The 72,089-nt window shown below is 42.0% G+C and overlaps 1 protein-coding gene across 1 annotated transcript; it reads left to right on the top strand.

The window, feature by feature from the left end:
• C13H10orf67 (chromosome 13 C10orf67 homolog) lies at positions 26,544-62,370 on the top strand. The gene is made up of 5 exons (XM_018056852.1): positions 26,544-26,710; positions 40,885-41,005; positions 44,173-44,316; positions 47,751-47,825; positions 62,353-62,370. The coding sequence occupies exons 1-5, from the start codon at positions 26,544-26,546 to the stop codon at positions 62,368-62,370; spliced, it is 525 nt and encodes a 174-aa protein (XP_017912341.1).

The raw sequence follows: 72,089 nt of genomic DNA, 5'->3' as shown, positions 1-72,089 counted from the left end.
CCTCACCTAGAGGCTATAGCTGGAGGAGAGTGGACTAAGGCTCCCCACGTGTAGGACCCCTCCTGCTGGGGTTTATGTGCAGGAGGTACTGCCTGTGGTCCTCAGAGCCACTTTCAAAGAAGCATCTTTCAAACAGCCAACAGTGCCTTTTAAAATGAATTCCAGGTACTTCCCTGGAGGTCCAGTGGTTAAGAGTCTGCCTTCTGATGCCAAGGATGCAGTTTCTAACCCTGGTTGGGGAACTAAGATCCCACATGCTGTGGGGCAACGTACCTACGTACCACAGGGAAGACCCAGCACAGTGGGAAAAAAACAAAAAAAACCCAAAAAAACAGTCTTTCAAACTTGCTTCTGTTCTAAAACATTAAATGTCATCCAGTACAGAAATCCCAGCAATAATTCTTATTTATTTATCTACATTGAAGTATAGTTGACTTAAAATATTGTATTACTTTCAGGTATTCAGCAAAGTGATTCAGTTATATACACAAATTTTTTTCAGATTCTTTCCATTACAGTTTATTATAAAGTGACGTTGCTCAGTCGTGTCTGACTCTTTGCAACCCCATGGACTGTAGCCCACCAGGCTCCTTCGTCCATGGGATTCTCCAGGCAAGAATACTGGAGTGGGTTGCCATTTACTTCTCCAGGGGATCTTCCTGACCCAGGGATCAAACCCAGGTCTCCCGCATTGCAGGCAGACGCTTTAACCTCTGAGGCACCAGGAAAGCCACAGTTTAAATTACTGAATATACCCATGTTTCCCTGTACTATACAGTAAATCCTTGTTTATCTACTTAAAATATAAAGTGCTATAGAGCACTGGTTTTAAAACATTCTCCTGAGGCCAGGAACCCATCTAAAAATGCTAGTCCTTTCTCTCTGATTTTACACATGAATGCCATCCATTTTCAGAGAACACCACTTTAAAATAAGTTCTGCTTTTAGTAAACTATTAGGTTACCGTTATACTGGGTAGTGGAATAGTAGTTACGCCTGTGTGTGTGCTAAGTCACTTCAGTCATGTGACCCTATGGACTGTAGCCTGCCAGGCTCCTCTGTCCATGGGAATAGTAATTATACTGGGTTGGAAACACTTAGGTGTGAATCTTCATTCTGACATTCACTAACCACATGAATTTGGGCCTCAGTCAGGTCATCTATAAATAGACTATGCTAATAAAATGTTCCTCACAAAGTTGATATGATTCAAAGCAGAGAATGTATAGAGAGGATGTAATAAACTATCCGGCATTCAGTAAACGATAGCTTGGCTAATATTACTAGCAAGAAAAAAAATCAACATATTGTTAGAGTTTCCCAAAGACAGACCTCAGTTTTCCATCAGGAACTTCTCCTGCTATAAAATGCATGGCGATGATGCAAAGACTCTCACTGCAAATTCATACTTGCAGATGACTGAAATTTTCACAATTTTCCAGGAGGTTACCTTGTTATCAGGTCATGGTCAACAGAGTTTTGAGTTCATTGTGACTTTTAATGTCAAGTCATCCTTCTTTTAAATATAAAACACTTTGGGTATATTTTCTTCAGAATGAGTGTGTTTGTTGTAGGTTGTTTGGTTAACTCTAGAGTAAGCAGTCACTCAGTCATGTCCAACTCTTTGCGACCCCATGGACTGTAGCCTATCAGGCTCCTCTGTCCATGGGATTTTCCAGGCAAGAGTGCTGGAGTGGATTGCCATTTCCTTCTCCAGAGGATCTTCCCGACCCAGGAATTGAACCTGGGTCTCCCGCGTTGCAGGCAGATGCTTTACCATCTGAGCCACCAGGGAAGCCTTAGAGTAAGCAGTAATGCGGGACTTCTCAGGTGGTGCTAGTGATAAAGAACCTGCATTAGCATTCAGGTTAGATGTAAGAGACACGGGATCGATCCCTGGGTCAGGAAGATCCCATGGAGGAGGGCATGGCAACCCACTCCAGTATTCGTGCCTGGAGAATCCCATGGACAGAGGAGCCTGGCAGGCTGCAGTCCATGAGGTCCCACAAAGTCAGAGAGGACACATACACAGCAATAATGTAAATTTGCATCAGCTATTCTGGACCTGTAATTTTGCAATAACTAGACTTTAAGACATGAACACATTGTGCCTCAAAAGAATTATCATTACACTTTTCTTCTAAGATGTTTCTGCAGTTTTGAATAACTTTTTCATGAAAAGTGATACTTAGGTGGGCTTTGAGGTCTTGTTCCACTAAAGTGAACTAGTTTTAAAATTATGACAGTATTTTAATTAAATTATTCAAGACTACCCCTTGAAAACTTGGTTGCTTTTTTGTGGAAAGATTGATCATTTTTGAAAACAATTAACAAATCTTAGAGCACGGAATGTAAGAACTGTGCAGTTATTGGCCTCTAAATTTGGTACTAATCATATCCTTGCAAATACTAGATTTAATTCTCAGCTTTGTCTCTAAAAGGAGACAGAAAAACTTGGAGAAAGTTTAAAGGAGAGTCATAAAAAATGATTAAAGGTTAGAGAAGCAAGACCCATAAGAAAAGGCTAACAAGATGTTGCTTATTCTGTCTGTAGCCACAAGTGTGAATCTAAACTTGAGAAAAATTTTCAGCTTAAGGATAGCTACTGTCTCTAAGCCACCGAGTAGAAAGAATTCAAGGTAAACATGAAATATCCTGACAATGGAGTACTTTACCCAAAAGGCCATAGAAAACCCATGTTCAAAGAATTATTATTACAAATATAGTAGATTTTCAACTGTCAGATAGAGTTTGACCTAATGATAAGAAATGTATAAAATGGCCTTTTGAAATTTCTTTTAGTTTCGGTATTGTAGGATTATTTCTATTTCTGTAAATGAATGTGCATGCATGTTCAGTCATGTCCGACTCTTTGTGACCCCATGAACTGTAGCCTGCCAGGTTCCTCTGTTCAACAGATTTTCCAGGCAAGAATACTGGAGTGGTTTGCCATTCCTTCTCCAGGGGATCTTCCTGACCCAGGGATTGACCCCATGGACTGTAGCCTGCCAGGCTCCTCTGTCCATGGAATTCTCCAGGCAAGAATACTGGAGCAGGTTGTCATTCATTTCTCCAGGGAACGTTTTCAACCCAGGGATTGGACCTAGGTCTCCTGCATTGCAGGCAGATTCTTTACTGTCTGAGCCACTAGGGAAGCCCCAAAGAAGGAAAAACGACTGCAACATAAAAAGTGAAGATTGGAGAAAAACAACTATTTGTTGGAACAGTGGAGACATTTTTTGGAACAACTGAGGAAATTCAAATAGAGACTGTATATTAAATGATGGTATGTAACTACTGTTAATTGTCATTAAAAAATTATTTTATTTTATTTTATTTGACCACACCACACATCATGCAGGAATCTCAGTTCCCTGACCAGGGATCAAACCTGTGCCCCATCTTTTGGAAACAGAGAGTCCTAACCACTGGGTCCAGGAAGTCCCGGATTTTTTAAAGTATGATCATTATACTGGGATTGGTTATAGAAAATATATCTTTATTCTTAAACAATTTTCCCTCTATCTCTCTTTCCTTCTACATGTGTGTATGTGTGTGTATATATATGAATAACAAAGAATTTAATCAAGTCAAAATACTTCAGATATATATTTGTATGAATATGTGCATAGATAGATAAATAAATGAGGCAAATGTGATAAAACATTGAAAAGTGATGAATAAAAAAATGTTTTAAGTAGAAAGTGATGAATTTAGGTAAAGAAGATACATGTTCATTGTACTATTCTTTCAACTTTTCTATAGCTTTCTTTTCAAAAAAAAAATGTGGGGAATGCATGGAATTGCTTCAAAACAGCGCAGTTAACAAACCCCAACATATAGTTAAGAATCTGTATAGTATTTGACGTAAAAAGAGAAGTGACCTTCTTTTTGTGTCATTATTTTCGTGCAGACTCTCTTATTCTCAATTTAATAATTGCCATTCAAGAAATATTTGTTTCCAGTACAAAAGTTTCCAAAGCTAAGATACTAAAAAGCAGAGACATTACTTTGCCAACAAAGGTCCATCTAGTCAAGGCTATGGTTTTTCCAGTAGTCATGTATGGATGTGAGAGTTGGACTATAAAGAAAGCTGAGCACTGAAGAATTGATGCTTTTGAACAGTGGTGTTGGAGAAGACACTTGAAAGTCCACTGGACTGCAAGGAGATCCAACCAGTCCATCCTAAAGGAGATCAGTCCTGGGTGTTCTGGAAGGACTGATGTTGAAACTGAAACTCCAATATTTTGGCCACCTGAAGAGCTGACTTGTTGGAAAAGACCCTGATGCTGCAAAAGATTGAAGGCAGGAGGAGAAGGGGATGACAGAGGATGAGATGGTTGGATGGCATCACTGACTCAATGGACGTGAGTTTGAGTAAACTCAAGGAGTTGGTGCTGGACAGCGAGGCCTGGCATGTTGCAGCCTGTGGGGTCACAGAGTCAGACTCAACTGAGCGACTGAACTGAACTGAAGAAATTAAGTGCTATAGAATTAAATACAAATACAAAAAGTACTGTCGTTTGGCAATATATATTTATATAAAGTCATTATGTGGGATGCCATAAATTTATACAGAGCTCTATGTCAATTATATCTCAATAAAACTGGGGGAAAATAAGTACCATAGAAATTAAAATATAGAGCCATTGTCACATAACTCACAATTCTTTTTATTCCTGAGTTTTCAGAAATCTCATCTGTGTTTCCCTATGTGATCATATCCAATAGTGAAAAGATGAATAAAGTTTTAGGGAGTAATTATAAAAATGCTTTGAGTTCCTGTTCTGTAAGATGTCAGACTATGGACCAAAGCCTATAATTTTTTAAATAACTTTAGTAGTGCATAAAATTTATTTAAGCAGATTATCCACAGAGTTGATTCCGTTAATCCAAACTGCCACAATTTTTATTTTTATGTTCTGATTTTGTGAAGTATAAATAACTGATGAAACTGTACCCAATTCAATGCACTTTGCCAACGTTAGCCTTTTTATTATCTTGGGCTATCACGGTTCTCCCTATGTGCACTTGTGCAGATCAGTTGTAACTTGCATATTTTACATCTGGATTAGGGAATTCTTCTGGATGCTACAGACTTGTCTTGCTTTGTTGCTCCAACTCTTTATTTCGAGTCTTGCAGAAAAAGGATTCAACTGGATCATGAAAGGCAACACCCAGTAAATGCTTCAGAAACACAGGTTGGACAGAGTGATCTTGTTTTCTGCTCAGCAGTTACCTGAATCACCAGGTGACTTGTTGGATCTTGAGAGCTTGCTTAAGTAGAACAGGCTTGAGACATGAATCAGAGCAACTGTTTGAAGTGTGCCTATTTCACATCAGATTCAATACATGGTCCGTGGATTTTGTTTCTTGTAGTATTCACATTACCAGATTTCTTCTGAAGCGTTTATAATTGATACACTATTCAAATTCTTTTGTGTTCGCCTATAAGGTATGAAACAATTTGGCAGAGTCAGAGGCTGTTAAAACATTTCAGGAACATGCAACCCATTCTTGCAATGAGATACACAATATTTTACAACGGCATGGGAGTATTTCTCTATGTTTTGTGGCAGGCAAGTTCAAAGTTCTATGATTAATCACCAAGGAGAAACCTAATAATTATAGTATGATGTACTTTCTTTCTTGGCGAAATCAAGATTTGTGCCATGGATACATCTGTAGCCAATTATTTGTTATGCAATATGGCATAGATCAGATTTCAGGGATAACAATAACAATTTTGCACAAGAAAAGGCCACTCCAGTACATAAGGTTTGGGAATTGAATGGAAACATTGCAGGGAACAGATTTATCAGTTGGGCACCATTTCCCTTCATGGGTCATTTTGACATTAGTGGATAAGAACAACTCAGGAAATCATTAAAGGAAAGAAAGAGAAAGGAAGAAAAGAATAACTCAGGAGTCACAGTCAACATATGTTCCCAAATGAAAAGTACCTCCCCTTGTTACATTTTATTCAATAGCAGCTTTATCAAAAGATCTTTCTCCAATATACACTATATATAGGAATGCCTAATTAAATGCTAACGGATTATTAATTGATTGGGATAAGAAGGTATGAGAAAGTAAAGGACAGTTAAATCCCAAATAAAGTGTGTTGTCTGAACAGCCAAGATAAAAATGGAGCAAGATACACTCAATCTGGAGCCTCTTGGAACAGCTTATGCTTCATTCTGAGTGTTTATGAGCAAGTAGAAATGGCTGTTGAATGCCTTTCCATTCTTCCCTTCACTTTTGTGCTTTGTTCTTTGTGGAAGTAATTGGCTACTGAATTTCTGAGGCTGCAGGAAACATACTGAAGTGACTGAACTTTTGATCCAAGTGCGCTCTCTTGGAAGGCCTCTGGAGGAAAGGTTTTATCTATCTGCTTAAAAATGGGTTGTTGTCTGTTTAATTGTATCTTCTGAAGTGTCTTTTGAAAACCTTTGGGCTGGAATTCTAAGAGAAGCCACTGCCGGTGGCTCAGGCCCCCTGGTCCTGTGGAGTTTTCCGAGGGTCACCCCTGAACCCTCTGCCTTGTTGTCTTGCTGTGTTAAAGGATGTGTTCTGAAAAAGATGTAAACGACCAAGGAGCTTCTTCCTCCTCTTCCGCCTTGTCTTCCATCTCCCATGTGACTTTCCAGAAGACCTTTTCCTGCGTCCCCAACAAGGCTCCTAGCAGTACTATAACTGGCCTGAGATAATCCACTAAAACCTCCAATCACTGGATGTGTTTTAATTTTTGTTATTTTTTTAATAATCCCTACCACTTGTACAGACATCATGGATTCACGAGACAACAGTTCATGCCTAAAAGTAATTCATCAACTTCTAGATTGCTATTAGAACAATGTATCTTCTTACATCTATATTATTTCATGGGTACATGGACAATAGCTTCTTAAAACAACTTCCTTTTGAAAACAATTTGATTGAATGGGAAGGAAATCCAAAAGAGAGGGGATGAATATATATGTATAGCTGATTCACTTTGCTGTACAGTAAAATCTAACACAACATTGTAAAGCAACTCTACTCCAATGAAAATTAAAACAATTAGCATTCCACTTTTTCAGTTATAAATCATATTGATTTAATATCGAGGTCAACCTCCAATTTTGTATGTTTCTGTAGAATATAGTTTTCATATCCATGATAATGTTTAATCCTTTCCCTAGGTTGTATCTGACAGCTCAAAAGTTGTCATTTTATGGACTCATACTGAATTACTTTTCTCTAATTGCATTACTTGTCATTTGCCCTTGATAAAGCTCCTGTGTCACTTTTCTGCCTACAAATGTGAACTTGAAATTTCCTCCCTTCCTTGATGTCTTAATTTCTCCTTAGTGAGTTTACTATAGCCACAAATCTCAGAAATCTTATTATACTGGCTCCTCCAAATTAATTAAAACACTATTATAATTTTTAGCTAGAGAATTGAAGCTGTAGATTATTTTCTATGACCTTTCTTTAAATGTTTTCCCCCAACAAGCTATTCTGTGAGGAATCCCACAACTTGAAGGCTTTAGAGCTGAAGGGATCTTTGTAAGTCTAATCAAAAGCTCCTTATCAGAAGCCCCTGGAATTCAAACAAAATAGAAATTACCTCTATCTTTCCCACTTTATCCACACTCATTTACCATCTCAAAGAACTATTTTAAATTACTAAGGCCTGATTTCTCCTTTATCTTTGCTTCAAGATGCCTAATACTTCTTTTTCTGGTTCAGAAATTGGAGTTATCTCTGAGGATGTGACTCTGTGTGTGTGTGTTTGAAAGATATAACAAGTTGGATAAGGTATTAGTATTTCTTTTTCTTTCTTTCTTTCTTTCTTTTTTTTTTGCAAATGGGATCTTGGTTCCCTGACCAGGGATTGAACCCGAGACCCATGCAGGAAAAGCTCAGAGTCTTAATCACTGTACCAACCAGGGAAGTTTCAGCATTGGTATTTCTTAAACAATTGGAAATTCATATTTTAAACTCACACACAGGACAGGAAAAACACACACACACACTAACAGGTCATGATCTCGCCACATAAGCCAGTTCCACACTAAAAGACCATGTGCACAAGTTCCTGTCCACATTTTTCTACTTCTGGGAAGACTGGGCTTAGTTCTCTTCCCTGGATCAGAGAAGAGCTGATAAAGCAAACTATAAGCACTTAGTGATTACCCTCCATGACTAGACACTGTACTAACTGTTAGAGATATTCAGAGGCCTTGAATTCAAGGAGGTTGTGATTTAGTAAAGGACACAGCAAGGAGACAATGATAATACATTAATATTATGATAATACATTATAATAGGATAAGAGCATATAAAGAGATCAAACCAGTCAATCCTAAAGGAAATCAACCCTGAATATTTGTTGGAAGGACTGATGCTGAAGCTGAAGCTCCAATACTTTGGCCATCTGATGCAAAGAGCTGACTTACTGAAAAAGACCCTATGGTGGGAAAGCTTGAGTGCAGGAGAAGGGGATGACAGAAGATGAGATGGTTGGATAGTATCACCAACTCAATGGACATGAGTTTGAGCAAACTCCTGGAGATAGTGAAGGATAGGGAAGCATGGTGTGCTGCAGTCCATGGGGTCGCAAAGAGTCAGATACGACTTAGCAACTAAACAACATCTTTTTTGGAAAAATGTCTATTCGAACCCTTTTTCCATTTTTAAATTGGGCTGTTGAGTTGTAAGAGTTCTTTATATATTCTGGATTCCAGACCTTGATCAGATATATGATTTGCAGACCTTCCACCCCATGTACTGTGGGTTATCTCTTTGTGCTCTTTTGAGAGGACTCTTGCGTGTGACCCTCTTTCCTCTCCATGTGCGTCTGTGCCTTTCTTTCTTCCAGCATTTTTTCCTGCCAGTTTTCTTGAGATATCATTGACATACAGCACTGTGTAAGTTTAAGGTGTCCCTCTGCTTGTTGACATAACTGACTGGTTGCAGCCAGCCTGCTAGAGGCCAGAAAATGAGCTGAGAAATCGCAGAGACATATAGTTGGAACTACTGGATTGAGCCAGTGCTTGGGGGGACCTTTTATCTTATGTCTCAGCACCCCAGTTCATGAGCCTGTACATTGATGTAGTGTTTAATTGGGATGTTCAGTTACCAGCTGAAAGTCTCCTAAACAATGTGTGTGCTCAATCTCTCAGTCATGTCCAGCTCTGTGGCCCCCATGAACTGTAGCCCACCAGGTTCCTCTGTCCATGGAATTTTCCAGACAAGATACTGGAGTGCATTGCCATTTCCTTCTCCAGGGCATCTTCCCAACCCAGGGATCAAACCCACATCTCTTGTGTCTTCTGCATTGGCAGGCAGATTCTTTGCCACTAGCGCCACCTGGGAAGCGCCCTCCTACACAGTACAGGTACCAAATCCAGCCTGAGAGAGGGGAAGTCTTAAATGTTACCTTCTTTGCCAATCAAACCATAGAGTTTAAGAAATAACCTTCAGGAAATTCTCTGGCAGTCCAGTGGTTAGGACTCTGCACAACACTGCCAAAAACAAATTCACACACAAAGACTCATTCATTAAAATTACTTAAATTTTTTGCTTAGAATAGCAGGAAAAGGATTCACATGGATTCCATACACTTTTCTTGAATCTATTATTGATTAATTTTAAAACGGAAGATTACATTCATGATGCTCCTCTCCCTCAGTTACTATGAAAGGTTCAGACTATAAAAGGAGGACTAATGCCAAGCTTTGCACATTAGTGCAAAGTACTCAAGTAACAAATGACACATGCTTCTTCATTACTGCTTGCTATATTATTACCTGGGGAGAAAGTCTGAATTAAGTCTGAACTATTGCCAAGTCAAGGGAGGATTCCCTCATTCAGCTCATTTCTCCTTGAATAATTCATTTGGCAAAGTCCTTTTTACTGCAACAAGCCTAGACCAGAGATTCTTATTGTGTCATAATGAATTTTAATTGTACCTCTCCTTATCTTGACGTCAACATTGTCTTATGACTATATTTTGATCACTATTCATAATTCTTCAGATTCCAAAGCTTGAAACAATTTGTAGTTTCGTTTTTTGTTTTCTTTGTCTTCTCAAACTACTTAGCTCAATAGATAAACTAATGAGACTAATGTGTCCAAAGTCATGGGCTTGGCTAGCGATGCCTTCTCTCTGGCCACAGAGTGTCCCTCTGACCACCCCCAACCTCACCCCATATTGTTATTTGTAATAAGAGAAATAAATGTTGGTCTTCACTTCATTTCTGGCATGGTTCTTTAAAACTCTTGGAACTTCCTGAAGGGTAAGAGTGATAAAGATGTCTTTTGTTATTTATAACAAGTCCCTTTACAACACACCAGAATTTATGTTAGTAAGTGACTTTGGGGTCCAATGGTAAAGACATTCATTTACTGCAGGGGGCATGGGTTCATTTTCTGGTCGGGGAACTAAGATTCCACATGGCAAAAAAAAAAAAAGAAAAAAGAAGTGACTTTTGGAAAGCCCTAAGGATGGGGGCTGGTTGCCAGTAGAGCCAATCAGGATTTAATCAAATTAGTAGATTAGAATTTTCAATCCAACCACCAACTTTGGAAGGGGAGAGGAGCTGGAGGTTAAATTAGTCACCAGTGGTCAGAGATTTAATTCATTATAGCTATGCAATGCGGAGAAGGCAATGGCACCCCACTCCAGTACTCTTGCCTGGAAAAGCCCATGGACAGGGGAGCCTGGTAGGCTGCAGTCCATAGGGTCGCGAACAGTCGGAGACGACTGAGCGACTGAGCGACTGAGCAACTTCACTTTTCACTTTCATGCATTGGAGAAGGAAATGGCAACCCACTCCAGTGTTCTTGTCCGGAGAATCCCAGGGACAGGGGAGCCTGATGGGCTGCCGTCCATGGGATCGCTAAGAGTCAGACACGACTGAGCGACTTCACTTTTCACTTTCATGCACTGAAGAAGGAAATGGCAACCCACTCCAGTGTTCTTGCCTGGAGAATCCCAGGGATGGGGGAGCCTGGTGGGCTGCCATCTATGGGGTCGCACAGAGTCAGACACGACTAAAGTGACTTAGCAGCAGCAGCAGCAGCTATGCAATGAAGCTCCAGGGTGCTTCCCTAATAGCTCAGATGTAAAGAATCTGCCTGAAATGCAGAAGACCCAGGTTCCATTCCTAGGTTGGGAAGATTCCCCTGGAGAAGGGAATAGCAACCCACTCCAGTATTCTTGCCTGGAGAATTCCATGGACAGAGGAACCTGGAGGGCTACAGTCCATAGGATCACAAGGAGTCGGACACCAGTAAGCAACTAACACTTTCACTTTCAATGAAGCTCCACACTGTTGTTCAGTTGTTCAGTGGTGTCCAACTCTTTGCAACTTCACGGACTGCAGCATGCATGCCAGGCTTCCCTATCCTTCACTATCTTTTGAGTTTGCTCAAACGCATGTCCATTGAGTCAGTGATACTATCCAACCATCTCATCCTCTGTCACCCCTTCTCCTCCTGCCCTCAATTTTTCCCACCATCAGGGTCTTTTTCAATAAGTTGGCTCTTTGCACCAGGTGGCCCAAGTATTGGAGCTTCAGCTTCAGCATCATTCATTTCAACAAATATTCAGGGTTGATTTCCTTTAGGATTGACTGGTTTGATCTCTTTATATGCTCTTATTCTATTATAATGTATTATCATAATATTAATGTATTATCATTGTCTCCTTGGTGTGTCCTTTACTAAATCACAACCTCCTTGAATTCAAGGGCCTCTGAATATCCCTAAGAGCTAGTACAGTGACTAGCCATGGAGGGTAATTTTGGAGCCCAAGAAAATAAAGTCTGTTACTGTTTTCATTGTTTTCACACCTATTTGCCATGAAGTGATGGGACCAGCTGCCATGATCTTAGTTTTTTGCACGTTGGGTTTTCACTCTCCTCTTTCACCTACATCAAGAAGCTCTTTATTTTCTCTTCTCTTTCTGCCATAAGAGTGGTGTCATCTGCATATCTGAGAGAACCTAATAAGACAGGTTTGGAGAGTTTTCCGGTTGGAGTACATGGAGGTACTGGGAGCTGGTTCAGGAGGTCATCTTTGCTCCTTTCCCCAGACCTTTGCCATAGCCTCTCTTCCATTTATAACAATTGAGTAAAGTACACTGTTTTCCTGAGCTCTGTGAGCCACGCTAGCATATGAACTGAACTGAGGAGGGGAGTGTGGGAATTTCTGACTTATAGCTGGTCACTTAGAAGCACAAGCGACAACCTGGACTTGCATTTGGCCTCTGAAGCGGGGAGGACAGGGACTGTCTTCTGTGACTGGGCCCTCAGCTTGTGGGATCTGGTGCTGTCTCCAGGTAAATAGTGTCAGAATGAACTTGTAGGTCTCAACAACACCCACCTGGTGTTGAAGAACGGCTTGATGAGCAGAAAACCCACACATGCGTATCAGAGTGAAGCAGTGTTGTAGTAGAATACTGAGAGCAGAGGAGACACACAGGCGCTTTTAAGGAGTTTTTCCTTTAGCCTCCTTAAGCCCCATCTCTAGACTCTGCCTTCCAAACAGGGGATGTGGATTTGATCCCTGGTGGGAGAACTAAGGTCCCACATGCCTTGAGGTGTGGCCAATTTTCTTTTAATGCACCTGTGTAGTCATCCAGCTGAAGTGCTGGGTTAGTTGAGGGGATAATATACAACTAACTGAATTCTTTGGTCCAAAGATTTGCCTTTCGTAAAAAGGGTGGCTAACCTTTAATTTCAGAGAAGGCAATGGCACCCCACTCCAGTACTCTTGCCTGAAAAATCCCACGGATGGAGAAGGCTGGTAGGCTGCAGTCCATGGGGTCGCTGAGGGTCGGACACGACTGAGCGACTTCACTTTGATTTTCACTTTCGTGCATTGGAGAAGGAAATGGCAACCCACTCGTGTTCTTGCCTGGAGAATCCCAGGGACAGGGGAGCCTGGTGGGCTTCCATCTAGGGGGTCGCACGAGTTGGACATGACTGAAGTGACTTAGCAGCAGAAACCTTTAATTTATTGAGGATGGTCATTAGCAGCTTTCTGAGGCTCAGTTTCTCCACTTATAAAAAGAGGATAATGATTAATATGAATAATTATGGAGACTATGCACCACCACATAATTGTAAGACGTGAAACTGTGTGCCCCATGAGTACAACCATTTAAGGATGCCTGCAGTTATAATAGCCCCAAAATGAAAGGGAAAACAAAAAAGGAAAAGCATTATTTTTTTACAGAGGTGGGATTATGAATGAGCTTAATCTTTCCTCTAAAATTTCTCTGAACATTGTTTTATAAACAAATGTTAATTTATGAATGAACAGATGTTCAAAACCCCTCTAGACTTCAGCACTCCAACTTTCCTTTTATGTCTAAATAAAATGGCTTAATTATATATCCCAATATTTTCCTATGATATTTTTAAACCCCCAGCTTAGATGAGGGGAGATTTCATTCTCCTGTCCATTTCCATTTGCCCCCCTGCCTGGAGCTGAAGCCCATCCTCAGCACAGCTCCCTGAGCAGAGACCAGCCTCTTTGTCAAGGCAGAATCACCATTAACTCAAGGCTGTTCATTCATTCTTATCTTGCTGACTCTTTGAAGAGACAGAGAGGATGACAGAATAGCACAGAACACAAAACAACTTGAAATTTGCATATTATATCCATTTTCAAAATTGTTCCTCCTCCATCTCTGACCAGATGAAATGACCCTATAAATATACTCTTGCCCCAGCTCTTCTTATCATATAAGGCAGTTTTAATTCTGTATTCATGTGTGTGGTTACTTGGATCACTCACTGTATTATACTGTACTTGTCTCTCCCACTGCATTATAAGCTCTATAAGGGAATGGTCTGTTTTTGGTTTGTTCATTATTGTATTATCAGCACCTAGCTTAGCACCTGACCTGTGGTAAACATCCCATACATATTTGCTGAGAAAATGAGTAGTGAGTGTTAAGTACATGAGATTTCATAGGCCCTCACTGTGCTCATGTGCTATGCCTGATCCAGACATTGTTCTCAGTTCCTTCAGTCAAACGTCTCATTTAATACTCATAAATGAGATAATATTTTTATTATTTTTGTTACATTAATGACAAAAAAAAAAGAAAAAACAACTGAGGCACAGAAAGGTTATGTGATTGCCCAAGGCTACACAGCTTCTAAGTGGAGGATACAGGATTCAAGCAATCTGTGTTGTGAGCCCAAGATCCTAAACTGTATGCAAGCTAAGCTATTTAAATAGATGAATAAGTGCATAAAGAGGCAGATTATTTGAATTATTTATCCTGTGGAAAATTATCCATCCATTTTTTTTTAGGCATTTGGAATGAGGTACAGATGAAACAATTTGCTTTTCTCGTATAGCTTATATTAGCGTGTGTGTGTGCACCTGAGTTGCTGGCATGTGAGATAAACAATCAACAAATGAAGATATACTATGTCAGCTGGTCAGAACATAAAGCAGGAGAGGAAAACAGAGAAAAAAAGCAAGTTTTTGCCAGTGTGGTCAGGCAAAGCTTTATTAGGAGAGCTATGTCTAATATCTGAGGATTTAAGTCAAAGAGAAGGTATAGAGATGACTGAGAAATAAATGGCTCCATTAAAAGGATCTGAGAAGATAAAATTCAAAGCAAACATTTATTAAAGCTTCTTAAAAGTCCAGGGCTGGAGAAAGCAGCAAAATAACCTGGGAGGTCATTTTACCCAGCATAGCTGTGGTTGTTCTAAATTCCAGGGTATTGGCAATAAGTTGGTCCAGAAGTACTCCTTCTCTGTCTTTGGCTGGTTGACTGGGGTGCCCTCTACTGCTTAGTCCCGCCAGGCTCCAGGTGGGAAGCAGTGCCAACCAAAGAACACAACATCACCAGTTAAACTCATCTCTGGGGAATTCCCTGTCGGTGTAGCGGTTAGGACTCTCAGCTTTCAGTGCACAAAGCATGGGTTCAGTCCCTGGTCAGGGAACTGAGATCCCCATACTATATAAATAGATAAATGCATGTCTGATTCATTAAATCAAAAAGCAGTGCTTAGTCACTTAGTTATGTCCAACTCTTTGCAAGCCCATGGGCAGTAGCCTGTTAGGCTCCTCTGTCCATGGGGATTCTCCAGGCAAAAATACTGGAGTGGGTTGCCATGTTCTCCTCCAGGGGATCTTCCCAACCCAGGGATCAAACCCAGGTCTCCCACATTGCAGGTGGATTCTTCACTGTCTGAGCCACCAGGGAAGCCTGAGAATATGAGAGTGGGTAGCCTATCGCTTCTCCAGGGGAACTTCCCAACTCAGGAATCAAACCAGGATCTCCTACAATGCAGGCGGATTCTCTACCAGCTGAGCTACCACGGAAGCCCAAAGTGAAGTCATTCAGTTGTGTCTGACTCTTTGCGACCCTATGGACTGTAGCCTACCAGGCTCCTCTGTCCATGGGATTTTCCAGGCACGAATACTGGAGTGGGGTGCCATTTCCTTCTCCGGGGGATCTTCCCTACCCAGGGACTGAACCCGGGTCTCCCACATTGTAGGCAGATGCTTTACTGTCTGAGCCACCAGGGAAGCCCAAACCACACGGAAATCTAATATAATCTATGCCTCTCCAGATCAGCCTATATGCTTGCTATCCTGTGACTTTGCATGGAAAATGTGCTTTTTAAAATATCTGGTGCGGCAACCCACTGAAGGATGCATGGATTTCCCTCAGATGTTTTGTTGATGCCCAGGTGGTAGGTTGAGCACTTGGACCACCTGACTCAATGCTATCTAAGAGGAAAGTCTTGGGAACATGATACCTAATCAGAACTTTTGTTACTAAATCTTTGTGAGAAAATGGATTGAGAGAGATCCACAGAACAAAGTGTTGGTGAAAACAATGAAATGTTTTGATTCCTAAAGCAAAGGAGTTCTCTTTTAAGACAAAAAAAAAAAAAAATCAGGTAGGTGTTGAGTGGCCTTAGTTTCTAAACAAGGATGAAATTCACCCGCTGGTGGTTTGGATGTTTTATTAATACTATAATCACTTTTTTTTTTTTTTTTACCTTTTATAATTCAGTAGCAGTCCACAAACCAGCAAAGCCACATACAGGAAGCTGGTTAACCTAGACACCTTGAGGTTTTGGAAAATAAAAGAGCTGAACATTTCCTTTGTGCCAAAGGAGAGGAAGTTAAGACTGACTAAGATGCTGTAATTTATTAAGAAGCCTATTTAGTTAGAAAGGTTTCCTGATTAAGGAGGTAAATTACTTGTTCAGTCTTTCCTCTATTGATCTGCCTAAAAGCCATTAAAATATAGATTATGTCTCAGAAAACTGGATTCAGAGATAAAAGTTCATTAAACCAACATTTCATTAGCAATGCAACAGAAAGGTCCCTAACAACCGTGTCTGAGAAGGTGTCATCACCTGTCCCCTGTCTTTGAGGTGATACTACTTACGACTCTTGGAATGCCTTTTTTGGGGAAAGGTGGGTAGTGAGGCTTGTAGGATCTTGCTAATAGTTCCCTGACCAGGGACTGAACACTGGCCCCCAGCAGTGAAAGCCTGGAATCCTAACCCTTAGGCCACCAGGGAATGCTCTATGAAAGCATTTTGAGCATCTTTTATGTACCACATGCAATGCCTGTTCCACTTATACAAAGATAAATACGGCCCTTTCCTGGAGATGATCATAATCTGTGAGATAGAGATAGATGTACAACAACTAGGAATAACAGAGACATCCTTGGTGGTCCAGTGGCTGAGACTCCATGCTCCCGATGCAAGGGGCCAAGGTTTGATCCTTGGTCAGGGAACTAGATCATAACTAAGAGTTTGTAGGCCACAAACTAAAGATCCTTCATGCCACAACAAAGATTGACGATCCTGTACATCACAACTGAGATCCAGTGCAGTCAAATAAATAAAGATTAAAAATAAAAGAACTTAAACAGAGTTCAGTCAGTTCAGTCGCTCAGTAGTGTCCAACTCTTTGTGATCCCATGGACTGCAGCATGCCAGGCCTCCCTGTCCATCACCAACTCCCAGAGTTTACTCAAACTCATGTCCATTGAGTTGGTGATGCCATCCAACCATCTCATCCTCTGTCGTCCCCTTCTCCTCCCACTTTCAATCTTTCCGAGTATCAGGGTCTTGTCAAATGAGTCAGCTCTTCACATCAGGTGGCCAAAGTATTGGAGTTCCAGCTTCAACATCAGTCCTTCCACTGAATATTCAAGACTGATTTCCTTTAGGATGAACTGGTTGGATCTCCTTGCAGTCCAAGGGACTCTCAAGAGTCTTCTCCAACACCATAGTTCAAAAGCATCAATTCTTCAGTGCTCAGCTTTCTTTATAGTACAACTCTCATATCCATACATGACTACTGGAAAAACCATAGCTTTGACTAGACGGACCTTTGTTGGCAAAGTAATGTCTCTGCTTTTGAATATGCTGTCCAGGTTGTTTATAACTTTCCTTCCAAGGAGTAAGCATCTTTTAATTTCATGACTGCAGTCATCATCTGCAATGATTTTGGAGCCCAAAAAAATGAAGTCAGCCACTCTTTCCACTGTTTCTCCATCTATTCGCCATGAAGTGATGGGACTGGATGCCATGATATTTATTTTCTGAATGTTGAGTTGTAAGCCAATTTTTTTCACTCTTGTCTTTCACTTTCATCAAGAGGCTTTTTCGTTCCTCTTCACTTTCTGCCATAAAGGTGGTGTCATCTGCATACCTGAGGTTATTGATACTTCTCCCAGCAATCTTGATTCCAGCTTGTGCTTCTTCCAGCCTAGCGTTTCTCATGATGTACTCTACATATAAATTAAATAAGCAGGGTGACAATATACAGCCTTGATGCACTCCTTTTCCTATTTGGAACCAGTCTGTTCTAAAAACAGACTAAACAGAGTTAGTCATTGATTTACTTGATAAATACTTAAGTAAACACCTACTATGTGGATGCCATGCATTGTCCTGGGGACACAAGGATGAATAAGATACAGATCTTATACATCAAAATCAGTCATATTAAAGCAGCTTTTCTGATCTCCTCTGGCCTCCCAGAAAACTTTGGTTACATGCAATTATTAGGTTTCTTTGGATAGATGCTACATCCTTGAAAGAAGTTTGATGAAAGTCAAGGTTAGCTATTTCCCCACAACCTTGCTTTCAGCTTACAACAAAATTGTCTCAGACATTTATTTAAACAAACACTAAAAAAATAAAAAATAAACTAAAACAAATTTAAAAAAAGAGAGAAAGAGAAATAAAAAGCACTCATTAGTAAGCAGAGCCCAAATAGTTTATGCAACCTGGTTCAGAGAGGTCCACAAAGTCCCGCCTTCCTGTTCTTTCAGGTGACTACTGTCAGGTGTGGATGGTTTCTTTGGTAACTTTCCAGAAGGAATATTCTAAGCCGTTCCGGTGGGGATGAGGAAACTATACAGCAAGGGCTAGACAGAAGGCTATTAGAGGATCAAGCCTGATTCCTCAGGGTTTAAGTTACAACCTTCCTGAGTTTCTTGCATACTATTTCTGCAAGCATGGGAGGATTTCAGAACAATTTTGGCTGACGTATCTTGAAGATCTTTAAAGTTACCAATTCAAGCCTGCTTCTAACATCTACCATGATGGTCAATAAACCATAACATTCAATAAAAACCCACTGCTGAAGTTTAGTGTATTAACTGGCACAACATGGCTTGTTGGTCTCAGCTGTTAACAACAGCGCCTGGAGTAGTCCCTCCTGTCATGTGGGCTTCCTGATTTAAGCGACGGTGGGTGGACCATCCCTGGACTATGTGTCCTGATCAGCACCTTGGTTATATGCTATAGGATAACCCATGTTATATGAATATAATACCTCTCAGTGTGCACTAGGTAAGTAAACATACGTTGGAAGAATAACAGCCTGAGTTTCATGCTACTGTATTCACCTATGTCCATCGTTCTTCTCTCGTTCTCAAAATTGCTAAATTTGAAATTTTGTTCTACCACTTTTCCAAGATAGGGTTTGAAGCTGAAGCACAATGACGAGTGCCTGTGTTGCAGTTATAGGATGTCAGTGAGCTGAACTCACTGCCCAGGCAAAGCCTGTCTTGCAGGTTTGTTGTGGGAAAAGCCTTGCCTCGGAGTCTGGTCCATGAGAAGCTGAATCTAAATCCTTATTTTATCAGTTCATTAGGTCAGGCTACAGGGGAATATTCACACCAATCAAAATCACAGTTTTGCTGCCTAGACCAGGTTTTCTTGGTAATCTATGTACCTGTAAGTCTGAAATAGTTATTGGCAAGCTGCCCTGTGACACCAGAAAAAGAACAGAAATAGATGGTAATATGCGAGTACTTTATTCAAGTTATGGAAAAAACATAACTTGGTTAAAATACTTTAACTTGGATAAAAATGATCTCATGAATGTTCCACATCTCATGAGATCAAATCCCTCTATGATCTGATGAAATGGAGCCCCTTGAACAAATTTTGGTCTGATAAATTCTTATTATACCTTATTTCACTGATTCTAAGATTCACATTTTTAACATCTTTTAATATATTGCATGAAATATAGTAACTGCCTTTTTTATTACTCTCCATTCAGACTTCTACCTTTCCTGAATCACCTCACTATATTGTAATGAACATTACAGATATCTTGTGTCCCAACCATGAAGATCCATTCTGGTCACATGATCAGACCTGAAGATTTCCCAAATTCCCTTCATCCCCAGGTACATAAATCTTCTCTCAGATGGACTCTTTTTTTTTCTTTTCTTTTCTTTTTTTCTTTTTTGGCCTGTGCCCTAAGGTTGGGTGAATCTTAGTTCCCTGAGTAGTGATCAAGCCTGTGCCCCCTTCAGTAGAAGCTTGGCGTCCTAACCACCGGACCACCAGGGAATTCCCACCTCAGATGGATTCACTTCTGCAGATGGCTAAACTCTACCATTTTCTTCACATTTTTATTGATCTCCCTTTTAAAGATCTAAACTTAGCTTTAAATAGATGATACCTTTAGTACAGTGGTCAAAACATTTGGCGGTAAGAAGTAAAGCCCATATATCAAATTTACTCGTGTCCAAACTCCCTATCAAGGTTCTTATCTTTGTTTTCAGCTTTAGCCAGACAACAAACACTTCTTGATGCACTTTTACAAGAGTGGACATGTTATCTCATTGCAGCAAAATTTAACACATTAAAATGATCAAGTCTCAGGAGTTTTTCCATGAAGGATTTAATACCGTAATATTGTCATTGCTTCCCAGGTGGCTCAGTGATAGAGAATCCATCTGCCAGTGCAGGAGACTCGGGTTCAATCCTGGGTCAGGAACATCCCCTGGAGTAGGAATTGGCAACCCACGTCAGGATTCTTGCCTGGGAAATGTCATGGACAGAGGAACCTGGCAGGTTGCAGTCCATGGGGTCACAAAGAGTCGAACACGACTGAGCAACTGAGCATGCACGCACGTCCTGGCTAAGGGGCTTGCTATTTCTTTTCCAACTCTTTATTTAAGAACTCTGGTTTTGGATGAAGCATGACATAAAACAAGTTTATATAACAGAGCCTGCACCACATAATCATAGATTACAGCTGATGATAAAAGAAAAATAAGCACTTTACATAGGATGACGCTCTAGAAAGAATTTAAATTACAAACCTACACTGAAACCCTCTTGGCTTTTACTAGGCTCTAGAACTGATAATATCCAACTGCAATATATAAATTACTATGTTTAGAGCCAGCACTCGACTCTTAATCAAATCCTCATGCTATTTAATCTGAGATGTTAACACTTTTAATAATTGGTAGGTGATCATTTCATATAAGGACACATTATATTTATATATGGTTCAGAGAAGCACTTGAAAATTTACAGTTGGAGCCCAAGTCCTATTAATTTAGCAAGTAAAGATGATTGTAGCTAATGAAATATTCAACTTTTTTAAAAATGGAAAACTTTTAAGAATATATTCCTCAGTTGTGGTTTAGAAGGAAAGAATACACTCTCTGAAAGCCTGGGCCTGGTTAGCACTGGATTTGCAGTGTGTTCTATGCTGCCTGCTTTTCTTGCTTTATGGATTATTCCCAATCACCCTAGGAAAGGTTGATTATCTTGTCTATAATGGCGAAAAAAGAGAGGCTCAGAGACGCTAAAACACAAACAGAAAATTTGTCCCATATACTAAAGCCAGTTTCAGAACTACTATTTTTTTTTCTTAATGTTTAACCCAGAGCTCATGAGCTTTCCACTAGCAACTATCAATTAATTCAACATGTGATACAAAAGGTCTGCATTTAGTATGACAAATACTCTGACAGTCCCCACCCCAGGTATTGAAGGTGGGAATGTGATATGAAATGAACAATTTTACAAGTCAGAACACCTGAGAGATCAGCGTAAGTAACTGGTAAGAAGAGTTATGTAATTAATAGTTTCAAAAACAACATCATCATAACTTGGTCTCCTAGACGCTGAAATTGAAAGCTCCTTGATATGATACATAGCATGGCTTCAAACAAAAAGGTTTTGTTCAGTACATGTTTTTGTGGGAACAGCGTAACTATGCAGCCCCTATAGGTCAACCAACACAGGACAGAGCTGACCAATGACTATGAAATCTATCCTGAGATCTCCCTCCTCAGTTTCAAAACATTCATCCAGCACTGCATTAGCGAAATAGCCAGCAGCTTGTCAGTCTTTCCCCCTATCTTGACCTGGGTTCTGAAGAGATTAGGCTTTTTACTTTAACTTGGAATTTAAGTCATTTAAAACATTTCACCTGCATTTAGGTAAAATAAAAATTCACCTAAGACAAGACAATCTATTTTATATATATATATATATATACACACACATTATACTTACATATATATTTTTTAAATACTCTTTTGATTAATAGTAAAGTTTTCCTAAGGAGACTTAGAAGTTAGACTTTGAAAAGAAAAACCACCATAGGGATTTCCCTGGTGGTCCAGTGGCTAAGACTCCATGCTCCCAATGCAGGGGCCTAGGTTCATTCCCTGGTCTGGGAACTAGATCTCACATGGTGCAACCAAGACTTCAGGTACTGCAACTAAAGACCCCATGCCACAACTAAAACATGGCACAGCCAAAGAAATAAATTCAAATTAATAAAAATTGAAAAAGCCACTATACAGTAAAAGTAGCTATTTTTCTCTTTCCTTCAACTTCCAGAAGGAAAATGAACCTTCACAGAAGATTATCTTGGCACTATTTATGAACTTTGTCGGGCATTTGGGTCTTTTCACCTTTGTCTTTAAGAGTAGTGATAATGTTTACAGTGATTTATTATTTGTATTTTGAGCTGCAAATACCAGACTAACTTCTTTTTACATAATTATTATGAGATAGAAGAAAATATTTTGTTTTCCTGTGGACAACAGTTTGATATGCTTCGTTCTAAATTGAAATTATTTAGTTCTAAGACCAGGAAATCTAATCACATGGACCACAGCCTTGTCTAACTCAATGAAACTAAGCCATGCCATGTAGGGCCACCCAAGATGGACAGGCCTTGGTGGAGAGTTCTGACAAAATGTGGTCCGCTGGAGAAGAGAATGGCAAACCACTTCAGTATTCTTGCCTTGAGAACCCCATGAACAGTATGAAAAGGCAAAATGATAGGATACTGAAGGAGGAACTCCCCAGGTCAGTAGGTGCCCAATATGCTACAGGAGATCAGTGGAGAAATAATCCCAGAAAGAATGAAGAGATGGAGCCAAAGCAAAAACAATACCCATTTGTGGATGTGACTGGTGATAGAGGCAAGGTCTGATGCTGTAAAGAGCAATATTGCACAGGAACCTGGAATGTTAGGTCCATGAATTGAGGCAAATTGGAAGTGGTCAAACAGGAGATGGCAAGAGTGAATGTCGACATTTTTGGAATCACCAAACTAAAATGGACTGGAATGGGTGAATTCAACTCAGATGACCATGACTACTGTGGGCAAGAATCCCTTAGAAGAAATGGAGTAGCCTTCATAGTCAACAAAAGAGTCTGAAATGCAGTACTTGGATGCAATCTCAAAAATGACAGAATGATCTCTGTTCATTTCTAAGGCAAACCATCCAATATCACAGTAATCTAAGTCTGTGCCCCAACCAGTAATGCTGAAGAAGCTGAAGTTGAACGGTTCTTTGAAGAACTACTTGTAGTTCTTTTAGAATTAACACCCAAAAAAGATTTCCCTTTCATTATAGGGGACTGGAATGCAAAAGTAGGAAGTCAAGAAACACCTGGAGTAACAGGCAAATTTGGCCTTGGAGTACAGAATGAAGTAGGGCAAAGGATAATAGAGTTTTGCCAAGAGAAAGCACTGGTCATAGCAAACACCCTCTTCAAACAACACAAGAGAAGACTCTACACATGGACGTAACCAGATGGGCAACACTGAAATCATATTGATTATATTCTTTGCAGCCAAAGATGGAGACGCTCTATACAGTCAGTGAAAACAAGACCGGAGCTGACTGTGGCTCAGATCAGGAGCTTCTTATTGCCAAATTCAGACTTAAATTGAAGAAAGTGAGGAAAACCACTAGACCATTCAGGTATGATATAAATCAAACCCCTTATACAGTGGAAGTGAGAAACAGATTTAAGGAACTAGATCTGATAGACAAAATGCCTGATGAACTATGGATGCAGGTTCATGACATTGTACAGGAGACAGGGACCAAGACCATCCCCAAGAAAAAGAAATGAAAAGAAGCAGAATGGCTGTCTGAGGAGGGCTTACAAATAGCTGTGAAAAGAAGAGAAGCCAAAAGCAATGGAGAAAAGGAAAGATATACCCGTTTGAATGCAGAGTTCCAAAGAATAGCAAGGAGAGATAAGAAAGCCTTCTTCAGTGATCAGTGCAAAGAAATAGAGGAAAACAATAGAATGGGAAAGACTACAGACTAGAGATCTCTTCAACAAAATTAGAGATACCAAGGGAACATTTCATGCAAAGATGGGCTCAATAAAGGACAGAAATGGTATGGACCTAACAGAAGCAGAAGATATTAAGAAGAGGTGGCAAGAATACACAGATGAACTGTACAAAAAAGATCTTCACGACCCTGATAATCACAATGGTGTGATCACTCACCTAGAGCCAGACATCCTGGAATGTGAAGTCAAGTGGGCCTTAGGAAGCATCACTATGAACAAAGCTAATGGAGGTGATGGAATTCCAACTGGGCTATTTCAAATTCTAAAAGATGATGCTGTGAAAGTGCTACACTCAATATGCCAGCAAATTTGGAAAACTCAGCAGTGACCACAGGACTGGAAAAGGTCAGCTTTCATTCCAATCCCAAAGAAAGGCAATGCCAAAGAATGCTCAAACTATCGCACAATTGCACTCATCTCACACACTAGCAAAGTAATGCTCAAAATTCTCCAAGCCAGGCTTCAGGAATACGTGAACCATGGACTTCCAGATGTTCAAGCTAGTTTTAGAAAAGGCAGAGGAACCAGAGATCAAATTGCCAACATCAGCTGGATCATCGAAAAAGAAGAGAGTTCCAGAAAAACATCTACTTCTGCTTTCTTGACTATGCCAAAGCCTTTGACTATGTGGATCACAATAAACTGTGGAAAATTCTGAAAGAGATGGGAATACCAGACCACCTGACCTGACTCCTGAGAAATCTGTATGCAGGTCAGGAAGCAACAGTTAGAACTGGACATGGAACAACAGACTGGTTGCAAATCGGGAAAGGAGTACATCAAGGTTATATACTGTCACTCTGCTTATTTAACTTATGTGCAGAGTACATCATGAGAAACGCTGGGCTGGATGAAGCACAAGCTGGAATCAAGATTGCCTGGAGAAATATCAATAACCTCAGATATGCAGATACCACCACCCTTATGGCAGAAAGTGAACTAAAGAGCCTCTTGATGAAAGTGAAAGAAGAGAGTGAAAAAGTTAGCTTAAAGCTCAACATTCAGAAAACTAAGATCATGGCATCGAGTCCCATCACTTCACGGCAAATGGATGAGGAAACAGTGGACAGAGTGGCTGACTTTATTTTTCTGTGCTCCAAAATCACTGCAGATGGTGACTGCACCCATGAAATTAAAAGATGCTTACTCCTTGGAAGAAAAGTTATGACCAACCTAGATAGCATATTAAAAAGCAAAGACATTTCTTTGCCAACAAAGGTCCGTCTAGTCAAGGCTATGGTTTCTCCAGTAGTCATGTATGGATGTAAGAGTTGGACTATAAAGAAAGCTGAGCACCAAAGAATTGATGCTTTTGAACAGTGGTGTTGGAGAAGACTCTTGAGGGTCTCTTGGAATGCTAGGATTTCCAACCAGTCAATCCTAAAGGAAATCAGTCCTGACTATTCATTGGAAGGACTGATGCTGAAGCTGAAACTCCAATACTTTGGCCACCTGATGCAAAGAGCTGACTCATTGGAAAAGACCCTGATGCTGGGAAAGATTGAAGGCGGGAGGAGAAGGGGACACAGAGTATGAGATGGTGGGATGGCATCACCGACTCAGTGGAGATGAGTTTGAGCAGACTCTGGGAGTTGGTGACGGACAGGGAGGCCTGGTGTGCTGTGGTCCATGGGGTCGCGAAGAGTCAGACACAACTGAGCCACTGAACTGAACCGAAGACCAGGCAATGACATGTGGATGATATCAGAAATATGTTTGCTATCATATCAGGGTGTTACATAATTTAAAATAAAGGATAAGCAACAATTTCCCTCTAAGGAACTTCTCTTATTATTGTATAAACAGTAATAATGAATTCCACACAACACCTTATAACTTAGTGACTTACCTGGTTGGCCTTACCTGGTTAAGCTTCCCCGCTGTCAGTGCAAGGGACACCTCTGGATTCTTGGTTGGGAACCAAGGTGGATCCCACATGCCCCAAGACGAGACCAAAGCAATAATAAATAAATACGGTATAGTTTAAAACAACGCATTGGTTCTCACACTTTATGTTAAATATAAATTTTAACCCTTTTAATTTCTGTAAATAAATTTTTGTCCACAAACGCCTACGTTTATGGGCAAGTGGTAGGTATAGGCAATTCATCAGCGGCCTGTTTCCCTTATATTATGGGACTGCTCTGAGAACCCAGGGATCACTATATAAAGGGCATCCTTATTAGCCAGGTGCACTATTTTTCATCCTCCTGGAGGTTGACCTTTAGCATTGGGCGGAAGGTCACTAAAACAAGGATTGTGGAGGCTCGTTGAAAGTCGCCTGCAGAGGGTTGTTGACGCAGGAACACAGCTCAGGAATCCACACCCCCTAGTGCATGGGCCTTGCAGGAGGCTGAGCTCAGAGCTTTCGCACAGGGGAAGGCACAGAGGGTTCGGAGCGTGGTGAGCTGCCGCCTGGTTATCTTCAGGAGTCCAGCTCTCCTGGGGATACGTCAGCGGTGGCCTGGCCCGTACACGTCCAGGACAGGAAGCCCTGAACCGGGTGGGCAGTGAAAAGGGCAGTCGGGCGACTCCCGGCCCGGCAGACCCCGGACCTCCAGCCGCGCCAGCGCCACGGGATTCTGGCGCAAGGCCGGTTGCCCGGGAGTCGCCATGGCAACGGACGCCGGGTTCTGGATTTCGCAGGCGGCGCACAGCCTAGCGGCCACCTCCGCGGCTCCCATGGAGGTCTATGGCGACTGGGCGCCGGAAACCGAGGAGTGCTGGAGGATTATCAAGAATCTCGAGTCCACTCTTGAACAGTTCCGGCTCAGTCCCAGGTGACCGGCGCGACCTGCAGTGCCGGGGCCCGCGCCCCTGCCGGCGCTCCACCGTTCCCGGGTTCTCTAGCTCCAAGCCCCAAGGCAGCTGCTTTGATATCTAAATAATACTACCGTGTACCAAGCACGGACTCTGGGGCCAGACTGCCTGGGTTCAAATCCTCATGACACTCTAAGGGCCCAAGACTTGGACGAGTTAGTCAACTTCTCTGTGCCTCCTTATCTCTTCAGGAAAACAGCCAAGATGGTGATACCCAGCGCCTCCTTCACAGTTCATAGCGAACATTCAATGAGTCAGTCGAAGATCAACATACAAGTAGGGTACATAGTACCGTGGAAGTGTTTGCCAATATAGCTATCTTGTTCTTGACCCTTTTGAACAGTTTTTTGTCTTATAATCCTTTGCCCTCCTCTGTCCCAGTTTTATTTGGATAATGTAGACCTGATGCTTGGGGTGGGGGAATGGGGAGGGAAGTATTTTTCTTTCTAAAAACCTTTTGAAATCCCGTAAATGGCCCTCACTAGGTAACTGCTCTAGGTGCCCTAAGACAGGGAGCTTCGTGGTGCCAGGTGGGATGGCTGAGATACCAGCCCTGCAACTGGCGTCTCCCTAGGGTAGGATGAAGGGCCCAGAGCCCCGTGGTGGGGACTGACCAGTGAGATGGCGCTGCCAGCCCAGCTGCCCCCGCTGAACTGTATTGAGTGCCTTTGTGAAAAGGGATGGGGGTGCACTCAGAACCCGGTTGATTGGTGGTGTGAAAGCACATATAGGCGGTAGCGGATGGTGGGCACGGTGTTGAGCTGCTCTGATTGTTGACTAAGAGAGATGAGTTCCTACCCTGAATTCCTTTGTGTTCCTGGTGGGGAGCTTCTCCACCAAAATGCACTGGCTGTGCTCAGCAGCCAAACCGACAGTGCCTGGGGCTCAGTCAGTGCTTGTCTGAATGAAGGAGCCGCGGACGCCCCTGTGAGTTTCTCTTCATCGGCAGGACCCAGGCCGGTGTTGGTGCTCTGGTATCTGGTGTGTGTGGCAGAAGCTGCAGTCTTGTGGTGAGGAGAGAATCAGGCACTGGGGAGGCACCAGTCAACAAACCGACAGAAGCCTGTCCTTTCTGAAGTTTACATCCTAGGCAGGAAACCAGCGATAAATAAGCCGACTCAGTAATAAAGTCAGTTAAGTGGTGGTGAGTGCTAAGGAGGAAACAGAGCAGAAGAAATAACGTGTGGAGTGGGGAAGGGGGTTGTAATTTTATTTTTTTCATCATACCACGTGGAGTGTGGGGATCTGCCAAGGATGGAACCCAGCCTCCTGCATTGGAAGTGCTGAGTCTTAACCTCTGGACCACCAGGTAAGTCTCACAGGGTTTTAATTTTAGATTCTGTGGTCAAGAAAGACTTCTTGGAAATGACTTTGGGGAGAAGAACTGCAGACTTGAGGGGGGACCTTTCTCTCTATCAGGGAGCAAGTGTTCCAGGCAGAGGACAAGAAGTAAAGGAGAGTGGGCATAGGTGTCACAGGACCAGCAATGAGGCTGGTGTGGCTGGAGAAGAGTGATGGGGGAGAGCAGCGGTGATGAATGAGCTCAGAGGTAAGGGGATGGATCGTGCTCATGGTGTGGAACCTAGATCATTGTAAGGACTGCAGCACTGACCTTGAATGAGGTGGTCAGATGTGGTTTCCCAACACCCCCAAGCAATTCTCTTTGATTCTCAGCGGACAGTGATTGGGTGTGTCTTGTAGTTTGCTTATTTATTTGTTTTACTTAAAAGTATGGTTGCTGTACAATATTATGTATCATAAGTCACAGGTGAACAATAGAGTTATTCCTAATTTTTAAAGGTTATACTCCGTTTATAGTTATTATAAAATTTTGGCTGTATTTCCCATGTTGTACAGTATATCCTTGTAGCTTAGTCCAGTCCAGTCGCTAGGTCGTGTCCAACACTTTGTGACCCCATGAGTTGCAGCACACCAGGCTTCCCTGTCCATCACTAACTCCCAAAGCTTGCTCAAATTCATGTCCATCGAGTTGGTGATGCCATCCAACCATCTCATCCTCTGTCGTCCTTTCTCCTCCCACCTTCAGTCTTTCCCAGCATCAGGGTCTTTTCCAGTGAGTCAGTCCTTCGCATCAGGTGGCCAAAGTACTGGAGTTTCAGCCTCAGCATCAGTCCTTCCAATGAACATCCAGGACTGATCTCCTTTAAGATAGACTGGTTGGATCTCCTTGCAGTCCAAGGGACTCTCAAGAGTCTTCTCCAACACCATAGTTCAAAAGCATCAATTCTTCAGTGCTCAGCTTTCTTTATAGTACAACTCTCACATCCATACATGACCACTGGAAAAACCATAGCTTTGACTAGAGGGATCTTTGTTGGTAAAGTAATGTCTTTGCTTTTTAATATGCTGTCTAGGTTGGTCAGAGCTTTTCTTCCAAGGAGCAAGCATCTTTTAGTTTCATGGGTGCAGTCACCATCTGCAGTGATTTTGGAGTCCCCCCAAAAGAAACTCTCTCACTGTTTCCATTATTTCCCTATTTGCCATGAAGTGATGGGACCGGATAGTTTGATTTATACTGCTTAATCCCCTACCCCTATCTTGCCCCTCCCTCTTTCCCTCTCCCCACTGGTAACCCTAGTCTTTTCTTGTGTCCTGCAGTTTAACTGGAGATGGTGTCAGATTCACAGGTTAAGGGCTCAGCCCCACAAGACTGTCCCTGTCCTCCCTCTTGAGAGGCTGATTGCAAGTCCAGGTTGTCACCTGTGCTTTTGACAACCAGGGCTAACTCAGAGATTCCTCGAGTTCAGTTAATTTGCTAGAGTGGCTCATAGAACTCAAGAAACCAGTTTACACACTTGGCTACTGGTTTATTACAAAGACTATTAAAGGACATGAATGAGCAGCCAGAGGAAGAGATACATAGGATGAGGTCTAGAAGGGGGATTCTGTCCCTGCGGAATTTGGGGTGCACCCCATGAATTCATTCTTGTTTACCAACCTGGAAGTTCTCTAAACCCTCTAATTCAGGGATTTTTACAAACTTTTCATTACACAGGCAAAATTGACCAAATCATTGACTTTTTGTGATTGATTCTACCTCCAGCCCTCTCTGGAAGTAAGGTTGGGGGAGGTGGGATTGGAAGTTCTAACCCTCTCCTTCTGGTTGGTTCCCCTGGCAACCACCTCCATCCTTAGGGACTTTTCAAAAGTCACTTCATTAACACAAAATCAGGTGTGGTTGAAAGGGGCTTCTCATGAATAGCCAAAGACACCCAGTTCACCTTTTTCCCCTATTTCAGAAACTGAGGACAGCAGACCAAATATTACAATAAAAGATTCTTTCATTGTGCTTGTCGCTTAGGAAATTCCAAGGGTTTGGGCTGCTGTGAGGCAAGAAGCGTGGATGAAGACCAATATATGTATATTGTATATATATACATATAGGGCTTCCCAGGAGGTGCAGTTGGTAAAGAATCCACTGAGGAAGATTCTCTGGAGTAAGAAATGCCAACCCACTCCAGTATTCTTGCCTGGAAAATTCCATGAACAGAGGAGCCTGGCAGGCTACAGTCCACAGGGTCGCAAAGAGTCAGACATGGCTGAGCAACTGAGCATGCACATATCTATATCTATAAATTATAAAACACACTGCAGAGATGGGAAGACAGGAGGGGAATGGAGCAGAGGAATCACATTATCTGGTTTATCTTTCAACCAAATTATTCTGGCTATTGTTTTGATATTAGACTCTAATGACGGGAAACAATGGAAACAGTGAGAGACTTTATTTTCTTGGGCTCCAAAATCACTGCAGATGCTGACTGCAGCCATGAGATTAAAGATGCTTGCTTCTTGGGAGAAAAGCTATGACCACCCTAGACAGCATATTAAAAAGCAGAGACATTACTTTGCCAACAAAGGTCCATCTAGTCAAAGCTATGGTTTTTCCAGTGGTCATGTATGGATGTGAGAGTTGGACTACAAAGAGAGCTTAGCACTGAAGAACTGATGCTTTTAAACTGTGGTGTTGGAGGAGACTCTTGAGAGTCGCTTGGTCTGCAAGAAGATCCAACCAGTCCATCCTAAAGCAAATCAGTCCTGAATATTCATTGGAAGGACTGATGCTGAAGCTGAAACTCCAATACTTTGGCCACCTGACGCAAAGAACTGACTCATTGGAAAAGACCCTGATGCTGGGAAAGATTGAAGGTGGGAGGAGAAGAGGACACAGAGGATGAGATGGTTGGATGGCATCACCGACTCGATGGACATGAGTTTGAGCAAGCTCCGGGGTGGGTGTGCTGCAGCCCATGGGGTGGCAAAGTCAGACACAACTGAGTGAGGACAGGGGCAGAAAGAGGGAAACCAGTTAGGGGACTGTGACAATAAGCCTCATGGAAAATGACTGTGATGGTAGCAGTGGCTGGAGATCGTGAGACTAGTCAGATTCTAGATTTATGTTGAAAGTAGAACTGATAGGCACAGAGTGCGTAAGATTCTGATTTTTTGAACTGACTAACTGGAAGGATGGAAGTGCCATGAGCTGGGATGAAGAAGATTGAGATGAATAGCTTTGTGGGGAATATCATAAGCTTACTTTTTTTTTTTTCCCCCTAATTTAGCTGCACCAGGGCTTAGTTGTGGCATGCAGGATCTATTTCCCTGACCAGGGCTTGAACCTGTATCCCCTGCATTGGGAACTCAATCTTAACCATTGGACCACAAGGGAAGTCCCTCAGAAGCTTACTTTTGGACATAATATCTTGGAAGTAACTCTTAGTCATCCATCTAGGCTTTTTGGTTGTATGAGTCCTTAGGGCAAGAACAATAGTTTACCCTGTATTCTTCTCAATTCTTGGTTAAGACACCTAAAAAGTTTATTAACATGCATATCTCATGTACGTAGGAGTTACCTAGGAAAAATGAGCAAAACTCTAAGATGGCTCAAACCACCACCTTGAATACCATCTTCAGCTAAAGACAAAAGAAGTTGAGTGGAGGGAAGCCAGTTATGGGAGGTTACCAAGAAGAGCAGTAAGGATAAGTTTTGTTATGCAAATTTGAATGGGTGCCTTCTCCATTAGTAAGATTCTCTTGTGAATTAGAATCATCTTCCTGGTAGGAGAGAAGACACTTATAAGTGGAGATTTCCTTTATATTTCCTTTATAAATGTAAATTTCTCTTACAAACAGATAACTTCTATTCTGCTTCCAGGGTTTCCCCTGTGTCTGCAGTTTCTCAAAACAATTTACTCAAAACTGTTACAACCTCACCAGAGCCATGATAGGCTCAGAGAGGTGCACTAGGCCAAAAATAATTCCAGAGTCATGCTTCCGAGGCTTCCGGAGATGATAACTCTGGCCAGTCAGAGAGATGATAACTCTGGCCAATCAGAGGGATGATAACTGGCCAAACAGTAAATACCAGGAAACCCCTGCAGCCAATCAACCCTTGCCAACTCCCTGTCTTTGTTCTAAACTTATAAATACTGCTATAAATCTGGGCTCGGGGCTCTTGTTCTACTCCACTGTTGGATGTGACAGGAGCCCTGGCTCGAGCTAGCAATAAACCTCTTTATGCTTTTGCATTGCTGTGGATGTCTTATTCTCTCAGTTTTGGGGGACTCAGACACTAGGCAAAACAAAAACCATCCTTATGCGAAAGCATCATATTTAGGGGTGCTATATTCTGCTACCCTTCAAGCCTAAGGTTCAGAAGAGAGGTCCAGCCAGGTTGGATATACCAGTGTGGGAGTAACTGGCACACAAATGCACCTAGAAATGGGAGACTTCGTGAGATCACTCAGGAAATGACTGAAAAGAAGTGTGTAAACCTTGGGACACCTCAAACTTATATGTTCTTTCAAGAGGAAAAAAGTGGAAGCAAGAGTGCTTTGTCGTTTGTTTGTTCTTTTCCTTATTTGAAATTGAGCAAGGATGTCCCTAGTGGTCCTGTGGTTAAGACTGAGCTTCCTGTGCAGCGGGTGCAGGTTCGATCCCTGATCGAGGAACTAAGATCCTACATACCTAATAGTGTGGCTGAAAATAAATAAAAAATTTAAACCGAGCAATACACCATTGTGAAAATTTAGTGCACTTAATGCCACTTTCTTTGACTAATTCATTAATGAGCATTTGTTAAGATAGACTATTCTAGGATTTAGTGAGGAGTGTCACTGCCTTCTGTTAATAAATATTCATGGATCTGTTTTCTGTAATAAGACAACATGTTAATTTTGTATCTCATTTATTTAAAAAAAGGACCTGTAATTGCTATTTTTCTGAGACTGTATTTTATGCATAACAACCAAGCTATTATTCAGAAATCAGATTGCTGAGGCTATAAATAAGGACTGTGTAGGAACCACTTAGCTAGTTTGTTGTGTTGTGGGTTTCCATTCTAGGCAGAGGGGTTGTCATCTAAAATTAGAGACATTTGGAATTTAAGGGGAAGCTGAAGAATGAACTTTCATGTTTCACTTGGATTCTGAATGAGTCAGAACTTTCTGAATCAGTCATTCAGAAGGTTAGGACTAGTTAGGGATAGTAGAGCATAGACCTGTTCTCACAAAGGATGGAGGATAAGACTCTCACTTCAGGCTTATGATTTTTTCTTTTCGGCTGCACTGTGTAGCTTGTGGTATCTTAGTTACCCAACCAGGGATCGAACCAGTGCCCTTGGCCATGAGAATGTAGAGTCCTAACCCCTGAACTGCCAGGGAATTTACAGGCTTGTGATTTTTAGATGAATTACTTACAATCTTTGAGCCTCAGATTCCATATCCTCAAAACAAAGAAAGGTAGATAACCTGAGAAGAGATTGTGTGTATTAAAACAGATGCCTTGACTAAGCACAGGGGACAAGTTAAGCACTCAGTTGTTAAAAGACAAAATTTAACTGAGTAGATTTGAAGATCTGGTTGGCTTTGTTAGGTGATTCATGAATTGGATAGCATCCCATCCAGCAATTATAAGGGTGCTCCAAGGCGGCTGTACAAAATGGGAGGTTTTTATAAGGGAAAGGGTGGGACAAGGGAGATGTTAGCATAAAGGAAAAAAAGCAAGAAGAAAAAAAAGCATTGTTTTTAGGCCAGCACTTACCCTTGCAGGGCAAAGGGCAAGGCAGGGGTTTTATCATGCAGATTGTCTCTTCTTCCTCTGGGGGCAGAGTGGAGAGGGCCCACACGACAGATGATCTTCTTGGTGCTGGCTAATTAAGGTTAACATTTCTGGGGAAAGTTGAAACCGAAATTCAGTCAGGTATTATGTCTGGATTTGGTATCATGCGCTTTAGAATAAGTAATGCCATTTTGAGCCTGTGGTTTTCTGTTTCACACAATAAATAGACACTAATTTTATTTTTAACACCTGGAGGAGGTATCTATAAAATTCTTCAAACTGGTTTTAAAATATCAGACTGTATTACTGTAATATGATGGAACCAGAGAGAATAACTGAAAACATTATTCTAAGTTTCTAAATCATATCCTAAAGATACATGTATCGGGGATGATTTTTTTTTTGCACTTCTATTCTTTTTCCAGCTTTGAGGTATAACTGACATGTAACATTGTATATTTATCATAAAATCTGCTCACATTCATAACTTACCACCCACCCTAGATCTTTAGCTTAAAATGGGAAGGAAGGAAAAACATACATGGTCAAGCTTATTGAAAGATGAAGCTGAATAATAAATAGAAGCTGCTTGGTGCTAGGGAGGGGGAGGAATTGCATTTCTCAGCTGGAAGGATGAATCACGGAGGTCTGTTAAGTGGGAGGCATTGCAGAAAGAAACAGTTTTAAGTTTAGGTGGTGTTTGTATTTATCGTATTGATGCAGCACTCCGGGTTCAAACAGGAGATAAAAACCTCACCAGTGTTTGAACAAGCAACAAATATTTCTTGTTTCTTTAATGTTGTTATTTATTTGTTTTTGGCTGTGCTGGGTCTTGGGTGCTTTGCGCTGCTTTGTCTAGTTGCGGTTGGCGGGGGCCACTCTTTGGTGAGATCCATTGGCTTTTCATTGCAGTGGCTTCTCTTGTTGTGGAGCGTGGGGTCTAGGCATGCAGGCCCAGTAGCTGTGGCTCCCAGACTCTAAAGCACAGGCTCAGCAGTCGTGGCACATGAGCTTAGTTGCTCTGCCGCATGTGGAATCTTCTCGGGCAGGGATCGAACCCATGTCCCCTGTGCCACCAGGGAAGTCCTGTTTCTTGTTTCTAATTAAATAGTAACAGGATTTTTAGTTCAATTTATAAAACCCTCTAAGCAGCATTGCAATAGCAAATGTAGCTTTGACCCCGAGGGCAGAAGAGTAAATGCGGACAGAGCTAAGAATTTAAAAGGTCCCCCACTCCCACCAAACGCTGAGATTAAGACCTCTTGGGAGAGAATGTGGCTGGTGGTAGAGACGCTTGCCAGAGGGTGCTGGCCAGAGCTGGTCCATGGGGCATGACTTGTTGTGTGGCCATGGTGAACTTGGTGAAAGATACAGACAGGCCAAGGTTTTTTATGTAGCTGGGAAATCCAAATAGTCATTCCTGAAGGTTCTGAGCCCTCAAAAGTCCTGCCTTTTCGGGGAAGTTGGTTGTATTTTTTCATTAATCTTTCCTATTGAATGTGGAAATGCTCAGAGTCACTCCAGAGAATCTCCTAAGTTCCAGACGTAGTCCTTGACTCCACTGTGTACCAACAACCTGCTTTCCTGATGATCAGAATTAATCACTTCAACCAGTAGTGTGCCCCCTTTCTCTGCCTTTGGTTTAGTGGTGTAAGGATCACACGGTGGTCAGGCGCCAGTTCAATTCACTCTCATCCATTTCAGTAGAACCATTGTTGTGCTTCCCAGTACAAGCAATCTCCCTTTGGGAACTAAGACCTCCAAGCCAGTAGGTCATAAAGTTTCTGGGAAAGGAAGCAATGATTTCAGGGGTGGGTTATGAGGTGTAATAGTGAGAGGCGCCTCTTGCATTTTTACCAAGATTCTTGGACCTACAGCTGTGGGAAAGATGGTCCCATGTGCTGAGTGAAGGAGAAGAAGAATATCTCTCCCACCATTTCTGCATTCTTGGCTGAGCCCTCCCTCCCCCCATAATAAAAGACAGATTAACTGGAGAAAAAAATAACAAGTTTAATAACATCTATTACTCCTGTGTACAAGGGAGATATCCAGGAAAACGGAGTAACTCCTTGAAATGGTTCAAACCACTACCTTAAATAGAATCTCTACCTAAATACAAAAACAGATGTTGGGAGCCAGTTATGGAAAGTTCCAGAAAAAGCGCAGTAAACAGGGGGATGGTTGTAATGCTGCTTTAAGCTCATGCCTTCTCCATTGATAAGAGTTTCTAGAAATTTATGCCTAAAATACTGACAGTTCTTACTGAGTGGAACTGGCAGAATCTGAGCTTACTTGAAGGTTGCATCTAACTTTTTAAAAATAGTTTACTTTGAAATAATTTCAAATATACGGAAAAGTTGTCAGAACAGAACTAAGAACTCTTCACCTAGATTCAGTTCCCAACATTTTCCCATGTTTGTTTTCTCTCTTCTTCCTCCTCACCCCCGCCTCTGTACACACACACACACACACACACATACACACACACACTCTCACACTCACCCAGACATTCATTATCATCAGTCTTTTTAGAACCTTCTGAGAGCCTGTTACAGACATGTTTACCATAAAGTGTGAATTTCCTAAGCATTCAAGTGTGTTTTTCCTAAAATGGATACTTTTTCCTGCATGACCAGCACACACTCTCAAATCAGCGGATCCACACTGCATGGCCCTATCGCAGCCTCCTTTCAAGCTGGGCCAAGAGTACCAGCAATGACTTTTTTTCCCTTTCTGATCCAGGATCCTATCTAGCAGTGTGCGTTGTCTTTAGCCATCCTGTCGCCTCAGACACGTCCGACAGGAAGAGTTCCTCAGCCTCTCCCCACTGTTCATGTCCTTGACACTTTTTTAAAAAAAGTACAGACCTTCTGTAGCATGACCAGCGCTACCTGGGTCCATCTTCTGTTTCCTTATAACCAGACTCAGGCCATGCGTTCTTGGTAGGAGTGCCACAGAAGTGAAGCTGCGTATTCTCAGGGCATTAGTTGAGCCAGGGAAGGTCATTCAGTCTATTCCCTCATTGGTGCTTTAACCTTGACCTTGCTGGGTTGGTGTCTCCCAGGTCTGCCATAAATTCACCATTCTTCTCTTTGTAATAAATTACTATTTTGTGTGTAGGGAGTGTGTGTGTGTGGTAAGTTGCTTCAGTTGTGTCCAACTCTTAGCGACCCTGTGGACTGTAGACCGCCATACTCCTCCGTCCATGGGATTCTCCAGGCAAGAGTACTGGAGTGGGCTGTCGTGCCCTCTTCCAGGGGATCTTCCGGACCCAGAAATCGAACCCATGTCTCCCATCTCCAACACTGGCAGGCAGGTTCTTTACCATTAGCACCACCTGTAGGGCCTAAGTATTACAAAATTTCCTTTTCCTCCCCTGCCTCCAACTTTATTGAGATATAACTGACACAGAACACTGTAAGTTTGAGGTATACAGTGTGATGATTTGGCACATTTTTATATTGTAAATAATTATCGCAATAAGGTTAGTTGAAACGTTCATCATCTCCCATAGTTACTTTTGTGTGTATGAAAACATTTCAAATTGACTCTCTTAGCAACTTTCAAGTGTACAGTATAGTATTATTAACTGTAATCATCATGCTGTACATATATCCCAGTGCTCATTCATCTTATAACTGAAAGTTTTTACCCTCTGGTGAATATCCCCCCATTTCCTTTACCCTCAGCCTGTGGCAACTGTCTCTGTACTCTCTGTTTCTATGAGTTTGACTTTTTTAGATTCCACATATAAATGCAATCAAACAGTTGTCTTTCTCAGTCTGCCTAATTTCACTTATGTAATGGCCTCAAGGTTCATCTGTGTTATTGCAAATAACAGGAATTCATTTTCTTTTTTCATGACTTTTCGCTGTGCACACATATGCACACACTACATTTTCTATTTTTTGATGTTTATTTTTTATTTATCTGTCTGTTTGGTTGCACCAGGACTTAGCTGAGGCTCGCAGGATCTTCGATCTTCGTTGAGGCCTGAGGGATCTGTAGTTGAGGCATATGAGATCTTTCAGTTGTGGCATGTGGGAATCTAGTTCCCTGATCAGGGATTGAACCCTGGCCCCCTGCATTGGGAGCATGGAGTCTTACCCCCTGGACCACCAGGGAAGTCCACTACCTTTTCCTTATCCATTCATCTGTCAGTGGACCCCTGGATATTGTGAATAACATCGCAGTGAACGTGAGAGTGCAGGTAGCTCCTCGGGATAGTGGTTTTGTTTCCTTTGGATATATGCTCAGAAGTGAGACTGCTGGATTATATAGTAGTGTTGTTCAATTTTTCAACAAAATTTCCTTTTCCTAAGCAAACTTCCGCTGACGAGCTGCAGCCTTTCAGCTAAGCTTAACCCTAGCTGCCGCTGATGGCTTGCACCCTGCCCCATCACCTCTGTAGTGGCTGCCCACTAGGTTCTCTATTTTCACCGTGCTTTTCTACGTTTACTAGAGCATCTCATTCTCATTTGGACTGCTAGATTCCTGTTTTATTCAATAGGCTGTAATCTGATACTTTCATCATTTATTTTGATGCTCAAATTGTCCCAGATATGGCCAGTGGGAATCTCTTCAGTCTAGTTTCTGTCTCTATCATTTTTTTTTTCACTCTTTCCCAACTTTTTGGAATAACAAGATGTTCCAGGCTCATTTTATGTTTTTGTTCTCCCAGCTTTGAAACCAGCCATTTTCCCAAAAAGCCCTGGTTCCTTTTAATGCAGAATGGTATTTTAAAAATCAACATCTGTGTTTTTGGTGTGTTCATTGCTCCTGGGGTGTCATCGCTTCTAGGTTCTCACATTGGACAGAACTAGAAACAAATGTCCATCAGTATGTGCACACGTACGTATGCACATATTTGTACCTATCACTATTTATCTATGCACATAATTATAAAAACCCTGCCTTCATACCCAAACTTCCAGTTCTGTTACATTGTCTCAGGGTATATCCTATTCTACTTCTTTTTTATGTTTGTAAATTTCATTTCTGGAACTGGAGAACTTGACTTCTGTCGTCTTCAGTACATTTACATATTTGTTCAATTTATTCAGTCTCCCAGCCATGTTGCTTTGTTTTGTTTTTGCTCCCACCACTAGGCATACAGGATCTTAGTTTCCCAACCAGAGATGGAGGCTACTCCCTTTGCATTGGAAGCCCGGGGTTTTAACCACTGGACCGCCAGGGAAGTGCCTGTGTCCATCTTTTTAAAAGTGCATCATCTGTGCACTGGCTTTGCCCTCTGGCTGACCCCCTTGTGGTCACCAGACAACTGTGCCAGTTCCTGGCCTCATTTCCACATGTGGCAGTGTCCAGAGTCACAGACGGGACCTCTCCCCTGGTGCTCCTGTGTAAAAAGCTTTACATGCCCCCGACAGGCCTTTTCTCCTATCACGCTCCTCAGAACCGAGTCCCACTCCCACTCCTAAAATACCTGCCCAGAAGATTGGGATCACTGCGGTGGGCTGAGACCACACAAGTGTTGCCCTTGATACTGGGAATTTCCTCACCCTTCCCTGAGTTCTGTAGGAGATGTCTGAGGCTCTGCCAGCAGTAAAAAGAGGGAGATTGCCATGGGGTACCCCCCGTCACGGTCTGCTCCACCTGGTCAGCAGACAAGGGAGGGTAGATACATGGATGCCCTCTCTACAGAGGCTGCACTGAAAAGCCTGGGAATGTTCCTTAGGCGTTCCTGGTTCTCTTTTTTTAGCTGACATTTTAGAAACCAATGCTTGTGGTAAGTTTGGTCAAATTGACAAAGGACATCTAGAAACTTGGCCTTCTTGTTATGGTTTGAGATGTCCGTTATTAAAAGTCTGCAGGAGGATTTTACAAAATACTTCTTTTCGCTTTGATTTGGTGGGGGGTAACTGAGTTTAAAACCAAATATAATAGAGTGGTGTGATTATCTTAAAGAAGTAGTTCTCAAATTTTTTTGTTTTGTTTCGGGATCTCTTTACAGTCTTAAAAATTATTGAGGCCCTCAAAGATCTTTAGTTTATGTTTTACTTATTCATAGTTGCCACATTAGAAATTTTAAAGGAGAAACGTTTGAAATAATGATAAACCGATTCTGTATAAGTAATCTATTTTAAAGAAAATTGAGCTCTTTTCAAGACAGAATCTTTAATGAGAATAGTATTGTTTACATTTTTGCAAATCTTTTTTGCCTGGCTTAATGGAAAATAGCTGAATTCTCCTCTCTGCTTCTGCATTCATCGGTCATCCAGGCACATAACCTGTAGCTTCTGGAACTCCACTGAACACTTGGGAGAGAATGATAGGAGAAAAGATAAATCCAATCGTAATAATATTATGAAAATAATTTTGACCTGTGGATTTCTTGAGTGTTCTGGAAACTCCAGGAGTTCTCAGACAACATTTTCAGAACCTCTACCTAAAAGGAATTTTGCTTGCTATGCCCACGCATGATTTACAATAACCTCAAGCAGCAGCATACATAAAACAGTGGATGAGAGTTTAAAAGGAGGCTCATAAATTGGTCATGTCTCAGAAAATGGAAGTCAGATCAGTGTAGCAATGTGAGATAGTTCAGAGAATCTGAAAATCCAACAGAGACCTAGGGAAAACCCCAAATCATGAGTAGATAATTAAGTGGTTTTCTCATTTCACCAATCCTTTGAATCTTTAAAATATGATTTACACAAAATATGTGTAAATATATATCACTGCTGCTGCTGCTAAGTCACTTCAGTCGTGTCCGACTCTGTGCGACCCCATAGATGGCAGCCCACCAGGCTCCCCCATCCCTGGGATTCTCCAGGCAAGAACACTGGAGTGGGTTGCCCTTTCCTTCTCCAATGCATGAAAGTGAAAAGTGAAAGTGAAGTCGCTCAGTCATGTCTGACTCTTAGCGACCCCATGGACTGCAGCCTACCAGGCTCCTCCACCCATGGGATTTTCCAGGCAAGAGTACTGGAGTGGGGTGCCGTTGCCTTCTCTGAATATGTATCACTAAATATATCTTTAAGGTAATATCTATTATATAAAGCACATTTAATCTCCCCTCTCTTTTATTTTTCAGATTTACTATTTCAGATGATTTGAAGGTTGGCTTTTTCAGCACAGACCATGCCACTCAAACAGATTCCAGTGAGATTTTGCCATTGAAAGAATTGAGCTTAGCTACACAAAATCTAGTGCAGGTAAATTCGGATTTATTTAGAAACTCCTGAGATAATTTGTATTATTTGCCTTCATGTTTCTTTCCTTGACAAAAGTGGAATGATTAACATTTTAAAAATGTTAGCATCTTCTATAAACTGAGGTGGATAACAGTTGTGTGTGTGTTTTAATGAATAGTATAAACAACTACTTCAGGGCATGGCTACCCACTCCAGTGTTCTTGTCTGGAGAATCCCATGGACAGAGGAGCCTAGCAGGCTACAGTCCATTGGGTCGCAAAGAGTCGGAGACAACCGAAGTGACTGAGCTTGCAGCATACACGCTGCTTCTATCTGGGGCTTCCCAGGTGGCCCTAGTGGTGAAGAACCTGCCTGCCTATGCAGGAGACATAAGAGATGTGTGCTCCATCCCTGGGTTGAGAAGATCCCCTGGAGGAGTAAATGGTAACCCACTCCAGTACTTTTCCCTGGAGAATCCCATGGACAAAGGGGCCTGGCGGGCTACAGTCCCTAGGGGTGCAAAGAGTCGGACACAACTGAGGCCACTTAGCACGCACCCACTACTATTTGCATCCTATTTATGTCATATATGTTAACTTTTTTTTTCTTCCTGGACTGCATGGTTTGCAAGGTCTTAGTTCCCTGACCAGAGAGAGATTAAGCCTGGGTTCTGACAGTGGAAGCCAGGGTCCTAACCACTGGGCCACCAGGGAAGTCCTTATGTTAACTTGTTTAGTGAAATGTTTTCTTACTCTCTCTGTAATTCTTTTGCCATCTGTGAACATTTTCTGTTTAGGATACTTTAAAAATTTTATAAAGTATTTTTGGCATGTAGAAAAATGTTGAGAATAATATAATGAATAACTGTGTCACCCATTGTCAGGGAGGAAGAAATTTTCCTCTATCCCCCTAAATTCTTCTGGCTAAGCTAAAAATTGAATTGATATGAGACAGATGAACAGAAAATCCAACAAAAACTTAAGTACCATATACATAGGGGAGACCCAGGAAAATTGAGTAAGTTGTCTAAATAACCAAAGGTCTCACCTTCAGGTAAAGACAGAAGAGGATGTTGAGGGTAATGGTATGGGACTTCAAGGAGAGGAAGGCAATTCACGTGAAGATGGAAAAGCAACTGTCTGTAAACTAACGTTTGCTGGGCCTGCAGAGACAGTGAGACACAGAGAGAAACTTTAGCACAATTTGCTGGGTTCCTATCTGTCTACACACCTGTTGTTTGTCAGTTGCCAAGTTGTGTCCAGCTGTTCTTGACCCCATGGACTGCAGCACGCCAGGCTTCCCTGTCCTTCGCTGTCTCCCAGAGTCTGCCCAAGTTCACGTCCACTGAATCAGTGATGCCATCCGACCATCTAATCCTCTGTCTGCACACCTAGTTCATGTTATAATACAGGTATCTACGATGCTAACTCCCTTCCTGAAGCAGGTCCTCCATCTCATTCTTTTAGGAAGTTAGGGGAAAGTTTATGGGTTCTTCCTGAGTCTTTGGGTCCTTAAAAATAATCAGCCTAAATAAATACTCTTGCCAAAGAAACAGTTTGTGATGGCACATTTTGCTCACTATACACCTTTGTCAAATCTGATGCATATGTCCGTGCTAAGTCGCTTCAGTCATGTCTCATTCTGTGCGATCCCATGTGTGAACAACTCTGTAGCTTGCCAGACTCCTCTGTTTATGGGTTTCTCCAGGTAAGAATACAAGAGTGGGTTGCCATGCCCTCTTCCAAGGGAACTTCCTGACCCAGGGATCAAACCCTCATTTCTTAACGTCTCCTGCATTGGCAGACCAGCGCTTTACCACTAGCGCCACCTGGGAAGCCCCAAATCTTAATATTTTATCATATTCCTTTGGGACTTTAAAAAAACTTTTTTTGAAGTGGTGCTTCTGTGGTGGTCCAGTGGCTGGAACTCCAAGCTCCCAATGCAGAAGGTCCAAGTTCGATCCCTATTCAGGGAACTAGATCCCATGTGCCACAACTAAAGACCCAGTGCAGCCAAATAAGTTTTTTTAAAAAATAAAATAAGTAAATAAAAAATAAAATAAAATTTTATTGAAGTATAGTTTATTTACAGTGTTGTGTTTCTTTCCTCTATACAGCAAAGCCTTGGTGCTTTTTTTGATTGTAAAGAAACAGAACATTTCATAGACATCAGATATTAAGAGTCATTATTAAAAGTACTAACCAATAAAGCAGTGACATAGAGTGGTATACTACTGTAAATAGTATTTTGCTTCTGCTTTTTCACTTAGTAACATAACTTGGAAATCAGTTATATACATTGGTGCATAAAGAGCTTCTTCATCGATTTTACAAGTACATCATACCACAAACTGGCATCATTTATTTAGCTATCCTCTCCTGATGGACATTTTGGTCATTTCAGATCTCTTTATCACGATGAATAATTCTGTACGTACTCACATGCCAGTAAATCTGGGGTGTAAATTCTTAAAAGTGAAACGTCTGAGTCAGAGGATGCATGCATTAGTCATTTTGAAGGCTGTTGCCAAATTGCCCTGCATAGAAATTATACCAATTACACTCCCACTTTGGAGGGTGTCTCCTTTCCCACACGCTTCCCAATGTATTGTATTTTTTTTTCTTTTTTACTGCGTTCTGTGGCATGGGGGTTCTTATTTCCCAGACCAGGGATAGAACCAGTGGCCCCTGAAGTGGGAGTGCAAAGTCTTAACCACTGGACCGCCAGGGAAGTCCCAAGGGATAACTTATTCTCTCTGGTGGCTCAGATGGTAAAGAATCTGCCTGCAACATAGGAAACCGGGGTTTTTCGATCCCTGGGTCGGGAAGATTCCCCTGGAGAAGGAAATGGCAACCCACTCCGGTATTCTTGCCTGGAGAATTCCATGGACAGAGGAGCCTGGCGGGTTACAGTCATAGGGTTGCAAAGAGTCAGTTGTGACTGAACAGCTAATACTACTATGGGAGGAAACTGCTGGAAGCCTCCTTTCCCTTCCTCCATCAGCATCTGTTAGTTCTGCAGATTAACTGGAGTTCCCCAACGCATGTGACTCTGGAGATGCAATCTTAGATTCAGGACAGGCCCCTGACCAGGTGCCCAAGTTTTCTGCCCAGAACCAGGCCAGGTGTTGGAATCTTTACACAGAGTACCCTTAAGCTCTATAATGACCTATGTTTTCCCACTTTTAGATTACTAAATCCCTACAGGTGGATTTTGGGTTCCTCAAGCAATTGATTCAACTGAGATTTGAGGACCGTCTTAAAGAGGAATCTTACAGACTCTTCGCTTCTCTACGTGACAGGATCATGACCATTGAAAAACATTACCAACAGGTAGAAGTTCTCTCATTTCCTCTGTTTTAAAAGTAATTAATTTTGTGGATTAATTTTGTGTTTAGTTGTGTAGGCACTACAGTTTTTAGCTTGGCAACTTATGAGGGTAATTTAATTTGTATATGTTGTCTCTAATGATAGTTACAGGGCTTCCCTAGTGGCTCAGATGGTTAAGAATCTGCCTGCAATGTGGGAGACCTGGGTTCAGTCCTTGGGTTGGGAAGATCTCCTGGAGAAGGAAATGGTAACCCACTCCAGTATTCTTGCCTGGAGAATCCCCGTGGACAGAGGAGCCTGGCGGCCTACAGCCCATGGGCTCACAAAGAGTCGGACACGACTGAGTGACTAAGCACAGCACATGATGGTTACATAAACTGTGGCACCTATAACTTTACTATGTGCAGGAACGTTTGTGTGTAGCCTGTGTACAAACTCATTTAAGCCTCACAACTAACCTGATGAAGTACATACAATTATTATACAGATGAGATCTGTATTATACAGATACAAATGAGGAAACCAAGGCACAGAAAGGTTAATTCACCTGCTCAGTGTCACTGGTTAAGAAACCACTGGGGTTTAGGTTCTAGGTCAGACAGCTTCATGCTTGAGTTCCAGCCTTTAACTGTAATTTTATATGATGTTATTTGTGCTTTAATGGCTCTGCAGAAGCCAAAGACATGAAAACTCTCCTCTTCTGAGCAATTCCCCAAAATCTTTGATCATGTTAGCATATTTATCTGTCATTAAAAATGGGCATTAGTGTTGCTTTTCTGCAATAAAATAAAATACGTGTTGTTGGCCCCACCATTTTTTTAAAGTATTTTTAAAAATATGGACCATTTTACCAGACTTTTGGACTCAGAGGGAGAGGGAGAGGGTGGGGTGATTTGGGAGAATGGAAATTCTAACATGTATACTGTCATGTAAGAATTGAATCGCCAGTCCATGTCTGACGTAGGGTGCAGCTTGCTTGGGGCTGGTGCATGGGGATGACCCAGAGAGATGTTGTGGGGAGGGAGGTGGGAGGGGGGTTCATGTTTGGGAATGCATGTAAGAATTAAAGATTTTAAAATTTAAAAAAAAATAAAAAATTAAAAAAAAATAAAAATAAAAATAAAAGTCTCTGTTGAATTTGTTACAATATTGCTTCTGTTTCTTGAGGGGGAGGGGGTTGGCCCCAAGGCATTTGGGTTCTTAGCTCTCTGACCAGGGATTGAACTCACACCCCTTACATTTAAGGTGAAGTCTTAACCACTGGACCATCAGGGAAGTCTCCCGAGAAACTTTTAATGCATTTCCTCTTTAAGTCCCCCAACAATCCTCAAGTGGAAATCCTGTTATCCCTACCTTACAGATAAGGAAATTTGCTTAAAATGTAAGCGTGCTTAAAGTCAGGCAGGTTAAGTTCTTGCTTAATGTCAGAAAGATGGTAAGTTGCACAGTGACATTGAAATCCAGTTCTGTCTGATTCTGAAGCCCACTGATTGTTTACACTCCATGCTGGAAGCAAAATTGATAACAGAATCAAGAGTATTTTTTAAATATTTTCTATCTTTCATTTTTATACATAACAGATAGGACTAAATAATTTGATTAATCAGAAAATCTATTTCTGCTTTATTGACTATGCCAAAGCCTTTGACTGTGTGGATCACAGCAAACTGTGAAAAATTCTGAAAGAGATGGGAATACCAGACCACCTGACCTGCCTCTTGAGAAACCTATATGCAGGTCAGGAAGCAACAGTTAGAACTGGACATGGAACAACAGACTGGTTCCAAGTAGGAAAAGGAGTATGTCAAGGCTGTATATTGTCACCCTGCTTATTTAACTTCTATGCAGAGTACATCATGAGAAATGCTGGGCTGGAATAAGCACAAGCTGGAATCAAGATTGCCAGGAGAAATATCAATAACCTCAGATATGCAGATGACACCACCATCATGGCAGAAATTGAAGAAGAACTAAAGAGCCTCTTGATGAAAGTGAAAGAGGAGAGTGAAAAAGTTGGCTTAAAGCTCAACATTCAGAAAACGAAGATCATGGCATCTGGTCCCATCACTTCACGGGAAATAGATGGAGAAACAGTGGAAACAGCGTCAGACTTTATTTTCTTGGGCTCCAGAATCACTGCAGATGGTGATTGCAGCCATGAAATTAAGACACTTACTCCTTGGAAGGAAAGTTATGACCAACCTAGATAGTATATTGAAAAGCAGAGATATTACTTTGCCAACAAAGGTCTGTCTAGTCAAGGCTATGGTTTTTCCTGTGGTCATGTATGGATGTGAGAGTTGGACTGTGAAGAAAGCTGAGTGCTGAAGAATTGATGCTTTTGAACTGTGGTGTTGGAGAAGACTCTTGAGAGTCCCTTGGACTGCAAGGAGATCCAACCAGTCCATCCTAAAGGAGACCAGTCCTGGGTGTTCATTGGAAGAACTGATGCTGAGGCTAAAACTCCAATACTTTGGCCACCTGATGCGAAGAGTTGACTCATTGGAAAAGACTCTGATGCTGGGAGGGACTGGGGGCAGGAGGAGAAGGGGACAACAGAGGATGAGATGGCTGGATGGCATCACCGACTCGATGGACGTGAGTCTGAGTGAACTCCGGGAGATGGTGATGGACAGGGAGGCCTGGAGTGCTGCGATTCATGGGGTTGCAAAGAGTTGGACACAACTGAGCGACTGAACTGAACTGAACTGAACTGAGTTGCTTAACAATACTGTGTTAGTTTCTGCTGTGCAGCAAAGTGAGTCAGTTATGTGTGTATACACACACACACACACACACACACACATCCCCCTTTTCAGATTTCCTTCCCATTTAGGTCAACACTGAACTTTTGTTGCCTGTGCTATACAGTAGGTTTTCATTAGTGATCTATTTTATATAGAGTAGTGTATATATGGGGGCTTCTCAGGTGGCTCAGTAGTAAAGAATCTGCCTACCAATTCAGGAGATGCAGGAAGATGCAGGTTGCATGCCTGGGTCAGAAAGATTCCCCTGGAGTAGGAAATGGTAACCCACTCCAGTCTCCTTGCCTGGAGAATCCCATGGACAGAGGAGCCTGGCAGGCTATAGTCCATGTGGTTGCAAAAGGGTAAGAAAGGACTTAGCATCTAAACAACCACAACAACTAAGACACTAAAAATCTGTGATGTGAAGATGAGAGAACATGGTCACATTAACTGTGGTTTTTTATCCATACACACTCTCTATTGCTTTGGTTAAGTGTAAGTGAAAATGGAATGTGTTGTTTTAGGTGGAAGCACAAGGGAGATTATTTTATAGTGAGGTTTCAAGAGAACGTGATGATTTGAATGGTGGATACTTAGTGCCCCCCTCCCCGACCCTCTGCCCCTTGTAGGTGTGATAATTATATTTGGAAATACATTGTGGTACTCTTTGTATTTATTTTTTATTTGCAGAATGAAGAGAGCTTACGAAAATGCTATAATCAGCAGCTGGCCGATGCCATAGGTACTATCAAAGGAATGTACCAGGTGAGTTTAGAGTGCTGTCAAGGGGCGAGAGCAACTTGATATCCTGGGAGTGCCCAGTATGGGGCTCATTGTGGACTGTTAGTTAGCATTTTTTAGCTTTCAAGATCTGAGTCCTTGATCTTCAGGTCACCAGAAAGGGATCAGGTCCTCAGCTGTTCATGCTCACTTTAAATTGACCACTTGATGGTGACAGAACTTTCCAGAGACTGGAAACTTCCAGTCGGGTATCTAGCACACCTGGGCAAGGGATGCAGTTTGCTGGGTGAGCATGCAGTTCAGCAGAAGGAGGTCAGGGAGTCTCCAGAGAAAGTTCATCAGGTCTGTAGTAAATCCCAGGGAGCAGTCTCGGATCCTCAGTGGAATAACTTCTCCAATGACGGGGACACTTCTGTCTGTCAGAAACTGAGCGTCCCTCTCCTACGTGATGGGGAAATTCATCATTTCCCATTATTGTATTTTCCTCTTAGTGAGGACCTTGAGATTCTCTTAGTTTCTATAACTATCATCTTGTCTTTCATTGCGGTATATTTCCGTAAAGAAACGTTGTTAATTATGTATTTGGCTGCATGCTGTCTTATTGCAACATGTAGGATCTGTTGTTGTGGCACACAGATTCTCTAGTTTGGGACTTCTAAGGGGAGGAAGTGGGAGCTTCCCAGGTGACACGGTAGATAGGAATCTGCCTGCCAATGCAGGGAACACAGGTTCCCTGGATCAGGAAGATCCCACATGCCATGGAGCAAGTAGCCCCTGAGCCACAACTCCTGGAGCCCACGTGCTCCGAAGCCACACACTGCAAGCTGTTAAGCCTGCGTGCTGATGTGCTGAAGCCTGAGGGCCCTGGAGCCTGTGCTCTGCAACAAGATAAGTCACTACAATAAGAAACCCGGGCGTTGCGACAGAGTAGTCCTGCTCGCCGCAACTGGAGAAAGCCCGAGACCAGCACTGAAGACCCAGTGCAACCAAAAATAAATAATTTTTTATAAAGGGGGTTGGGGGAGGAAGGAAATGGAGATGGAAAAGCAAATGTTTGGTAAACAAATGTTTGCTGGGCCTACTGAGACAATGAGACACAGAGAGGACTCTGATCTCGAGGCCCTGCCAAGTTTCCCCCACCACACCTTGTCTATATTTTTTTTTTACAAAATATGGAAAAAGTCCCTTTATCTAAATTCCTTAGGCAGCTAAGGGGAAAGTAACAAGAGAAACTTTCTGAGTTTTTGTTTCTTAAAAATAATTAGCCCAATTAATCCTCGTGTCAAAGGGACACATTTTGGGGATGGCAAATTTTGGTCGGCTACAATTTTCTCCTGCCATTTCTTCATTTCTTCATTCATCTCTGCCAACTGCACTGTTGGAGCACTTAGTAAAATGTTAAATAAAAGGGATGACAGCAAGGATCCTTCTTTTCTATTTTTACGTCCTTATTTTTATCTAATCTTACAGGGAATGAATATAGCATTTCAACATTACACACAACACTTGCTATAGGAACTTTCAGGCCATTTCTTTTACTATATGACTTGAAAAGATCACAAATGCATTTTAATTTTGTAAAATGTGGGGTTTTATGAATCTATTGAAGGGCCATATGATTTTTTTCCTTGATCTCTTGGTGTGGTAAAATTACTTACTTAATTTTTATTTGAATGTTAAGTCAACCTTCCTTTCTTTGTATAAGCCCAGCTTGATCATGATGTCCTTTTGTTTGTCTCTCAAATTTGTTTCTGAACTTAGTGTGTTTATAGTTTGCTTAGGATATTTTAAATCTGTGTTCATCAGTGTGGTGAACTGTGCTTTTCTTTTTTGATGCTGTTCTTATTGGGTTTGGATATCAGGATTATGGTAGCTTCACAAAATGAGTTGCAGGATATTATCTGCATCCCTGGCAGCATCTGTGTAAAATTAGAACTATTTCTTCCTTAAATATTTTAAACTGCCAGGAAAGCCACCTGGGCCTAGCGGCATTGATTGATGGATATATTGACATATTTTGAAGTCCCCATTCAATTTCCTTAACTGATTATGAGACAATTTGGGTTCTGTATTCTTTTTGAATCAGATACAGTGAAATATTATTTGTCTAGGGCGTTTGTCTTTCCTTTAAACTTAAAACTTTGTTGAAATAAAGTCTTAATATGTATCTTACTGCTCTCAAATATTTTAATCCCACTAACCCTACTGTATGTTTTTATTAGTATCACCTTATTGTCTGTTTTGATTGAGTTTTTGGTTTTTTTTTTTTTTTTTTTGGAGTGGAGAGGGCACTGCTCTGGTCTCCATTGTGGTGCTCAGGCTCTTCCCTTGTGACTTGCAGGGGATCTAGTTGCCCTGTGGCAGATGGAATCTTAGATTGCCAACCACGCATTGAACCCTGGTCTGCTGCACTGGAAGGCGGGTTCTTTACCACTGGATCGCCAGGAAGTTCCTTGATTAAGTTTTAAAATATCACTTACTATGTTTTTTATGAAACGAAGTCCTATGTTTGGCTTGTTTGGTTACTTTTTAATGGTTCTTGCTCTATACCTTAGCTCATCCTGCTATTTCTATGCATATATTTCAATGTATGTGATCGATATTCCACGTCTTCCATCTTTGAGGGTCTGATAAGTACTGGCTGTCGCTCATGATATGTCGTTTACTTTCGGGTTTCATGGTGTTTGATTGCAAGCTCATATTTCTATGGAAACTCTTTGAGGCCTGGAATAGAGGTGAGTCTCTACAGAGAAGATTCCTGTTTGCTTCTGTGAGACTCCTGTGTCTGTGACCACCTTAACCTAATTTTCAACTTGAGGCATTTTAGACCACCCAGATGTATGAATGTGGGCCATCTCAACTTATAAAACTCAGAAGAGATTTTCTTCCCTCCTCCATACTTGGAGCCAAGTTTCCAGATAGGAGGCGATTTCACTTTCCCTCAGGTGGGAGGCGGTAGAGGGTTCAAGGTGGTTGCTTCTAATTTGTTCTCACACTGAACAGATCGCCCTTTGGCGTCTCAGCCTTCATGAGGTGGTCTCCTATCGTTGGGAATCCCCATTTGGAAGGGACCTTTGGGATGCCTTTTCTCTGTGTCCTCTAAAGACATGTAAACCAAAGTTTAAATTTTTACCTGGTTTAGTGATGCCCTGGAGTCCAGGCCACCTTCAGTGTTCCACATACTTCTCTGGATGCCTGCATTCACTTAATTTTGGCCTAACTATTCCTTACTTTGTCAGCTCATAGAAGCATTTTACCTATAGTATCCAGATTTTTTGTTGTTTACAAAGTAAAAGTCAGAATAACATGCTTTTTTAAAACATAATTTTTTAATTTTTTTTTTCTTTTTAACTTATTTATTTTTGGCTGTGCTGGGTCTTCCTTATACACTTGGGCTTTCTCTAGTTGCAGGGGACTACTTTCTGCTTTCAATATGCGGGCTTCTCACTGTGGTGGCTTCTCCTGTTCCAACGCATGGGCTCTAGGGTGCTCAGGTTCAGTAGTTGTGGTGTGCAGGCTTAGTAGTTTTGGCATATGGGCTTAGTCGCCCCTCTACACGTGGAATCTTCCCAGATGAGGGATGGAACCCAGGTCCCCTACGTTGGCGGGTGGATTCCTATTCACGGCACCACCAATGAAGTCCTGACTTTTTTTGAAACGTTTTATTTTTTTCCAGACTATTCACTTGTTTACGTTTATTAAAGTATAACTGCTTTACAGCGTTGTGTTAGGGTCTGGTATACAGAAAAGTGATTCAGTCACATATATGTGTATATATGTGCATGCTCAGTCACTAAATTGTGTAGGACTCTTTGTGACCCCATGGACTATAGCCCATCAGGGTCCTGTGTCCATGGGAATTTCCCAGGCAAGAATACTGGAGTAGGTTGCCATTTCCTTCTCCAGAAACGTGCTTTTATAAGTCTTTGTGTCTTTAACAATTTCTGGGTCACTAATAAACTTTTAGTGTGTATCAAATGCTCAAAACATATATGGCAGAATAAGTGACTATTACTGGCGTGCTGCGATTCATGGGGTCACAAAGAGTCGGACACGACTGAGCGACTGAACTGAACTGAACTGAACTCTTTTCTATATACTTTTTGTATGTCTAGGAGTAGAAAACCCTGAAAGGATTAGATGCTTTATATGCATCAGTGTTTCATAAACATGTGCTGGTTAAATATGCTTAGTCAACAGTGTATTAACTGTGGTTCATTGGTTTATCTAATTAAAGAATTATTTTAAAGATATGAAAGTGATTCTTTGAATCTTTGCTTTGGCTTGTTGGCATCACTTTGATCCATGACCTCAGACAGCTTTCCAAATCCTGGCCACCCAGTTTGTTAAGGCTTAGTCATAAGAAAGAAGAGTTGAAAAAAAAGCCTGGATACACACACTTTTGGTTAAGAGGGAACTTTTGTTAATGTGAATGACTCTCTGCTGCCCTCTGGAGACCAGTTCAGGATACAGGTCCAAGTGATTTTGCAGCTGTGGAACAAGGTTTTAAATCTATTTAAGAAGGCAATGGCACCCCACTCCAGTACTCTTGCCTGGAAAGTCCCATGGACGGAGGAGCCTGGTGGGCTACAGTCCATAGGATCGCGAAGAGTCGGACATGACTGAGCGACTTCGCTTTGGCTTTTCACTTTTGTGCACTGGAGAAGGAAATGGCAACCCACTCCAGTATTCTTGCCTGGAGAATCTCAGGGATGGGGGAGCCTGGTGGGCTGCCGTCTATGGGGTCGCACAGAGTCAGACACGACTGGAGCGACTTAGCAGCAGCAGCAACTATTAAAACAAGTTCTTGTGTGCTATTATAGTACCTTATTTTCAGATAAAAGAAAATGTTTGTTAAAACTTGCACTTTATTTAGCTTCTTTTGGTCCTGGAAATGTATCAGCTCTGAGTCGGATAGGAAAACATATTACTTTAGGTCCCTCAGACACTGAGGGATTTAGAAGCAAACAAAACCCTTTAGAGATACTGGAGGAATAAAAGCTTGGGAGACTGCCACTAGCTTTCAAATCAATAAGCAATTTTCCCAACATCATTTATTGAATATCTCCGCCTTTTCTATTGATTTTTGATGTTTTCTGCATGTAAAATGATAAACTGAGGCATATTAAATTTTTAAGAGTTTGAGCAAAAATAAATAAGTTATGGGGTTGTATGCAGAGGGCTAAGGAATGAAGTCACTACTTCCTTATTGGGTATTTTTTTCTTCTGGAGGAAAATTCGGGCTAGATAGAGAGCCTTAGGGAACTGAGTGTTGAGGGGACTTTGGAGGAGAGGGAGTTGGAGGGATGTTTACACCGAGAAAGGACACAGAGGAGCGGAGGGAGGCCTGCGTAACCTATACATGCGTCGTTCTGTACAGACCTGATCTCTTTGACTCTGACATGGCTGGGCCTCCAGTTCTTTGTCGTAGGCGGCACTGGTGATGGAGCATTAGTTATAGAACCGTGAGTGGCAATGCTTGGGGAAACGTCCTCCTTTTCCCAGGGCAGATAATTAACGACAGTGAAAGCAGCTATCTATCACTTAGTGGCTTATTTACGATGGCCCAGGCACCATGCAAAGTGCTTCATGTGCTTTTATATTTCTGCAGAAAGACGAAAAAGACTCGTTAGGCTCAAATGGATTGCAGGAAGATGTAAATTTTAATACCTAAGTTTTTATCCCAGTGCCTTCCTTTTTGGTGTGACTGTGATCAGCGTTCAGAAGGAAAGGTGGGTGGGACTAACCCTCTTCTTCCATGAGTCCTCACTCGAATACTTGGATAAGACCCTAATATCTCATGTCTTCTCCCCTCTGGCTAAGCCACCATCTCCTGGAATGAAAATCACTATAAGTTGACTTCAAATATTCTCCCACGATATCTTCCTCATCAAATAATCACATCTTTTTTGGTAACTTTGAAGAGATCGTTGCAAACAACTCTTAGTTCATTTTTCAGGACAACAACGCTTCTATGGATAGCAAGTAGCAGTGCTTATTTCAGGGACAGCATTTCAGGTTTGTCTTCTTCCATACTTCCTGAAATATGGATGAAGGTTCAAGGAAGAATTACCCAAATCCATTTCAAGGCTATTATGTTAAACATGAGTCTGTTAAAATGGTAAAATAGTAAAATTATAATTAAAAGTCTCTGAAGGGAGATAGTATATATTCTTACAATAGAAGCCTTGCTGTGTTGTCATTGTCTTCCATTTTTGGAGGATTGCAGAGGTATAGAAGATCCTATTCTAATGAGAGCACTAACTTTAGATTCCGAATTTTGATGCAGCAAATACTATCCAGGTGTTAAATAATTTTTATTTCAGATTTAAAAAATTCCTAATGCAAAAAGATACCAATATTTTGTTGTTTGGAGGGGATTAAATTTTCTAGACTTTGGTTTATGAAACCAAGACGGGCTTCTGCCAAGGGCAGGGCGCATCCTCTTGGATCGCCAGTAATGCAATGGCCTGAATGAGGCTTTTGTTGAAAAGACAGCGAGAGAGAAAACTGCTTAGATGACATGACAAGAAAATAAAGACTATAAAGAAAAGAGTTGCAAAATAGGTCATCTCATACTCACTATGACAAGCTGCACAAAGCATCTCCCCCCTTAATTCTGCCCTTTCTCCTGAGTGATCACCCCCTTGCATCCTTGAGTGCGAGCAGCAGGATGTGGGCACCCTTGTGATTAGGGTGTCCTTCTACCTCCAGATGCTGGGAGAGCACCTTTCTTATGCAAGGTTTATTTTCTGCTTTCACGGAGACAGAAAGGAGGTTCAGAGTGTCCCTCTTGCATTGACCATTTCTTAAGTAACTTTAGTTCAAAATACTCAATATGCCATGGAGGGTATTTTAGGGCTGGTTGCACTGGTCCCCCAACAAAGGATGATGAAATTTTGACAAGCGTAGGGAAAATGGGGACAAGACAGGGAAGTGGCCCACTTGACATCACAGAGGCAATTAAGTTTCAGGGCACAGCCAGGGAACTGCCAGTCCTTTGGTATAAGAGGGCTGAGAAAGTGGTGAGAGCTGATATAGGAAAGGGAACCCATGGAATTTTTTTTTTAAGTCTTTATTGAATTTGTGACACAATATTGCTTTTGTTTTGTGTTTTCGTTTTTTGGCCATGAGACATGTGGGATCTCAACTCCCCGGCCAGGGATCAAACGCACAGACCCTGCATTGGAAGGCAAAATTTTAGCCACTGGACATCCAGAGAAGTCCATGGAACTTATATTTTATCTCGAAGACATCAAATAATCATTATAGAATTCTAAGCAGCTTTTTTTGTGTGAATTAATTTTTACTGGAGTATAGATGATTTAGAGTGTTGTGTTACTTTCTGCTGTACAGCAAAGTGAATCTGTTATATTGTACATACACATATATGCACTCCTTTTTGGATCCTTTCCTCATACAGGCCATTCTAGAGTATTGCGTAGAGTTCCCTGTGCTGTACAGTAGATTCTTACTAGTTATCTATTTTATATATATTGTGTATGTTTTTTTTGTGTGTGTGTATATGGCAACCCCAATCTCCTTGTTTATTCCTCTGCTCTGCTCCACAAGCAGCTTTCATGACCTGCTTTAGGTCTGCAAACCTGAGAGAGAACTGTTACTAGAGTATTTATGGGACTTGATACATAACACTTGTCCTCCCCACTCAGGTTCTGGACCTGGTGAAATAAAGTCAGGGAGCGAGCAGACAGAGGTCATCTGCTTCGCTGATAAAACAGACTACGCTGTACCGAAACCCAGAATCTGGCAGATTAACTCCCCTCACAGGCAGAATTGGGCTGGGGTGGTCTCTATCTGCCAGGGCAGAGCATCGGCTCTCCAAAGAGAAAGGCAAGGGGCAGGAGACTGCCAAGATATGACCATGTTCCTTCTGCTCAGGTTTTAATCAGATAAATGGAGGCATCACTCCACGTGGAAGGAAACATTATTTAGGTTTTTCTTCTTCTCTTAACACATTGAACTTAACCACTTAGCCTGTGACCAACTAGGCATGTGTCTGAGCCTTAGAGGATGTGGAGAGGAAAGCCCTGCTCCCACCTTCATAATGCAGATCCCCCAGTACCATCCCCCACTCCTCTGGGCATCCTGAGACCACTGGTGCCCTGGAAGATTCATAAATTGGGTTAGAAAGTGCCTCATTTACATTAAACTCCAAGGTCACTTTGCTCCCCATACTGAGAATTTACCTCCTGGTCTGTTTCTCACCCCAGATTATGTCCAGCTGTGTTGACCAATATTATCTGTCAAGAGGTTGTACCTGTGAGGTCAAATAAAATCATAAAATTATTCTAATAATAAAAAACCAACAGCTATATCCCAGATTTGAATATGAACAACTTACTTTCAATTGCCAAAGGAAAAATATTAAATTTTCTTGTAAAACCAAAAGAATGAAAGTCCAAAATAAAATTTTCTTGCCGTTGTGAATTAAAATACCAAAGACACACCCCTGCAGCCTTCCCCCTCGCTGTTCCCTGCATCAAAGCCAAGTTCTCAGGGTGCATTGCGGTCAGGAGATGGGCGACATGAAGGGAGGATGGACTGGATGTCAGTGCATCAGGCACCACAGGCTTTCTTCCTGCCAGAGGAAGGGGCTGTACTGTGGAAAGGAGACAAGCCATCGTTGATGCTGTGGTGTTGGACGGGAGAGGAAGGTATTGGTGTGAATGTATGTTGTTTAGATGTAGATATTGTATTAGGAGAAATTGTATTAAGAGATAGAGAACCAACAGGATGTATGGAGAAGAGATGGAGATTTAAGAAATTGGCTCCTGTGGTTGTAGAGGCTGGCAAATCTGAAATCTGAAAGGAGATTGACAGGCTGGTGACCCAGGGAAGAACTGATGTTACAGCTCAAGTCTGAAGACACTCTGAGAATTCCATCTTCCCTGGGAATCTCAGTCTTTCTCCCAAGGTCTTCAACTGATTGGATGAGGCCCACCCACCATACGAAGGGTAATCTGCTTTCAGTTCAGTTCAGTTCAGTCGCTCAGTCGTGTCCAGCTCTTTGTGACCCCATGAATCACAGCACGCCAGGCCTCCCTGTCCATCACCAACTCCTGGAGTTCACTCAGACTCAAGTCCGTCAAGTCCGTGATGCCATCCAGCCATCTCATCCTCTGTCGTCCCCTTCTCCTCCTGCCCCCAATCCCTCCCAGCATCAGAGTCTTTTCCAATGAGTCAACTCTTCGCATGAGGTGGCCAAAGTACTGGAGTTTCAGCTTCAGCATCATTCCTTCCAAAGAAATCCCAGGGCTATCTCCTTCAGAATGGACTGGTTGGAATCTGCTTTACTCAAAGTCTAATAATGTAAATGTTAATCTCATATAAAAAATACCCTCACAGCAATATCTAGGCTGGTGTTTGACTAAATCTGTGGCTACTAGAAAAGGACCCAGGCTCAACCCCTGTCCTCCCTTTTGGGCTGCAAGTCTAAGGGAGGCCAGAGCTGGGAAAGTTCAGGTTTGATGTGTAAGAGTAGGCTGAATAGGAATTTGGGACTCTGAGGGGGTTTTTTTTTGTTTTTTTTTGCTTGCGCTTCTTTCCTTTCTTCATTACTTTCTTTCTTTTATTCAACATGGCTATTACTATCTAAGAGTTAAAAAAAAAAAAAAAAGCCATGGCACTTTCCTGCGAGTTCTTCTAAGAGGTTGAAATATGAGACAGGAGATTTGAAGGGGTGGTGAAAAAAAATAAACCTGCTTTCTGCTTACCTCCTCTTGAGCCCAGCTCATTTAGTACTCATAAAACATCAGAAACATTCCTGGAGGTGAAGAGAAATGAATCCAGTGTGTTTGGGCCTTACAATGACTTTATGAAATGTCAAAAAGTGAAACTTTCTGTTCTTTTAAAGAACTGTGCCCTTCCTCCCTTCACCCCACTCCCGCCCCCACCCTGAAGTCCAGAGGGGCTGAGCACATCCTAAAGGCAGGCTGGCCCCAGTGATGCCAAGTGTGTACAGCATCACAGCACAGTTTCTGGTGGGACTTTTTAATGTTTTTATTTATTTTTATTTTTGGTTGTACTGGGTCTTTGTTGCTGCTCAGACTTCAGTTTGGGCAAGCAGGGGCTACTCTCTGCTTGTTGTGATACACAAGCCTCTCATTGAGGTGGTTTCTTCTGCTGTGGAGCACAGGCTTCAGGGCATGCAGGCTTCAGTAGTTGTGGTGCACGGGCTTAGTTACAGCTCAACACGTGGGATAGTCCTGGATCAGAGACTGAACCCACGTGTCCTGCATTGGCAGGCGGACTCCCTGCCACTGAACCACTGGGAAACCCCAGCAGGCAAATTCTCTACCACTGAGCCATAGGGAAGCCCCCTGGTGGGGTTTATTTTTTAATATTTATTTATTTGGCTGTGTCTGGTTTTTGTTGAGGCTTGCAGAATCTTTCTTTGCAGCACACTGGAAGCTTTAGTTGTGGTGCACATGGGCGCCATTTACTGCTCCTGGGCTGCCAGAGCACGCCGGCTTTGGTAGTTGTAGCATGCAGGCTCAGTTGCCCCAAGGCATATGGAACCTTCGTTCCCCAACCAGGGATTGAACCCACATCTCCTACATTGCAAGGCAGATTCTTAACCACTGGACCACCAGGGAAGTCCCATGGTGGGATTTTAAATGAGCTCCCAGTGGCTTTTGTCATGTTATCAAGGAGACGACTCAGCCAGTGTATCAGAAGCATCTTTGTTAGGGCTTCCCAGGTGGCACAGTGGTAAAGAACGTGCCTGCCAGTGCAAGAGACCCAAGAGACGTGGGTTTGATCCCTGGGTCGGGAAGATACCCTGGAGAGGGAAATAGCTACCCATTCCAGTATTCTTGCCTGGAAAATTCCATGGACAGAGGAAGAGCCCGGTGGGCCATAGTACATGGGGTCTCAAAGAGTCAGACACGGCTGAGCACGCATGCACACACGCTATAATTCACAGTCACATCACATGCCCTGGTGACTCAGATGGTAAAGAATCTGCCTTCAAAGCAGTAGACCAGGGTTTGATCCATGGGCTTGGGAGATTCCCTGGAGGAGGGCTTGGCAACCCATTCCAGTATTCTTGTCTGGAGAATCCCATGGACAGAGGAGCTATAGTCCATGGGTCACAAAGAGTGGGACACATCTGAAGCAACTGAGCCCATGCGCACTGACACACACACGCGTGCACACACACACGCACGCGCGCACACACACACACAGGTGGATATGCCTGATGAACAGGCATATTGTTGCCTGATTGAGATGCAAAAATCCTCAACAAATTACTAGTAAATCAAATTCAACATTTTCCATTTTACAGATGATAAAACAAACCCAGGGAACTTAAAAAACTTGTTCAAGAAAACAAAGCTACTGCTAAGTGGCAGATTCATCTGCAGACCCAAGCCGACCTATTCTAATGCCTTTCAGAAGATTGACAAGTAAGAGCTTAATAGGCGGCCTAGAAATTCCAAATGCATGGAGACCTGTGGCCCCACAGTACTCCTGAGAAATTGCGTGCTGAGTATCAGCACTGATAAAATTCCCAGTCTGGTGAGGGAAGGGGAGAGAAGGCCAGCAAAAGTCAGGGGTGCTATTTTGTCCATTGTGTTAAGGGAGTTAGACTTAAGCCTGTGAGGCCAAGAAGCACTGCATTTTAGAAAGATCAGTTCAGTCACAGGGTGCATGCAGATCGGCTGGAGAGGACAAAAGGAGAGTCAGGGAAGTCCGTGTGCTGCACAGCAGATTCTCATCAGTGATCTGTGCTGCACAGCAGATTCTCATCAGTGATCTGTGCTGCACAGCAGATTCTCATCAGTGATCTGTTTTGTGCACATATCGCTAGTGTATATGTGTCCAATCCCAATCTCCCGATTCATCTCAGGGGTCTGTGGTAACCCAAGTGAAAGTCACTCAGTCGTGTCTGACTCCTTGCGACCCCACGGACTATACAGTGAGGGGGATTCTCCAGGCCAGAATACTGGAGTGGATAGCCTTTCCCCTCTCCAGGGGCTCTTTGCAACCCAGGGATCGAACCCAGGTCTCCCGCATTGCAAGTGGATTTTTACCAGCTGAGCCACAAGGGAAGCCATTGGTGACCTAAATGAGAAGGAAATCCAAAAAAAGAGGGATAAATGTATTTGTATAGCTAACTCACTTCGCTGTACAGCAGAAACTAACACAACATTGTAAAGCGACTACACGCCAATAAAAATTAATTTTTAAAAGTTAGATAGGTATTTAAAAAAAAGAAGGAGGAAGTGAATTCAGAGATGATGCAACAGTGCAAGTGAACAAGACAGAGTCCGACTGTGACCGAACGGGACCCTGTGGGGCCTTTCTGGAACAGACCCCTCCCCCATGTCCTCTGCTGCAGCTCATCTCTGAAGCACCCGGATAACAGTGTCTGATGCACACTTCCTGAGCTATTAAACAGATGCTAAAACCTTCACCAAATGGGAGCTGTCAACTACTTAAAGACCAGGAGCACACAGCCTGCTGGCCTCCTGGATCCTAAGGAATAATAATATTAATCCCCGTGACACCTCCCAGTTACCATCAACCAATCTGAGGATTTTGCACAAGCTGATCGCACACCCCGGGGCTCCCCTCCCTCACCTGGCCTTTAAAAATACCTTGCTGGGGAATTCCCTGGCAGTCCAGTGGTTAGGGCTCTCTGCTTTCACTGCTAGGGGCCAGGGTTCAGTTCCAGGTTGGGGAACTAAGAGCCCACAAACTGTGCACAGCATTGTCAAAACAAATAAATACATTAAAAAAAAACTGTTGAAACCCGTTGGGGAGTTCAGGCTTTTGAGCATTAACTGTGCTGGACTCCTTGCTTGGCATTTAATAATAAACACTGAACTTTCCTTTACCACAACCTGCTATCAGCAGATTGTGTGTGCTAAGTCACTTCAGTCGTGTCCAACTCTTTGCAACCCCCGGGACTGTAGCCCTTCAGGCTCCTCTGTCCATGGGATTCTCCAGGCAAGAATACTGGAGTGGGTTGTCATGCCCTCTTCCAGGGGATCTTCCTGACCAGGGATCAGACCCAGGTCTCCTAAAGAATTGCAGGCAGATTCTTTACCATTTGAGCCACCAGGGAAGGCTGATGTCAGTAGATTGGCAGGCCCAAATTTTGGTGGTAACATCAAGGCAGTGGATCAGGAAAGGAGAGAAGTAGGTTCAGGAGTGACTTAGAGGTCCATTGAACAGATTTGGTGAGTTAGTGAGGGAATAGAAGGTGCTTAAAATGACAGAAAATGGGTTTCTGGCTTGGGCTGATGTTAATGGGAGAGGCAGAGAGGAGGAGAGTGAAGATGGGGACCTCTGTTTGGACCTGTTGAATTTGAGATGCCCAGGAACTTACACTCAGGGCACCAGCGGGGTAAGTGTCTTAACCTCTGCAGAGCATTTAAGCTGGAGACATAAAGCAGAGTAGATGTGAAGAATAGACCTACATACTCAGTGCTGTTCTCTAGAATCACCCAGTTAAACAACGAATGTTGTCATATGCGTGTTCTGTTTTCACTCTTTCAAACTCTACCGCATCTTCAGTCACTGCTTTTCTTATTAGTGAGGTAGAGACTGGCAGTTATTTGGGGTGTGCCGTGCAGGCTGTTCTCCAGTTTTGGCGAGCAGGGGCTACTCTCTAGTTGTGGTGTGCAGGCTTCTCACGGCAGTGCCTTCTGTTGTGCTACGTGGGCTCTCGGGTGTGTGGGCTTCATCGGTTGTGGCACATGGGCTCAGTAGTTGTGACTCCTGCGCTCTAGGACCCAGCTCAGTTGCTCCGCAGCATGTGGGATTGTCCCAGAAATGGAACCTGTGTCTCCTGCATTGACAGGCAGATTCTTTACCACGGAGCCACTAGGGATGCCCTAGCTTGACTCTTAAATGCTACCCGTATATAATTGTATTCTTCCCAGTCTGCCGGGATTCATCATATAATATTAGAACAATTTTAGTTTTTAAATTTAACTCTTTAAAATACAATATTATGTATATTAGCAGATATGAAGATATGATTAAGTTTTACTATGTTTATTGTAAGTCCATGTGTCCAGATATATTAGTAACAAACAGATGATGAGAATAAAAAATTCTTCCATAATTCCCAAAAGAGTCCAAAATGGACAAAATGCTTTTGCATGTCTGTGTTGAAAATGAGATTTTTATATGTTGGAAGTAAATAGCAGCATCCATTTTATAGCATTTTCCTTGCTTTGATTTTGTGACACAATTCTTCAGAGTCCTGACTGTGAATAGGCTAGCACCTCAATGCTTCAAATAGGTTCAAGAAATGGTTCTACTTTTTTTCCACCTCTCCATTCCAAACCATTGAGGGAATTAGTTGCACCATTGAAGTACATTTCTTTTCTGTTTTACATAGTCAAATTTTTTGCTAGTTTCCTTTCTAGAGGAAGAGTGAAGTAGGACATTCACAATCATGATGTAGATTTACGGCTAAGGCTTTTACTACTATTATTATTGGCAGACTATATTATTACTATATTATTATTGACAGATACAGTCCGTGTAAGACATTGTGCTTTGTCTCTTACAGGATAATAGTGTGCTGTAGTGCCATTGACACTTTTAGTGTATTGGTCAATATAAACATCATAATTTACTAAAACTTGCATGCAAGTTGCAAAAATAAAACAACTTGACAAGACCGGAGCTTAAATAAAACATGAAATGGTCTCTGCTGGTGCTAGCATAGTGTCTGACTAGTATCTTTCTCCCCCCAGCAATACTTTGAGGTGGAAGACGAGAAGACATCCCTGCATGATGCAATGACTGTCAAAATGAACATTTTGTCAAAAAGACTGAGGGAGAAAGAAGAAGTCATTAAGGAATTAAGAGAAGAACTAGATCAATATGAAGAACATGGATTTCAAAAAGTTGTAAGTTTCACGGCAAAGAATAATTTATGTTAATATATGTAAATGAAGTTACGGCTGTCTAAAAAGCTCGGGTTTGGAATAAAGGGACTACAGTGGATGTATCTTGGGTATCTTCTTCACAAAATAAGATAGTTCAACCCGTTTTTTGCTCAATAACATAGTCTAGAAAACCCATAATAATTATAAATAGGAGCAGTATAATTGTTCTCAATTTTTATTTGTAAGGGAAATAAAATAACCTATCTTCCACCCTCGAAAAGCATGTAAATACATTTTTGTTTTAATACGGAAGAGTCCCACCCTTTTTTTTTCAGTCCAATTAATCTGAAAGACACAAAACAATCTCAAGTCAGAGGCTTTCAAGAAACCAGCTTGTAACAGGATGACCTTCCACAGAAATGTCAAGAAGGAAAATTCTCAGAGGAGTTTCGCCCTGTTCTCCCTGTTGTAATGGGAGCCAGGAGCTGCTTTACTGCTCCAAGGACTGAAGAGAACAAACTTGAGGAGAGAGAGAAAGCCAAAAGGAGAGCTTAGCTACCTGTTGAGGAGATGAATGAGAAGGATCTTGAAACTGTGGACCCTGAATACGTTTGTTTTAATCCCCAATCAACTCAAATAGCCATAGCGGGGTTTTCATACTAGGTGCTGAGAGCAAGAAGTAGGTTGTTTGAGTAGGAGAGGTGGCCAGAGAAGCCAGAGGGTCAGCCTGCTGCGTGCCAGCCGACAGGGGCACTTCCTCACCTCAGCTCAGTCTCCCGACGAGGGGGCAGAGGCTCACCCGGAGCACGCAGCTGGCAAATGCTGACGTGGCATGGAAACCAGGGTCCATCTGAACCCAAAGTCCCACGTAAGGAGGTAGCTCTTTCCTCTGTATAGAGTAAGAATTAAAGGTTGCAATATACATGTATATATATGTACACACACACATGCACACACACACACACACACACACATATAGGGTTGGCCAAAAAGGTTTGGGTTTTTCCATAGAATGTTATGGAAAACCCAAATTAACATTTTGGCCAATCCAATATATACACTCTTATAACTTATATATTTCTTATATGTACATTATATTATTATAATGGATTATAGTATTACAGTATATGTATAAATCAACATAACATATATAATTATTATAATTATAATTAAATGTATAGTGATCCCTGTGTATGAAAGTGAAAGTTACTCAGTCGTGTGCGACTCTTTGCAACCCCTTGGACTATATAGTCCATGGAATTCTCTAGGCCAGAATACTGGAATGGGTAGCCTTTCCCTTCTCCAGGGGATCTTCCCAACCCAGGGGTAGAACCTAGGTCTCCTGCACTGCAGGCAGATTCTTTACCAGCTGAGCCACAAGGAAAGCCCAAGAACACTGCAGTGGGGAGCCCATCCCTTCTCCAGAGGATCTTCCTGACCCAGGAATAGAACCAGGGTCTCCTGCATTGCAGGTAGATTCTTTACCTGAGCTATCAGGGAAGCCTTGGTCACTAAGTGTATATCACTAAGTGTACATCATTTAGTGTACATCACTAAGTGTACGTTAGTGTATATCCCTAAGTGTACATCACTAAGTGTATATCATTAAGTGTACACTACTTACTGTATATCCCTAAGTGTACATTACTTTGTGTATATCCCTAAGTGTACATCACTAAGTGTATAGTGTAGATACACATAAATATTGACTCGTGTGCATGTATACATGTATGTATATGTATGTATATATACATGTATGTGTGTGTACATGTATATATACACACATATATGTATGTGTATATATAGATATATATATATGGGAAAACTCTGAGAAGTAATACATCAAAATGTGAATGCTAGGAAGAAACACTTCCAGGTTCCAGGTTGCTGGGCTATTTAAGTGCATTCCTTGGTTTATCTAAGTCCCACACTAGTATTCTTACTTAAAACCCTCAAAGTTAGAAAAGATAAGGAATTGAACTTGCACCATTCTAAAGGACTTTGTTTACTAACTGGGGAAAGAATACTTTGTTTAATCTATTAGAATTCTCTGTGTTCTACAAAAACAACAACAACAAAACAAAAACAAAAAAAGAATTCTCTATGTTCTAAAAAAACCAGAGAATCTTCTAAGCAATTTAGTATTAAGTATTCTTACCATCAGAGAAGGCAATGGCACCCCATTCCAGTACTCTTGCCTGGAAAATCCCATGGACAGAGGAGCCTGAAAGGCTGCAGTCCATGGGGTCGCTGAGGGTCAGACACGACTGAGCGACTTCACTTTCACTTTTCACTTTCATGCATTGGAGAAGGAAAGGGCAACCCACTCCAGTGTTCTTGCCTGGAGAATCCCAGGGACAGGGGAGCCTGGTGGGCTGCTGTCTATGGGGTCGCACAGAGTCAGACACGACTGAATTGACTTAGCAGTATTCTTATCATAGATCTAATATAATTGAATATTATTTCTTTTTACATATTCTGATCGCCTTGGAGGAAGAGACACATCCAATTTTTGAATTTACTTTTCTTATCTTGGATCTACATTTACTCTTAGTTTTTTGGAGAAAATAATTGATAGAATTATTAGTAGAAAATTTAATAGAAAAGTTGTAATAGTTTTGGCTTTTACTCCTGCCCTTGACTAATGATATCCAGCATTGATTAGCAAGGCAGTTTTGATCCAATTATTTCCCACTTGTGAAATGAAAAGTGATCTCTGCCTAGCCAACAGTGTTATGAGGAGGATTTGTTGTGAACCTGAATCACTGTGAGTTCTTTGAAGAAAGGCATGCATATAAATTCTAGTTATCATGATGGGGAAACACACAAGTCCTTACTACCATCTGGTTTACTGTTGAAAATATCCCAGTTCTGTAATTGAGCTTCCAACACGAGGTCTTTCTTGGTGTGTTTACACCTCCGATTGTCCTCAGCCTGTTAACTGGTCTGTCTGGACATCCTGGGTAAAGATCAAGATGAGGTGGGCGGGGCTTGGTGAGGACCACAGGAAGTGGGAGGGTCCACCCCTGCTGTTATATAAGCGGGTGTTCTCTGCATCTGGTGACATTCTGAAGACCTTGGTGGTGGTTGTCGTTCAGTCGTGCCCAACTCTTTGTGACCCCATGGATTGCAGCATGCCTATCCTTCACTGTCTCCCAGAGTTTACTCAGACATGTTCATTGAGCCAGTGATGCCATCCAACTATCTCATCCTCCGTCACCCCCTTCTCCTCTGCCCTCAGTCTTTCCCAGCATCAGGGTCTTTTCCAGTAAGTCAGCTGTTTGTATCACGTGGCCAAAGTATTGGAGCTTCACCTTCAGCATCAGTCCTTCCATGGAGTATTCAGGGTTGATTTCCTTTAAGATTGCCTGGTTTGATCTCTCTGCTGTCCAAGGGACTCTCAAGAGTCTTCTCCAGCAGAAGACCTTGGTTGTTTCACTGTAATTTGTCTCCATGGACACCACATCAGTATTGCTGTAAACAACTTAAGATTTGAGGAAGGTGAGACTCCTGAGTAACTGAGTGTATACGTTTTCCCCGGCACCAGAGGACCCTAGTGAAACACCATGCTAGGGCAATGCAGAGCAGGGCTAGTGTACCTTTCGGTAGGATGGACATGAACACTGCAAAAGCAGGCTATATATTTTTTTTAAAAATCTGAAATTTCTCTTAAAAAATCTTCTAAGAGCTAGCTTTCCTAGAACTCCATGCCTCTCAAGTTCTAGGTGAAGTCACTCAGTCATGGCCAACTCTTTGTGACCCCATAGACTGTAGCCTGCCAGGCTCTTCCACTCATGGGATTTTCCAGGCAGGAATACTAGAGTGGGTTGCCATTTCCTTCTCCAAGGGATCTTCCTGACCCAGGGATCGGACCCGGGTCTCTCACGTTGCAGGTGGATTCTTTACCGTCTGAGCCACGAGAGAAGCCCTAAGTTTGAAATTTCATCTAATACAACTGCTCCCTCTAGCGGTATAAAAAGCTCAATACAGCAAGTATCTGAAATTATATTTGGAAAACCAAATTTGGAGAAACAATTAGAAATTCTCAAAGCAGCAGTTGAAATAACTCACAAAAACAACTTGAAATAAGCAAATTGAATAAACAATAAGGGAACACTCTAGTTTGTTCTTCCTCATAGTCTGATCACATAAATTACTTCATCGTTACTAGTCATAATCTCTCTCCAGATTGTTTTAGAGTAAAATCTAAGAATGACAGGAAAAGGAAGGTGTAGTAAACATCTAGCTTAGCTTATATTCATGACAAGATGGAAATCAGAAAAAGGACTCTCGTCAAGTTACAGAAGCCTCATCTCTCCAGGTCAGAACATCCTTAATGTTGAATTTTCCCCGAGAGGGCTTCACTTGGTGTCTCAGATGGTAAAGAGTCTGCCTGCAATGCGGGAAACCCAAGTTCAGTCTCTGGGTTGGGAAGATCCCCTGGAGAAGGAAATCGCAATCCACTCCAGTATTCTTGCCTGGAAAATACCATGGATGGAGGAGCCTGGCAGGCTACAGTCCACCGGGTTGAAAAGAGTCAGACATGCCCGAGCGACTAACACACACACACACATTCAAGGGCTGAGTGTCTTTTCAGGCTCTGTGAACCCCCTCAATGAGTTAATGGTACTCTGCTATAGTCTGCAGCTTGCCGTGCTATATGCTGATAAATCCACTCAAGAATTGCTGAAGGAGCTCGCTGGCCAGGGTAGTGTGCCTGTGTGTCTGTGTACACATGCACACGCCTGTGTGCTTCAATTGCAATTAGAGTTGTTTCGAAAAGACTTCATTTTTCTTTCCTACCCCAACATGGATGAGCTATGCAACCATCATGCCCACCCACCCCCGCCACCACCACTACGTAAACGTGACTGCTTGTTGCTGACAGTTTTGAAACAGAGCCGTCATTCAAGAGCGGCAGCTCTGCAGGGCTGCACTGCCCCAGTGGGCCGCTCTGTTGGCTGTCACTCACTGGGAAAGCACCTGCTCGTCTCGGTGACTGCCACACAGCATGGGCATGCAGCGGAAACCCCTACCCCCACCCCCAGCATCAAACTGAGATGTCCAAACACTGTACGCAGAGCCTGCAGAAGTGAGACGCCAGTGTGGCAAAAGGGAGACTGCTGGGAAGGCACCTGCGATGCCCCAAACAGTGCTTCTTTCTCAGCCTCTGTTGACTTTCTGTGTGTATGGGTCACCTGCCGCTCCTGTTAAGATATAGATTCAGACAGGTCTGAATTGGGCCCGGAGATTCTGCATTTTCAAAAAGCTCCCAGGTGATGCCGAGGCTCCTGGTCCTTGGACCACGTTTGGAGTAGTGAGGCTGTGGAGAGCATCCATTTCCAGAAATGGTTCTTTCACTACTGTTTGGGATTCTGAGGCCTTGGGCAGGGATACTGCACATCCTGTGGCTGTTCACAAGAGAAATAGCATGTAAGCCGGCACTTGGAAATCCTAGCGTCCACTGCATGATAGAAGAACTCTAAATTGACAAGTTCCTTTATAAATTTTAAATCCCAGAGTGACCATGGATCGCACTGCAGGCTGTCTTGAGCAATGATGTAGCTTTAAATAGCTTTAACTAGTTAACCACCTTTTAATGATCTCCATCCATCTTAACTTCGGTTTATTAACGCAGCTTGTTTTAAAGGAGTCTCGTGGTTTCAGTGAGCCCAAGCTAGTGGTGTGGGCAGATGGTAGGAGAAACACCACCACAAAACCTGCCACTCAGAGTGTACAGATGACCGCAGCCGCCCAGAACTATCCCTTTGTTCATTTTGCTAATGAGTGTCCCCATTGCTGTGGGAATCTGAATAGTTAATTACTTGCAGTTCCTGCAGCTGACAGATGGTGGGGACCGAGCTAAAGGTTGACCTCTCAGGAACTGGGGCTGTCCATGGATTTGTGGGAGGGGAGAAACCCTTGAGTTGGAAGTGTTGCCTTGTTTCTTGCTTTTCTACGAGATTTTTAGAAAACCCATTTAGGTGCTAGGTGCCACCTCTTGTAAATTTTACACTTCATCTGATTATTCAAATAGTTCTCATTTAGTTTATTATAATGGATGCTCACGTAATCCACAATCGGTGTTCATTTTCTGCCACTGTTAGGAAATGTACATTTAAGCCAATTAAGGCAAACGCTGTTGGCTTTTTAAAAAGCGTTTTCAGTCTAGAAATTCATTGTTTGATGTTCTCAAGTTGAACTATGTGGGACAAGAAAATAATGACTGGGATTCTTTCTTATTAAGAAAATAGTGTTATTAGTTATTAAATTTGTTAGTTCTCATGAGTTAAGAATGAATTGGGCTTAAATAATTTAAGTGGAATGGTGAATCAAAATCATGAAGATTCACAACTGGGCTTAGAGCAAAATTTAACGTCATCATTATAAACATTAAGTCTGGTATAACTGACTTCATTAAAAAGTCCCTTGTTGTTTTTCAAGAGTTTATTCATGTACTATAAAACATGATAGCTACATATTTTTCTTCTGAACCATTATGATGACCACAGAGGAAACCTTTTTTTAATAATTTACTTTCAGTTATCTCTAAAGTTAAATAAAAGTATACTTTCAAAAGGACACTAGTTATACTGGGAGGAAAGACTTTTTGGGAGGGATGATTTTGTTTTTGAGGAGAGGAGATTTTATCCTTATGTATTTGCAATCATGGCATTGCTACTAAAAGAACAGCTTATAATTCATCTGAAAATTTCTAGTGTCCATATTGATTTTGAACAAAGGTATATAAATACTTTTGTCTCTTTTAATGTAATAATACAATGACTTTCAAGCATGTTCTTTACTATTTTGAGATTGCATAATCAGTTTAATATTTTACCATCATGAAATATAAAGTTTTGCATCAGCTTCTCCAACTCATTACATCTTAATTTTAAAAAGAAGTGCAGCGAGTAAAATCTAGACAGCCATAAGCAAGTATGGTCAGATGTTTTCAATAGCTTTGAAACAGAGGAGAAGAAGAAAAGAAGAGTCGCTGTCCCAATAAGCTTCTATTGCGTAAGAAAAAGCGTCTCCGTAATGGACATGGCAAGATTTAAACAAAAGACGCACATAATAAAAATGTAAATGAGTTTGCTTTACCAAAACTATAACTTTAAAGTCTTTTGTTGTAAGTTATCCTGAAACCTTCTTACAAGGTAATCACTGTTTGCATAGAGATTTAAACCGAAGTCTTCAATAGCATTCAACGCCTGCACAGTCCCAGTGTGACAGGCATGCAAAGCCACGTTAATGTTCAGAATATGAATTGCCTCTGGGTGGCTCCTCCACCAAGCAGAAAACCCAACTGTGTGGATATCCGTGTGCCTGATGGGCTCCATGCGGCTCCCAGCCTGGAAACGTCACCACTTTGACATGCGGTGTGCTCCTCTTGACACTGGCAGCGCTGACACTGGGAAATGCCACAAAGGCAACAAGCCCCCCTCCTTAGCCGTGCACTCTGCCCCCGCCCCCGCCCGCACCCCCTTCCCCGGCGCTGCTGCCGGCCCGCGGGCTCCCCAGCCTGCCTGGTTACAGCAGCACTTCAGACGCACACAGAGGGAAGTGTGGGTGGAGGGGCCCCAGCTGCCTCCCCGGACGCAGCCTCCATGATGAATTGACCTGAATGATGAGGGCACACAAACAGTATGATATGCATTATTCCTGTCAATAAACTGTCCCCATGTGCTGTGGTCTTTGTACAGAAGGTACTGCAGCCTTTCTTCCAGCAAGCTCTATTTTACTCTCCTTCCCTTTTTACTATTCATATTATAAGTGTGTAATAGAATTCAGAAAATTATATGATAGCTCTTCTGTATCTGTATTGTCTCGTCTTGCATATTTAAATCCTTGGCTCCCTGCTTAGAAATATGGAATTCTCCCTCTTTTAGGATTCTTTTATCAAAGAGAGCAGCCCTCTGAGAACAACTCTAGAAAAGGAAAACTTGGAGTTCAAAATGGAAAATGAGAGACTGCTTCAAGTCATTTCAGAACTCGAAGAAGAAATCCAGCTCAGTGTAAAAGAAAATTCAGTATTAGGTAACATTTAGAGTCATTTTTGAGAAAACTCTATACACTGGGCACGTTTATAAAATTCATGGCCATGCTTGTCTTTTTCAAACATGTGTTTGTTACCAAACCATAGTTACATTTAAAATACCAGCTTGTTGGCCACTTCTAATTTGCATTCTTTTCTTGGGACAGGAATTGGTCATACTCCCCTAGCCATGCCTTTTTAACTCAGGGTGGTTGTTTTTAAATCCAAGCATTGGCCTTTGAAAAATGTGCTCATCAGTGCTCAATATCACTTAGAAATATCATAAATATTAAACAAAATTTCATGTGCTTGATCTAAAACCTAAAATTTCTAACATTTTCATATTTGAACATATATATTGAGGTGTGCTTTGTGAAGAAACAGAATTGGCCCTTCAGGAAAATATGTTCCTACTTACTACTTTATCTTCAATTTTTGGCACAAATTTTAAGTACAGATTTCCATCTGTTGACCCTATGCCCCCTTCTTACATACCATAAACATTGGTAAACATTGCATTTAAATCATTGAAGTTGGATTGCTTTAAAGCATTTACAGGCACTGCTATCATTGTATTTATGTTAGTTATACAGTTTTGCCCTTTGAGTAGGCAATATAAAGTTTGTAGCGAAACATTAATAAAATCAGATATGGGGCAGTGTTTCTTGGCTGTAAGTTACACCAGGCCAGTGTAGTTTCATTTCTCTCCTGATGTGTAATAATGCGTCTTCAGGTTTTGGTAGTTCTTACAAAGTCCATAAAGTGCCACCTGCTAAAGCAGTTTGTATTGGCTGTGACTAACAGCAAAAATGTCCCTTGCTAGACTCGATGAAAAGCTTTCAGCCTTCAGCCACACTTGGATCTTGAACTTAGTTCTTAATCCCTATCTGACCAGCCGTCTGAACAGCAGGAAGAAGGCTGTGAATGTCAAGGGCAGTTGTGAAGGTCGTAGTCCTGCTAGGACTTGCGTCCACCATGCCTGCCAGCGGTGTATAGCCTGCCCTGAAGCAGGCAGATTGAATACAGGGCCATAAGCTTGTAATTTCATGGTTGGCCTCTCTCTCCTTTTGTTTACAGAAGATGAAATTATAAGTCTGAAAGAGATAGCAGAAAAGGATCATAAAACTATTCAAAAGGTACTGTAACTTTTTTACATTGATGAATGACTCTTTTCAATGGAAATATCAGCATAATTAATGAAATAACACTATGCCCCCGCCTTGTCTTGCGATGTCGAGAAAAGCTGATTCCTGTATTTAGTGTTGTTTGGGATGATTTCTCTAGTAATGAGAAAGGATTCCGTCTTGAAAATGAACTCATGTTTTCTTTCATTTGGCATAACTGAGTGTCTCCCTTGTTGACTGTAAGGAATTGAAA

The sequence above is a fragment of the Capra hircus genome, chromosome 13 (assembly GCF_001704415.2).
Source record: "Capra hircus breed San Clemente chromosome 13, ASM170441v1, whole genome shotgun sequence".
Taxonomy (NCBI): Eukaryota; Metazoa; Chordata; class Mammalia; order Artiodactyla; family Bovidae; genus Capra; species Capra hircus.
The sequence above is the reverse complement of the archived record's forward strand: the minus strand, read 5'-3'. Positions and strand labels throughout refer to the sequence as shown.

Bases quoted from the DNA above. Each gene is read 5' to 3' on its own strand.
- C13H10orf67 (XM_018056852.1), top strand. From the start codon at position 26,544: ATGGCAACGGACGCCGGGTTCTGGATTTCGCAGGCGGCGCACAGCCTA. The intron at 41,006-44,172 runs GTAAATTCGGAT...TCCCACTTTTAG, and splicing joins CTACACAAAATCTAGTGCAG to ATTACTAAATCCCTACAGGT. The intron at 44,317-47,750 runs GTAGAAGTTCTC...TTTTATTTGCAG, and splicing joins TTGAAAAACATTACCAACAG to AATGAAGAGAGCTTACGAAA.